The 60,379-nt window shown below is 42.1% G+C and overlaps 3 protein-coding genes and 2 pseudogenes across 6 annotated transcripts; all 5 read left to right on the top strand.

The window, feature by feature from the left end:
- Positions 1 to 29,847: 29,847 nt before the first annotated feature.
- LOC149382784 (feruloyl CoA ortho-hydroxylase F6H1-3 pseudogene) lies at positions 29,848 to 31,572 on the top strand (annotated as a pseudogene).
- Positions 31,573 to 32,398: 826 nt separating this feature from the next.
- LOC149382783 (phenylacetaldehyde reductase-like) lies at positions 32,399 to 34,270 on the top strand (annotated as a pseudogene). Its single transcript, XR_016301927.1, has 6 exons — positions 32,399 to 32,635; positions 32,857 to 33,026; positions 33,127 to 33,318; positions 33,435 to 33,597; positions 33,689 to 33,874; positions 33,973 to 34,270. The product of XR_016301927.1 is annotated as a phenylacetaldehyde reductase-like (transcript).
- An 11,283-nt stretch (positions 34,271 to 45,553) lies between these two features.
- On the top strand, positions 45,554 to 47,760 carry LOC149382782 (cinnamoyl-CoA reductase CAD2-like). 2 transcript variants are annotated; one of them, XM_089629636.1, is made up of 6 exons: positions 45,555 to 45,854; positions 46,080 to 46,249; positions 46,409 to 46,600; positions 46,684 to 46,846; positions 46,925 to 47,114; positions 47,346 to 47,753. In XM_089629636.1, the coding sequence occupies exons 1-6, from the start codon at positions 45,731 to 45,733 to the stop codon at positions 47,488 to 47,490; spliced, it is 984 nt and encodes a 327-aa protein (XP_089485762.1). In that variant the 5' UTR covers positions 45,555 to 45,730; the 3' UTR covers positions 47,491 to 47,753. The 2 variants fall into 2 exon arrangements, with proteins under 2 accessions (XP_089485761.1, XP_089485762.1); XM_089629635.1 differs by having other exon boundaries at positions 45,554 to 45,854; positions 46,684 to 47,114; positions 47,346 to 47,760.
- A 2,502-nt stretch (positions 47,761 to 50,262) lies between these two features.
- LOC149382781 (phenylacetaldehyde reductase-like) lies at positions 50,263 to 52,542 on the top strand. Of its 2 annotated transcripts, none has more exons than XM_089629641.1 (6): positions 50,263 to 50,377; positions 50,841 to 51,010; positions 51,143 to 51,334; positions 51,546 to 51,708; positions 51,822 to 52,002; positions 52,349 to 52,542. In XM_089629641.1, exons 1-6 carry the CDS (start codon positions 50,266 to 50,268, stop codon positions 52,491 to 52,493), a joined length of 963 nt encoding a protein of 320 aa, XP_089485767.1. In that variant the 5' UTR covers positions 50,263 to 50,265; the 3' UTR covers positions 52,494 to 52,542. The 2 variants fall into 2 exon arrangements, with proteins under 2 accessions (XP_089485767.1, XP_089485766.1); XM_089629640.1 differs by having other exon boundaries at positions 50,266 to 50,377; positions 51,813 to 52,002.
- A 1,536-nt stretch (positions 52,543 to 54,078) lies between these two features.
- Positions 54,079 to 57,993, top strand: LOC149382780 (carotenoid 9,10(9',10')-cleavage dioxygenase 1-like). The gene is made up of 14 exons (XM_089628448.1): positions 54,079 to 54,450; positions 54,897 to 54,967; positions 55,075 to 55,089; positions 55,226 to 55,337; positions 55,428 to 55,527; positions 55,600 to 55,662; positions 56,057 to 56,167; positions 56,267 to 56,451; positions 56,522 to 56,660; positions 56,767 to 56,884; positions 56,966 to 57,067; positions 57,159 to 57,410; positions 57,522 to 57,633; positions 57,753 to 57,993. Exons 1-14 carry the CDS (start codon positions 54,211 to 54,213, stop codon positions 57,780 to 57,782), a joined length of 1,650 nt encoding a protein of 549 aa, XP_089484574.1. The 5' UTR covers positions 54,079 to 54,210; the 3' UTR covers positions 57,783 to 57,993.
- The last annotated feature ends 2,386 nt before the right edge of the window (positions 57,994 to 60,379 follow it).

The raw sequence follows: 60,379 nt of genomic DNA, 5'->3' as shown, positions 1-60,379 counted from the left end.
TGTTTATATGAGTTATCTTAATTTTGGGCATTATAAATAAAGAAGAGAATTTTATTTAAGGTTAAAGTTTCAAGTTGTAAATAGGCCTGCTGAAATAGACGGCCCAAATACGGTTTAAACTTTTTTTAACGTAATTATTTTACGTTTTATTTTTATTTTTCGTTTAAAAAAAATCAAGCGTGTCTACATTGGGAAAAAAGAGAAGAACACATACCACGTTGATGAGGCTGATCTTCAACAAAACCTAATCGGACGATTCTGCGCTTCACATTGTTCTTCGTCGTCTCTCCATAGATGAATTTCCTCACGATTGTGTGGTTTTTTTTTTCGGTTCAGACAAGCTAGGGCTTGGGAGACAATCTAGGTTTTCCCTTCGTCGAAGATCAGTACAGAATTCTCTCACAAACTCTCTCTCTCTAGAAACAACTCTTCTTCTTTTTTTCTCTCTCTCTATTTCTCTCGCGAAACCTATTTATAATCTCCGATCAAAATGTTTCCCAACAGTACGCAATATAGTATAAACGATGACGTGTGAAGGAAGGTACAACCATGCAGCACAAGGAGTATGAGTGGCTATGCTGTTACCGGTCCGTTCCGGCCCGGTACGGCAACGACAACATATGGCGGCTTCCCCGAGTCTTTCCCGGCGCACGGCCACCTCAGAGCCGGCCGTGGGCTCCATGGCCGAGTCAGAGCCATCCATGGCTGGGTCAGAGCCGGCCATGGCCTCCATGGCCGAGTCAGAGCCGTCCATGGCCTCCACGGCCGAGTCAGAGCCGTCCATGGCCGAGTCAGAGCCGGCCATGGCCTCCACGGCCGAGTCAGAGCCGTCCACGGCCGAGTCAGAGCCGTCCACGGCCGAGTCAGAGCCGTCCATGGCCGAGTCAGAGCCGGCCATGGCCTCCACGGCCGAGTCAGAGCCGGCCATGGCCTCCATGGCCGAGTCAGAGCCGTCCATGGCCGAGTCAGAGCCGTCCATGGCCGAGTCAGAGCCGTCCGTGGCCTCCATGGACGGGTCAGAGCCGTCCATGGCCGAGTCAGAGGCAGCCCTCGGCCAAGGGGTTGTTCATGACGCTCCTTGGTCGCCTATAAATATAGGGGTCTCTCCCCTAGTCCAGGTAATCCGAAATTTGAGTACTGAAACGCTGCCGAACTCGTACCTCGCTCGTTTCTCTCAAGTCTCGACCCCTAAACACTAAACCCTCTACAAACCACCTCAATCCTACTAATGTTGAGCGTTGGAGAGGTAAACAGGGGCAACCCCTCTGTTTTCCCTTTGTAGTTCACACCTTTCTTGCTTGCTTTTTAGGTGCCTGGACGAGACAGATACCACCGACAGCTAAGGGACGACTTGGGATACCAAGTCCGACACGCTCGAGTCGAGACGAGACCACTTGGTCCGGCCTTGGGTCTGACCGTCTGCGACTCCTAAATCGTTGTCCGAAAAACTGCGACAACATTTTGGCGCTAGAAGGAGGGGATCTCTCAACCTTGACGGCGCATTCCCTCTACCAGTTTTCTCCCTTTGTTCTCACGACTCTCGAGAGATGAGTCACATTCCCACCACCTCCGCGGGTACCCGAGTGACGAGCTCGAGGTACGGCCTTCGACGCCTCGCACATCGTCTTGAAGGGCAACCTCGCGATAGCGAGGGCCAGCCCCAAGACCCGATGAATGACCCCGAGGCCGAGCTCCGAGAGGACACGGCCCGGTGGCTTGCGGAACTCCTTGACCGCCCCGGCGTCGACGGTACGCTCATAGCCAATCTCCTCGGCTATGACATTGAAGATAGGTCCGCCCGAGACGACTCCGACCCCGACTATGTGGGGGAGTCGAGGACCGATGAGGCAACGCCTAGCCTTGTCCCTTCACGGCCCGAGAGGTCTAACGACGCTCTGGCCGGGCCGTCGCACCTGGAGCGACAGCAGGCGTGGTCACATTCCCGGGGACTCGCCCCCTCGGTTTCGAGAGGCGGCCGGACACGGCTCCTCGCCGAGGAGAGAGCGACTCTGGTAGATGATGGGGCCGATAGCCGAAGCGCTCGCCGGACGGTCCGACCAAGGGCGACCTCGCCCCGCCACGCGCCGAGTGTGGACCGTAGAGAGCGTCTGACGGCGTAGAGAAACTCCCAAGGGGAGGATCTCCGCCAAAGGCTAAACTCTCGAAGGGACGCGCTCCCCGCCGCAACTCTCGGCCGGCCTCAGGCCAATGTCGTGGACCAAGCGTCCAACGAACGCCAACCGGTGACTCCCGTGGCCCCGACGGTCGGCCCCGCTAACGGGCTTGACATGGTCACGATGATTCAGAGCCTCCAAAATCAAATCATCGAGATGAGGGAGTCAGGGAGGCAAAGGCCGTACGGAGGGATCGAGGAATCATACTCTCCCTTCGCCGCACAAGTCCTCGCGCAGCCTTGCGTGGGAAACTTCAAGTTACCATCCATTCCCCCCTACGATGGACGGACGGACCCCCACTTCCACGTCCAACACTACGAGACGTGGATGACGATGCAAGGGCAGACGGACGCTACCCTCTGCCAAGCCTTCAGCCTGACCCTCACAGGGTCGGGGTTTGAGTGGTTTCAAAGTTTGAGGCCGGGGAGCATCTCGTCTTTCCGGGCCTTGCGAGAGGCGTTCCTCGCTCGATTCGCCACCCTCGTGGCGCAAAAGAAACCAAAGACCCACCTCATCTCTATCCGGCAAGGAAGAGACGAGACGCTGAGACAATACCTCGGTCGCTTCACTGAGGAGTCTCACAAGGTCAAAGGGTTCGACGACAGAGACGCCATCACGGCGATCACTGAGGGAGTCCGCACGAGCGACTTCCTCAAATCTATTGTTGGCAAAGTCCCACGGGACATGGCGGAGCTAATGGCGAGAGCCCGCACATACATGGGAATCGAGGACTATCTCGATGGCCGAGATGGCCGAAAGTTAGGAGGACAGGGGAGTCGCCGCCGCGACGATCAAGACGGAGATCGCCCCGACCCTCGAAAGAGGAGGAATAAGGGAAGCCAGGCCCCTAACGGCCGTTCCCTCCCTGGGCTGAGGCCGCCACATGTCGATAGCTTCCGAAAGTTCTCGACATTCACTCATCTGAACACTTCGTCGGAGCGGATCCTGGCTCTGCACCGTGACAAGCTGGGGAGTCCAACCCCTCTCACGAAGGATCCCGCCAAGAGGGATCAAAGTAAGTACTGTGACTACCATCAGGATCATGGGCATCTGACATCCGAATGCTACCAACTCAAGCGTCAGATTGAGGCCCTGATTCAAGATGGGAAACTGAAAGAATACGTCCTTAGAACTATCGGGACGGCCGCGGCACACGGAGGCCGCCCGCGGCAAGAAAAGAAAGGTCCGGCGACGGTGACCGTCACGGACCGCGCGGCAAACGAAGAACCGGAGAGCTCACAACTTCACGTCGTGGGTGCGATCTTGGGCGGCCCGGAGTTCTTAGACTCGGCCACGCAGAGGAAGAAGTACGTGCGCGAAGTTTCCCAAGGGAAAATAGCACACTACATCAACCACACGTACGAGGCCCCTCCTCCGGCCCCGTTCGAATCCATGTTCTTCACCGGCCAAGAAGCGGCACGAGTGCTCCATCCACACAACGACGCGATAGTCGTCTCTGCCCCCGTCGCCAACAACCTCGTCCGGAGAATCCTAATCGACAATGGGAGCTCCGCCGACATAATCTTCAAGTCGGCGTTGGACAGGATGAAGCTATCCGGGATGAGACCGACCCCGATCTCGACCCCGCTCTTCGGCTTGTCCGGGGAGAGGGTCATGACGGAGGGAACTATCGACCTCCCGGTTACCTTCGGTACCCCGGGGGGGCTCGAGGTTACCCACATCGTGTCGTTCCTAGTCGTGGATCAGCCATCGGCATACAATATCATCGTCGGCTGCCCGACTCTCAATCGCTTGAAGGCCATAACGTCCACGTACCATCTAATGATGAAATTCCCGACCGAGAAGGGGATCGCCGTGATGCTGGGAGACCAGTCAATGGCGAGGATGTGCTACATCCAGGGCGTGGACGGAAAAGGGAAGGGAATGATGGTAAGCACCGTCTTCCAGCTCGGGGACAAATTCCCCTGCAAGATAGAGGAGGGAGGCACCTTCGGAGAGCTAGACCAAAGGGACGATGTCGAGCGTCGAAAGGTGGAGACACCGGACAACCTCGTTCCCGTCGTGTTGGACGACGCCAAGCCTGACCAAGTAGTCAAGGTAGGCGCCCAACTCCCATCTGAAGTCCAAACCGAGCTCGCCGCTTTCCTCCGAGAGCACAAAGATGTCTTCGCATGGACGCACGCCGACATGCCGGGAATCGACCCCGAAATAATGGTTCATCGTCTTAACGACGACAAGAGAGTAACTGAGCGCGTTCAACCGCGGCGGGCGTTCAGCGGTGAGAGGTACCAGGCCATTGGTGAAGAAGTTGACAAACTTCTCGCCGCCGACTTCATCAGGGAGGCGGAGCACCCCAAGTGGGTGTCCAATGTGGTGATGGTCAAGAAGCCAAACGGGAAGTGGCGGATCTGCATTGATTATAAAGATCTTAACAAAGCCTGCCCGAAAGACAGCTTCCCTCTCCCGAGGATCGAGCAGTTCATGGACGCCACGGCGGGCCACGAGTTGCTAAGCTTCATGGACGCCTACTCAGGCTACAACCAGATCCGCATGCACGAGCCGGATCAGATCAAGACCACCTTTGTTACGAACCGTGGACTTTACTGTTACAAGGTCATGCCCTTTGGCCTCAAAAACGCGGGAGCGACGTATCAGAGGTTGGTGAACCGGATGTTCGCCAATCAAATTGGAAAAACCATGGAGGTCTACATGGACGATATGCTTGTCAAAAGCCTCAAGGCCCGCGACCACGTTCGAGACCTCAGGGAGATGTTCGCGATCCTACGACGCTACAAGATGAAGTTCAACCCCAACAAGTGCGCTTTTGGGGTCGAGTCCGGAAAATTCTTGGGCTATATGGTTAGCCATCGCGGGATCGAAGCTAACCCCGAGAAGATCAGGGCTATCTTAGAGATGAGGTCGCCACAGAAAGTAAAAGAAGTTCAGAGCTTGACGGGAAGGATCGCCGCCCTGACGCGATTCGTTTCCAAGGCCACTGATAAGTGTCAGCCGTTCTTCAGGGCACTGAAAAAGACCGACGGGTTCGTGTGGACGGAGGAGTGCGAGGAAGCGTTCCGCGAAATGAAAGCCTATTTCACCTCCCCCCCGTTTCTCGCAAAGCCAAAGAATGGCGAAACTTTGTACCTCTACCTCGCGGTCTCCGACAAGGCCGTGAGCGCGGTCCTCATACGCGAGGAAGACAAGGTGCAATGGCCGGTCTATTACGTGAGCAAGGCGCTCCTCGACGCCGAGACCCGATACCCGGAAATCGAGAGATTGTCCCTCGCCCTCGTCATGAGCGCAAGGAAACTCCGACCCTACTTCCAAGCACACCCCATCGTGGTGCGCACGGGACATCCCATCGAGAAGGCCCTTCAAAAAGGGACCTCCTCTCGAATGGCCGTATGGTCCCAGGAATTGGGCGAGTACGGAGTCGAGTTTCAGCCGAGAACCGCCATCAAAGGCCAAGCCCTCGCCGACTTCGTAGCCGAGTTCGCAAGCACGCCCTCAACTGGCAAGGGAGACAAAGGTGATGAGGACAGAGAAGACAAGGAGGACGACCACAGCGATTCGTCGAAGAAGAGAACCAACGACCCGATAGGGCCGGTCTGGGACTTGCACGTGGATGGCGCGTCAAACGCCCGGGGGGCTGGCGCCGGCGTTGTGCTCATAAATCCCGATAGGGAAAAACTGAGATAAGGTGATGGATCGCTTCTCGATGCAAGACTCCAAGAAGGGCCAAACACCCTTTAGGCATGGAGTTTCACTCTCTAAGGACCAGTCTCCCAAGACTGCACAAGAGATTGAAGACATGAGGAAAATTCCTTACGCCTCTGCCGTAGGAAGCCTCATGTATGCTATGCTTTGCACTAGACTTGACATCTGTTTCGCCGTTGGCGTAGTTAGCCGTTTCCAATCCAACCCTGGACCCGAGCACTGGATTGCTATTAAGCATGTTCTTAAGTATCTTCGAAGAACTAGGAACTTGATGCTTACATACTCAGGTACTGACCTGACTATGACGGGATATACTGACTCCGATTTTCAAGCGGATAAGGATTCCAGGAAATCCACTTCAGGATCTGTGTTCATCCTTAATGGTGGAGCTGTTGTGTGGAGAAGTATTAAGCAATCTTGCATTGCTGACTCCACAATGGAAGCAGAATATGTGGCTGCTTGTGAAGCATCCAAAGAGGCTGTATGGCTTAGAAAATTCCTTAAGTATTTGGAAGTTGTTCCAAACGTCGACGAGCCCATGACCCTTTATTGTGATAATAGTGGGGCTGTCGCTAACTCAAAGGAACCTAGAAGCCATAAGCGCTCTAAGCATATTGAGAGGAAATACCATTTGATTCGAGAGATCGTGCAGCGCGGAGACGTGGAAGTGAAGAAGATCTCAACGGTGGACAACCTAGCAGATCCATTCACCAAGGCCCTAGCGAACAAGGTCTTCGACCAACATCGTGAGGGATTAGGCATGAAAGACTACACACATCTTCTTTGAGTCAAGTGGGAGTTTTTTGTCAATGGTGCCCACAAGAAGAGTTGTAATCTTTATTTTGTACATTTGATGTAATAAAGTCTCATGAAGACTCTTGCTTGTAATTGCCTATTCATTCATTAATAAAGTTGAAACGTTCATTCATTCTTTCTTTGTTTGAAGCTTTATGATAAAACCTTAGTCTTTTAGTCCATAAACAAACTTAACAACTTACGAAGAGACAAATGTAGATTTGCATGAACGAACTCTTCGTAGTTTGCTTAAAACGATATATTCGCAATCTTAGGGTCAAAGGACTATTGACCTCAGTACGATTGTTAGAAGAATCTATGATGTCTGGTTATGAGGCATTGAGAGTTGGAGACTCTATAGTTCTTCTAGGTATCTTCCGAAGGTACTGAATTGACCAGTGCACTTCTAGAGACAAGATAAGAACAAACCATTTAACCTCTTATGTCTCGGAGTCACTATGTATGAATTGCATCATGCTTACCTTAATCCTGAAATGAGACATGCCATTTCACACCTTAGTATTCTCATTTGAGAAAGTCAGAGTTCGGACTCACTATGTGATTCCGAACAGGGCCTATTGGTGAAGTACTAAGTTGTGAGTATGTCATGAGTAACTTTGTGAAGTTCTCATAGATATGGAATTCATGTACAAGATTGCTGAAATGCAATGTATGTCACCTCATGCTTTGTTCCTTGGAATGTGAATAAATGAACTGGCCAGTGTCCAAATTGAGTCCTGACTCTTTTGGATGAAACAATGTGACTTGTTAGCTCCTCGTCAATACATTGTTTCTAACTTATTCACAAGCGACAAAGGAGTTGAGGAAATAACAGCTAGAAGGGTAAACTGGTAATTTAGTAAATCCCGACTAGCTGATGACATTCATGAAGGGTAGCATAGATAATATTCAGTGGATCCGCTCATTATAATTAGGTCGAATTCTTGAGTAGAAAATAAATTCATTTGAACCGAGAGATTTTCAGTGTCAGCTCTTTAGTGGAGTCAGTTGGCATTAAGCTAAACTTGGAAAAGGTTTGTGAACTTTTGAGTCCAAGTGTTTAGCTCAAGCTTTGTTCATTTGGGTCCATGAGGTCACTGTCACGAATCACATCGATAGGAATAGTTAAACTGGAAGCTAAGTCAAAACAAGAACGAAAATAGTTAAAAGGGTATTTTTGTCTTTTGAGGCAAAGGATGAAATGAATGTCAATAAATTTTGACAAGTTCATTTGATGACTTAATGTCACTCGGCCATGACTTGATCATTGGGCCTCGTGAATTAATTTCATTTCATAAGAGTTTTATTGAAAATTCTTAATGGGCCTTTTTCATGTTCTCATGAATAAATGAAGAAGCTTCTAGAAGCTCATTCTAGAGACATGTTGGGCGCCCAACATACCTAAGGAAAGAGAGTTTATTTTGTGCATAAATGTATTTAGATACTTGCCAAAAGAAAAAGAGGAAACAAATTTGCATATGCATGCATAAGGGAATCGGCCATGTTGAGAGAAAAGGCAAGCCATGAACAAAATTGGAAACAAATCAAGGCTTCTAGAAGCCTTGTGTTGGCCGAGTGTCTCAAAGGGAAAAAGAGGAAATTGGCTCATGAATATGTGATATTCTATAGAAGAGGAAACTACCTTATTGAAGGTGAGACCTCTCCTATAAATAGGAGCCTCATTTCCTCACAATTCATTCATCCAAGTTTAAGAGATTTGAGAGACTCTCTCTAGAACTTGTGGCCGAAATTCCTCTCTCTCTCTCTAGTTTATTTTCGATTATTCTTGTTTTGGCACCTAGGTCCTCACTCGACCTAGTGTTTAGCTCTGCGACTTCAAGACTTGTTCTTAAGTCGTAGTGTTTAAAAGTGCCCACTCACTAATTCCTTTATTTCGAGTGATTTAGTGATAGAAACTTTCGTGGTTGCTCGAGGTGCCGAGGAAAGAAAGAGAGACGTGCTGCGAGGGGAGACGAGCGTTGCGAACTTTCCAAAAGCTTCTTCAAAGTTCAAGCTTCAAGAGAGGTTAGTAAACTTCTAGCTCATATTAGTTTTTAATTACATGTACTTGCTCTTTGTCTAGGTTAGTAAAAACTGTTTTTACTTGTAAAGAAATTTTTTAAAATTCCGCCGCTTCCCGAAGCGTTTAATCTTTTTCTTAAACCCTAGATCAACTCCAACAAATGGTATCAGAGCTATGGTCAAAGATATGCATGTACATGTTTTTAAAATTATGAGCTTGAAAATCGTTTTCGAAAGTTTACTAGTTTTGTGACAAGTTAGAATTGTAATCTTAGATTTTTTTTAATTTATTGCTCTTGCCTTTAAATTAAAAAGCATGTTGATTTTATATGAGTTTGGGATGTTTTTAAAACATATTAGAATCAGTTCTAAAAGTTTTTAATTTTTTATATTGAAAAACGTGTTTTAAAGGTTTGAGAAATTTCGGTAAATTTTGTGACTAGTTACCTTGTCTTTCTAGTTTCTTTTATTTACCGTATTCGTTTTATGCTTGTTGTTATTTCTTTTATATCATGTTATTACCTTGCTAATAAAACACAAATAAAAGCTTTAACAACCTTCATAAAACGTTCCGTTACACTCGATTCTTTTTCGCACCTAAAAGGGACCAAGCTTTAATTATTTCTTTTTCTTCGAGCTGGATTAAACCCGTATTAAAAGTGGCATAACTCTCTGCTCAGAAATTGAAATTTAATGAATCTTGAATCAGATTAAAGCTCTGTCTGTCCTCTGTCCAATGCCACCGGTTTCGGCTCAAAAGGACATCGGAGCCGCCAGATATGGCAATTTTACTCCGAGGTGCGCGGCTGTCTGAAACTCCAGTTTTTTTTTTAGAAATCCGGATTTTCAAACCCCACTACCATGAGTTATAGAACTCTAATGAGAAAATTTTCTTGAGCAAAAATGTTTTTCATATGATTATAAACATGATGTGTAAGATTAAAAGTTTTGATTTTTGAAAGATTAATTGAAATTGAGATTTTACAAAACTAGTTTGAATTTTGAAAAACCGTTTTCACTTTCAAACTTGAAAATATTTTGTCACCCAAATCAAATAAGTTTTCAAAATATTTTCAAAACTATATCTATATCACATATGTTCAAAATCTATATGCTCTTGAAAATTTGAGTGGGAGGTCTCCTTGTAGACAAGCCGAAAAATAAAAAGATGTGTAATCTCAAACTTTCAAGTGTTCGAGTGAGTTGAAGTTCACACTTCCCTCATGCACTTTCCCGAAATAGAAAATAGGAAAAGATCGAGTATGTACCTTGTGCCTTTATGCACTAATATTACTCTGAACATGTCGATCTAGGATTCTCTTCTAGTTGTCCGCTCTGTCGCTCTCTAACTAGGAAATTTGTTTCCGAACTTATAAGAGTCGATGAACCAACTCCAAAAACTAAGTGGGAGGGTTATACTTGTTGTTTGTAACCCACGATCCCCAACACTAATGAAAGAAGCAATTAACGTGGGACTAAGAGCCGCTCTTGCGACCCTCACTTAAATGGGAGTACTCCAAGGCGTTATTGCTTCGATCATTGCTCAATGAGCTACGTCCGAGAGTGAGATGATGATGGCAAGGCCTCCCTTTGGGGGATTGTTTTTCAAAGTTGACCTTTTGGACTAAGTGGTTGGTTGCACACTTAGGCTCAATCCCTAGTAATCCTCCCTTGAGGCTCTGCGAAAGGATGTGAGTGATCAAACCAATTTAAAAGGTGGCTAGTCAAAATAGACGTATTGACATCTTGGCTTAGCATTAATGATGTGTCATTTACTTATAAAAGGAGATTTTTTGCGGCCTTCTCTTGAGGGAGTAAATTATCGTTTGGTTTATAACACCTTTGGATTTTATAAAAGTCTTAATAAAACTTAAATCCTAAACCAAAGACTAATCATAAACTTGTTTCAACTTTTATAGGCAATATGTCTCTCAACCCTCTCTCAACCATTCTTTCCTCGAATAAACTCGAAGGCGACAATTACGTCGACTGGAAACGTAACCTCGACATAGTCCTTACTGTCGACAAGCACAAATGGGTTCTCACCACCCCCTGTCCTCAAACGAATGATGATTCGACGCAAGAGGAGAAAGACGCCCTGGCGGCCTGGCTTCGATCCGATGAGATTGCGAGATGCTATATTTTGGCATCGATGAACAATGTGTTGCAACAACAACATCGTGATTACGAAACTGCCACCAATATGCTCTACAATCTCCATGAGATGTTTGGAGGGCAAGGACGTCAAGCTAGGCAACAAGCGGTCCGACAATTCATGAATTGTCGTATGAAGGCTGGAACTCCCGTTAGAGATCATATGATGCTGATCATTAGCTATCTCAACGAGATGGAGATCCTTGGATCTGAGATTGATGGGGAGACTAAAATAGATATGATCTTGGAAACTCTCCCTGAAACCTTTGATACCTTCAAGTTGAATTATTCCATGAACAAGCTGGAGTACACTGTTACCGAGCTCATAAAGGAACTTCAAACCGCTGAGGCACTCACTAAGAAAAAGAGGGCTCAAGGAGAAGTACATGCTACTGTCTCCACCTCTGGATCTAAGAAGAGACCTCGCAATGCCAAGAAGAAGAACCAACCTAAGGTTCAAACGAAGAAGAAGGCGCCAAAGGTTCTGAAGGTGTGGACAAGTCTAAAGACAAGTGCCACCACTGCAATGAGCCTGGTCACTGGCGTAGGAACTGTCCTGCCTACCTCAAAACCAAAGTAAAAGGTATTGTACTTGTTACTGAAGCTTGTTTAGTAGTTGATAATGTATCATCGTGGATTATTGACTCCGCTGCTACTAACCATATTTGCTGCTCCTTGACTGGTTTTAGGAAAAGCAAAAGCTTAGAGGATGGCGACTTCTGCTTCAAATGGGGTGATGGGAGCGTGGTGTCTGCGAAGGCTGTGGAATCTGTGACGCTATCTTTTGAAGATCGAACTTTAAATTTGAATAATGTTTATTATGTTCCTTCCTTTGGGAAAAACCTAATATCTGTTGCTCAACTTTTCGAGCAAAATTATTGTTTAAAGTTTATAAAGAATGGAATTCACATTTCTTTTTCTAATTCTTTTGTCACTGATGCATGTATGAAGAATGGTCTTTTTTACATCTATCCCACTCAACCTTCTCTTTTAGACACCGAAATAGATAACGATCTAATTAGGGAGCCAAAGAGGATCAAACTTTCTGAATCCTCCGATCTAACAAAATCAACATACCTCTGGCACTTAAGACTTGGTCATATCAGTCTAGATAGGATTAAGAGACTTGTGAGGGATGGTCCACTCCAAGACTCTGCAATAGGTTCACTACCTACTTGTGAATCCTGCATAGAAGGAAAAATGACTAAGCGACCTTTCTCTGATAAGGGTCGAAGAGCCACTGAGTTGCTGGAACTAGTACATTCTGATGTATGTGGTCCGCTCAACCAACAGGCACGTGGAGGATACGAATACTTCGTTACCTTCACCGATGATTACTCACGATATGGGTTTGTCTATTTGCTCAAACACAAATCCGAGACCTTTAACGTATTTAAGGTCTTTAGGGCTTTAGTGGAAAAGCAAACTGGCAAAGTGATCAAAACCCTTCGATCTGATCGAGGTGGTGAGTATATGTCTAGAGAGTTCGATGACTTTCTTAAAGAAGAAGGTATCGCTTCTCAGCTTACCGCACATGGCACACCTCAACAAAACGGAGTGTCAGAGAGAAGAAACCGAACTCTTATGGAGATGGTTAGATCAATGATGAGTTACTCATCACTCCCGCTTTCTTTTTGGGGATATGCCCTTGAAACAGCCGCCTATATTCTGAACCAAGTTCCGTCCAAAACGGTTCCTGGTACTCCTTATGAACGATGGACTGGCCGTAAAGTGAATCTTGGCCGCATCCGAATTTGGGGTTGCCCTGCACACGTGCTGAGGCAAAAGACTAGCAAGTTGGCTAGTAGGTCAGAATTGTGCCTGTTTGTGGGATATCCAAAGGAAACCAAAGGTTTTACTTTCTATAGTCCCGAGGACGATAAGACTTTCATTAGCACGAATGCTCGTTTCCTCGAGGAGGACTTTATGAAAGATGCAAAACCTAGAAGCAAAATTGTGCTTGAAGAAAAGTTGGGTGAGGAAGCTTCTACCTCATCTGTAAGAACTGTTCTTACCCCAACTGAAACACAACCTAACTCATCAGAATCTCGTCAAGTAGTACTTAGACGTAGTGGGAGGGCTACTCAAAAGCCTGACAGGTACATGTCTTATGGAGACTCTCTTGTAGCCGTCTCCGACATGGATGACCCTGTTTCCTATAGCCAAGCGATGGCTTGTTCTGAATCAAACCTTTGGCTTGACGCCATGAAAGTTGAAATGCACTCGATGTATGTCAACAATGTCTGGAAACTTGTAGACCTTCCTGAAGGGATTAAACCTGTAGGGTGTAAGTGGATATACAAGAAGAAAAGGGGTCCTGATGGGAACGTTGAGACGTTCAAAGCACGACTTGTGGCGAAGGGTTATACCCAACAAGAAAGGATTGACTATGAAGAAACCTTCTCGCCAGTCGCGATGCTTAAATCCATCCGCATACTCCTATCCATAGCTGCAGCTCTCGACTATGAGATCTGGCAAATGGATGTCAAGACAGCCTTTCTGAATGGCAATCTTGACGAGCGCATTTACATGGCTCAACCAGACGGTTTCGTGGATAAAGGTCAAGAGACCAAGGTTTGTGAGTTGCTTAAATCCATTTATGGACTAAAGCAAGCATCTAGGTCATGGAATATTAGATTCGATGAAACTGTAAAGAGCTTTGGCTTTGAACAGTCAATAGATGAGCCTTGTGTTTACAAGTTAATACACGAAGGCAAAGTTGTGTTTCTGGTACTATATGTCGATGATATACTACTCATTGGTAATGACGTGGGTAAGTTATCTGAGGTTAAGGTCTGGCTGGCAAAGCAATTCGATATGAAGGATCTAGGAGAAGCCGCGTATATTCTGGGGATCCAAATCTTTCGAGATAGGAAAAACCGGACCCTGTCGCTCTCTCAAGTATCTTATATTGATAAGGTGATGGATCGCTTCTCGATGCAAGACTCCAAGAAGGGCCAAACACCCTTTAGGCATGGAGTTTCACTCTCTAAGGACCAGTCTCCCAAGACTGCACAAGAGATTGAAGACATGAGGAAAATTCCTTACGCCTCTGCCGTAGGAAGCCTCATGTATGCTATGCTTTGCACTAGACCTGACATCTGTTTCACCGTTGGCGTAGTTAGCCGTTTCCAATCCAACCCTGGACCCGAGCACTGGATTGCTGTTAAGCATGTTCTTAAGTATCTTCGAAGAACTAGGAACTTGATGCTTACATACTCAGGTACTGACCTGACTATGACGGGATATACTGACTCCGATTTTCAAGCGGATAAGGATTCCAGGAAATCCACTTCGGGATCTGTGTTCATCCTTAATGGTAGAGCTGTTGTGTGGAGAAGTATTAAGCAATCTTGCATTGCTGACTCCACAATGGAAGCAGAATATGTGGCTGCTTGTGAAGCATCCAAAGAGGCTGTATGGCTTAGAAAATTCCTTAAGTATTTGGAAGTTGTTCCAAACGTCGACGAGCCCATGACCCTTTATTGTGATAATAGTGGGGCTGTCGCTAACTCAAAGGAACCTAGAAGCCATAAGCGCTCTAAGCATATTGAGAGGAAATACCATTTGATTCGAGAGATCGTGCAGCGCGGAGACGTGGAAGTGAAGAAGATCTCAACGGTGGACAACCTAGCAGATCCATTCACCAAGGCCCTAGCGAACAAGGTCTTCGACCAACATCGTGAGGGATTAGGCATGAAAGACTACACACATCTTCTTTGAGTCAAGTGGGAGTTTTTTGTCAATGGTGCCCACAAGAAGAGTTGTAATCTTTATTTTGTACATTTGATGTAATAAAGTCTCATGAAGACTCTTGCTTGTAATTGCCTATTCATTCATTAATAAAGTTGAAACGTTCATTCATTCTTTCTTTGTTTGAAGCTTTATGATAAAACCTTAGTCTTTTAGTCCATAAACAAACTTAACAACTTACGAAGAGACAAATGTAGATTTGCATGAACGAACTCTTCGTAGTTTGCTTAAAACGATATATTCGCAATCTTAGGGTCAAAGGACTATTGACCTCAGTACGATTGTTAGAAGAATCTATGATGTCTGGTTATGAGGCATTGAGAGTTGGAGACTCTATAGTTCTTCTAGGTATCTTCCGAAGGTACTGAATTGACCAGTGCACTTCTAGAGACAAGATAAGAACAAACCATTTAACCTCTTATGTCTCGGAGTCACTATGTATGAATTGCATCATGCTTACCTTAATCCTGAAATGAGACATGCCATTTCACACCTTAGTATTCTCATTTGAGAAAGTCAGAGTTCGGACTCACTATGTGATTCCGAACAGGGCCTATTGGTGAAGTACTAAGTTGTGAGTATGTCATGAGTAACTTTGTGAAGTTCTCATAGATATGGAATTCATGTACAAGATTGCTGAAATGCAATGTATGTCACCTCATGCTTTGTTCCTTGGAATGTGAATAAATGAACTGGCCAGTGTCCAAATTGAGTCCTGACTCTTTTGGATGAAACAATGTGACTTGTTAGCTCCTCGTCAATACATTGTTTCTAACTTATTCACAAGCGACAAAGGAGTTGAGGAAATAACAGCTAGAAGGGTAAACTGGTAATTTAGTAAATCCCGACTAGCTGATGACATTCATGAAGGGTAGCATAGATAATATTCAGTGGATCCGCTCATTATAATTAGGTCGAATTCTTGAGTAGAAAATAAATTCATTTGAACCGAGAGATTTTCAGTGTCAGCTCTTTAGTGGAGTCAGTTGGCATTAAGCTAAACTTGGAAAAGGTTTGTGAACTTTTGAGTCCAAGTGTTTAGCTCAAGCTTTGTTCATTTGGGTCCATGAGGTCACTGTCACGAATCACATCGATAGGAATAGTTAAACTGGAAGCTAAGTCAAAACAAGAACGAAAATAGTTAAAAGGGTATTTTTGTCTTTTGAGGCAAAGGATGAAATGAATGTCAATAAATTTTGACAAGTTCATTTGATGACTTAATGTCACTCGGCCATGACTTGATCATTGGGCCTCGTGAATTAATTTCATTTCATAAGAGTTTTATTGAAAATTCTTAATGGGCCTTTTTCATGTTCTCATGAATAAATGAAGAAGCTTCTAGAAGCTCATTCTAGAGACATGTTGGGCGCCCAACATACCTAAGGAAAGAGAGTTTATTTTGTGCATAAATGTATTTAGATACTTGCCAAAAGAAAAAGAGGAAACAAATTTGCATATGCATGCATAAGGGAATCGGCCATGTTGAGAGAAAAGGCAAGCCATGAACAAAATTGGAAACAAATCAAGGCTTCTAGAAGCCTTGTGTTGGCTGAGTGTCTCAAAGGGAAAAAGAGGAAATTGGCTCATGAATATGTGATATTCTATAGAAGAGGAAACTACCTTATTGAAGGTGAGACCTCTCCTATAAATAAGAGCCTCATTTCCTCACAATTCATTCATCCAAGTTTAAGAGATTTGAGAGACTCTCTCTCTAGAACTTGTGGCCGAAATTCCTCTCTCTCTCTCTAGTTTATTTTCGATTATTCTTGTTTTGGCACCTAGGTCCTCACTCGACCTAGTGTTTAGCTCTGCGACTTCAAGACTTGTTCTTAAGTCGTAGTGTTTAAAAGTGCCCACTCACTAATTCCTTTATTTCGAGTGATTTAGTGATAGAAACTTTCGTGGTTGCTCGAGGTGCCGAGGAAAGAAAGAGAGACGTGCTGCGAGGGGAGACGAGCGTTACGAACTTTCCAAAAGCTTCTTCAAAGTTCAAGCTTCAAGAAAGGTTAGTAAACTTCTAGCTCATATTAGTTTTTAATTACATGTACTTGCTCTTTGTCTAGGTTAGTAAAAACTGTTTTTACTTGTAAATAAATTTTTTAAAATTCCGCCGCTTCCCGAAGCGTTTAATCTTTTTCTTAAACCCTAGATCAATTCCAACAACTACGCCGCAAAAGAGCCAAACATGGTCGCATACTTGTCCAAGACCCAAAAGAATCTAGAGGCCCTGTCGTGGTTCGAGATCGTCCAAGTTCCTCGAGAGGCGAACATTGATGCTGACGCCCTGGCTCGCCTCGCGTCTAGGATAGACGAGGAGGGCGAAGGCAGCGTCCCGATCGAAGTATTGACCCAACCCTACGTCTCGAGAGGCAACGTAGGGGTAGTTGACGAGACTCCGCCTCCCTCATGGATGACTCCGCTCGTGGAATTCCTTAAGCGAGGAGTCGTCCCCGAAGACAAAGAAGAGGCCAGAAAGCTGAGAAGCTTGGCGCCGAAGTACACAATGAGGGAGGACAACTTGTTCAAGAGAGGCTACTCTATGCCCCTTCTCCACTGCCTGACCGAAGTCGAGGCGAGGAAGGCGATCCACAAGGTGCACGAGGGGGTGTGCGGAAACCACGCCGCCGGACAATCTTTGGCATTAAAGCTGCTAAGACTTGGATATTTTTGGCCGACCTTGAAAAAGGACTCCTACGAGTGGGCCAAAAAATGTGATAAGTGCCAAAGGTTCGCCCACATCCCGCGTCAAGCACCGGCCCCATTGTGTCCAATCATTGTGCCGCGACCCTTCGCGAAGTGGGGAATCGACCTCATCGGTGAGCTACCTACGGCCCCGAGGCAATACAAGCACGCGATCGTGGCCATCGATTACTTCACAAAGTGGGTAGAGGCTGAGCCGCTAGCGAAGATCACCGAGGCGAACACGACAAGCTTCATTTGGAAAAGCATCGTCTGCCGCTTCGGGATCCCCACGTCAATTGTAACTGACAACGAGAAACAATTCGACAATGCGCGCCTCCGAGAAATGTGCGAACAACTAGGCATTAGCAAAACTTTCTCCTCCCCCCGCCATCCTCAAGCCAATGGTCAGGTCGAAGCGGTTAACAAGACAATCAAAGAGAACTTGAAGAAGAAGCTGGAGGAAAGAAATGGGGCTTGGGCCGACGAGCTCCCTATGGTCTTATGGGCATACCGCACCACCGCTCGAAACGCGACCGGCGAAACCCCTTTCGCTCTCGCGTTCGGCGTCGAGGCCGTGGTACCCGTCGAGACCAAGCTACCGACCTTGCACATCGAGGAGTACGAAGAAGCCACCAACGACGATGCAATCAGGCTCGAGTTAGACCTCATAGACGAGAAGAGAGGGGACGCACTCACCCGGCTTGCTGCACAAAAGAGGAAGGTCGAGAAGTACTACAATTCCAAGATCAAGCTGCGGAAGTTCGCCGACGGGAGCTTCGTCCTTCGAAGGGTGTTCCAAAACACCAAGGTGCAAGGTGCGGGATTTCTAGGCCCCACCTGGGAAGGCCCGTACCGTGTGCGCCGAGCCATCCACAACGGCACATACGAGCTCGAGAACCTGGAGGGACTCGTGTTCACGCACCCGTGGAACGCAGAGCATCTTCGGCAATACTACCAATAGATGTTCATTCGTCCACTTTACGTTTTGTTGTTTTCATGATGTTTTCAATTTTAGCAAAGACAATTTTAAATTTCGAGTTCGGCCAACGGCCTGGGATGTAATTTTTTAACCATTTCAACATTATAATGAATTACATTTCGCTTCAAAACATTGTGTTATAATTTCTAGTCTCCTCTACGAGCACCCAAGAAACTCGGGGGGCTAAGGAGGATAGAATGAGGGTAACAAGCTCATTTACTCCATTTTTCACGCTCCACCTTTCACGCACCGAGAGGTAGCGAAACGTCCACAAATCGGATCCGCGCACCGGACCTCCGACCCCGCGCTGAGAGATAGCGAAACGTCGACAAGTTGGATCCACGCACCGGACCTCCAACCTCGCACGTCTTTCGCTGCGACACTCTCGCGCAACGTTGCGCCTTGCACACCGATAGGCAGTAAGGCGTCGACGGATCACGTCCGCGCACCGGATCGTCGATCTCGGCAGTCAAAACCCAAAACGTGACACGCGTACCAACAAGTACCACGCTCACTGGGAACTGCAAGCTCGTCCCGATACGCACGCCGATAGGTAGCGTACTCGCCGGAGGATGAGCGCGACGACCACCCGGCTCACACACGCCGATAGGCAGCGAGTCACGAAGGGATGGCCGAGAATCGCACCCGCCGGATGAAACTGGTCTAGCCAGCGCCCGCGGGAAACTTCGCCGCCAAATGCGGCAGTAAGCCGTGCAAACCGGTTACGCTAGACATAGTAAACCGGGTTCGTGAGACACGCATTGTTCAAATCACGCAAATCGATTACACTAAGCACAGCAAATCGAGAAAATAAGACGCGTAGCGAATCAAAAAGCCTCAATCAAAACAGGACAATGTTGCACAATCAACCCAACAAGAAAAACGCGAGAATGCGATACATGTCAAACAAACGAAAATCCGAAAGTAAACACTACGTAAGCGCTAAACAAGTGCGCGAAAAACCAAGGAGAGGTTGACTACTCCGAGCCGAAGTCAATTTGCTCTTCATCTTCCTCGGGGCCAGGAGCACCAAACCCGCCAACGGCTTCTCCGTCAGGCTGGCGGGTCGTCGACTGTGCAGCCTCGGCGGGGATTTGTGGATGCAGGTCGTCCTCCGGCGGCTCGTCATCAAAAGGAGGGAACATGGCGTTAAAGAAGGAAAACGTGGTCCCACGAGACGCGTTCTCCTTCGCGGTCGCATCTCGGACTCGCCTTGCCGCTTCGTAACGAGCCGCCTCCAACGCCAAGTCCCAGTCGTCCTCCAAGTCCGTCTTGGATTGCACGGCATCTTCCTTCTCCTCGACGAGGGTCTGCATCTCTGTCCGTAAGGTGTCCCTCTCCCTCTCGACCTTGACCCGAGCGATCTCGCTCGCCGATAGTCGAGCATGGACGATGCTCAGCTCCGCATCCCGGCTCGAGAGTGCCGCCTGGAGTTTCTTCGTTTCCCCCAGAAAGGTGTCAGCCGCTTGCTCCGCCTTCTCATGAAGTGCTTTCTCGGCGGCCGATTCCCCGCGAGCTCGCTCCAGCTCCCCCTCGAGCGCCTCAAACTCTTGGGCGGTGCGAGCCCCCGCTAGGAGCATAGAGTCCAAGCTGTCTGACACCGTCGATGTATGAGCGCGTTTGTGGCCGGACGGTGACTCGAGGGAAGCCGACGACGATGGTCGCTTGTTGGAGGAGACCGCCTCATTCCTCGCCCGCGATGGTGACCCCCCGCGACGGGCCTCGGCTGAAGGACGAACCATGATCGTAGCATCGTCGATGGGCGTTACTCTCGGCATTTGTGTGCGCGGTCGATGACGTCGAGCCATGGTACCTATAGAGAAGAAAAGAGAGTCTGTCAGTTAAAACATAACGATAAGCATAAATAATGGAAAACAACGATAGCGCGATAACGCGAAAGTATATGCGCGGCCAGTACCCCCCACGTCGGGGGAAGGAGCTGACTAACCCCCCGCCTCGGACTCGGGATCCTCCGTAGCCCCCGCGTCGAGGCCAGGGCACGAAGGAACATCGTCGCTAGGCACGAACCACCCGGTCCTCGCCATTAGGTCTGGGGACACGAAGAGCGTTCCTTGCCGCCTCGATTCTGGGACCGCTCTAATCACCGCGTCGAGCTCGGATCCTTCGATGTCACCCACGGGTGGGAAGTCGGCCACAGGACTGAAGACGAGAGGCGCGACCCCGAAAGCCGATTCGGACACCCACACCCAGGGGTATCTGTGCTTCGAGTTCACCTTGGTAAGAATGGCGAGGCGCTTGCGATGCGACGCCAGGTAGAAGTCCGGCTTCCCGGGCACCCATCGCACCATCATGAGGTCCTGAATATCGTCGGCAATGACGGCCCTTTTCTTCGCTCGATAAAACATCATGTGGCACGCCGCAACCACCCGATAGAAGGATGGGGACATCTGCGAGGCATGTACCCCTAATCGAACCAACAACTCTTGGATAACCGGCTGGAAAGGCAGTCTTAGTCCTCCACGGAGACTCGCCTCGTGGACCGCGGCGTACCCCTTTCGCGGGCGAGTTGGAAGATCATCGGGTAGTGGTCTCAGGATCGACACGGACTCTGGGATGCTGTAACGCCTTCTCAGACTCATGAAGCTGATAATCGAGAGTGAACTCGGGATGTCGACGCCCGAGCAATCGAGCTCGCCTCGTATGGCCGACTCTCCAATCGGGAAGGCCGAGGCCCCCGTTTCCCCCCGCACGGTTGAGGAAAGTGGCGCGGCAGGTACGTCGTGATGGTTGGGTGAATCGCTCGAACGGTCGGCGTCAGGAGCCACGCTTGGACAGGGCGGGGCCCCGTCATGGCTGCCCTCACAAGCTGGCTGGTTCCCCTCGGCCCCGGCGTGGTCGCCCGAGAGCGCGCCCGATTACCGTCCGGTTGGTCCGCCTCCGTCGGGCCGGCTCGGCTCCCGGCCGGCCGTGCTCCCTCCGGCGTGCGCGTGCAGCCCAAGGACCCAACATGTCTCTTGGTTGGGCGACTCCTCCATGCGCGGGCCCAGCGCGAGCGACCCGGTGCATCCAGCGCACGCATCTGGCCCGCCGGTCCGGCCCGGCTCTCGGCTAGCCAGACCTTCGGCCCGTGGGCCCTGCCCGGGCGCCTCAACGCTCGCCCCGTGTGCGCCCGGCCCGGCGGTCTGGCCCGACTCCCGGCTGGTTGGGTTTCCCTCGCGCGCGCGCGGCCCATTGGCCCAGTCCAGCCTCTGCCCGGCCGAGCCCTCTTCCCGCGCGCCTAACCCAACACCCCGGCCCAATTCCCGGCCGGCTGGGTTTTCGCCACACAAGCCCGGCCCATTCGGGCCTAGGGTTTCCCCAAGGGCCAGCCAAGCCGCCACCTCCTGCCCGGCGCCGCCAGGCCGGGCCGCCCCCTGCCCGGCGTCGGCTCCTCCATGGGTGACGTCCCCCGGCGCCGGCGACTCCCCGGTGGCGCTCGTCTTCACCGACGCGGCTGGGCTCGAGGGGCTCTCCCCCTGGGCGCGGTCTCCAGGCTACCCGGTGACCTTCCCCGCGTCGGGACCGACCCAGAAGACACCGACGCCGGCCGGCGCTCCCCTCCCGGCGCTGGTTTTGCCGTGCGCGGCTTTCCCGGGGCCGATCGCTCCGCCCGGGCGCCAGGGCGCTGTCCCTCGGCCTGGGTGGGTCTTTCTCGACATCTCATGTGCCGCCTGTGACGCTATGAGCCCAGCCGCCTCCTCCGGCGCGCGCGCTGTCTCCGACGTCCACCTGCCGGCGCTGGCCGTCTCCGGCACGAGCGCCCTCTCCATCGCCGGTCAACCACGCTTCGACCAAGGCAAGATCTTCCCCGGCCATTGTAACGACGCTGCTCGTGCCCGATGAGTGAGGCACGTTAGTAACGCTTGGGAGAGATGAGAATTGAGTCCAAAAAGTTTCCAAGTCCACGTGTTGATCCCCAAGCAAGTGAAACAAGTCGTCTTCAATGGTCCCACACCCTGATGGGCGGTCAATGGGGTCCATGAGCGCGAATAACAAGACGAGGGTGACCGATAAAAAAGAAAATAATAATATTAAAGGGCGTTTGAACATACCTCTTGGCGATGGGCTACTCCGGTGGGCCAATAACGGCAGAGGCTTCGAGTTTATCACACGAGTTACACTCGATAATAAACTCGGGGTGCTAATGTTACCGGTTCATTCCGGCCCAGTACGGCAACGACAACATATGGCGGCTTCCCCGAGTCTTTCCCGGCGCACGGCCACCTCAGAGCCGGCCGTAGGCTCCATGGCCGAGTCAGAGCCATCCATGGCTGGGTCAGAGCCGGCCATGGCCTCCAGGGCCGAGTCAGAGCCGTCCATGGCCGAGTCAGAGCCGGCCATGGCCTCCACAGCCGAGTCAGAGCCGTCCATGGCCGAGTCAGAGCCGGCCATGGCCTCCACGGCCGAGTCAGAGCCGGCCATGCCTCCATGGCCGAGTCAAAGCCGTCCATGGCCGAGTCAGAGCCGTCCGTGGCCTCCATGGACGGGTCAGAGCCGTCCATGGCCGGGTCAGAACCGTCCATGGCCGAGTCAGAGGCAGCCCTCGGCCAAGGGGTTGTTCATGACGCTCCTTGGTCGCCTATAAATATAGGGGTCTCTCCCCTAGTCCAGGTAATCCGAAATTTGAGTACTGAAACGCTGCCAAACTCGTACCTCGCTCGTTTCTCTCAAGTCTCGACCCCTAAACACTAAACCCTCTACAAACCACCTCAATCCTACTAATGTTGAGCGTCGGAGAGGTAAACAGGGGCAACCCCCCTGTTTTCCCTTTGTAGTTCACACCTTTCTTGCTTGCTTTTCAGGTGCCTGGACGAGACAGATACCACCGACAGCTAAGGGACGACTTGGGATACCAAGTCCGACACGCTCGAGTCGAGACGAGACCACTTGGTCCGGCCTTGGGTCTGACCGTCTGCGACTCCTAAATCGTTGTCCGAAAAACTGTGACAACATATGCTATAGTCAGCCTAACTTAACATGCTAGTCAACAAATCATGAATTGTCATGTGACACAGTTAAAAGTTAGTTACAAGAAGAGTGTAGAATATATAGTTTGTAATAGATAACTCAAATGGTTAATGAGAATATTCTTTCATATCTCAATTCATTCTTTGTTCTAGAATTCTATCTCTTGAGATTATAATATGGTATTAGCGATTTCATCACCGGCAATGGAAAACTCCTAGTCGGTAACGATCGGATCTTCATTAACCAGATCAAGACCAACTGCATTCTCGCAATCACTCTCAATCAAGCTCACTCAAGAAAATTTCATGCTATGGAGTCATCAGGTTCTCGCCACCATTAAAGCTCACAAAATCCTTCGATTTATCAAGAGCTCTTCGAAGCCTCTTCAGAATCAGATTGAAGAAATGAAGTGGTAAATCCCGCTCCGGGAACATGAACAGCAAGATCAATTGCTGCTATCATGTTTTCTATCTTCTATGTCTGAAAATCTTCTCACAAGAATAATTGGCTGCAATGAATCGCACAAAGTCTGGTCTAAATTGGAACAGTACTTCACCATCACGATGAAAACGTGTAATCAAGCACCTCCGTGGAGATCTATCTGCAACAAAGAAATGATCGAAGTCAATGAATGACTATCTCCTTAAGATCAAAACCACAATTGATCTTCTTGCCTCAATTGGCGAAGAAATCAAAGATGATGCTCATATCGATGCGATCTTTGAAGGCTTAGGGCCTGATTACAATTCCTTTGTCATGTCTATTGAGACAAAGAAAGACATCTACAATGTAGTTGAAGTTGAGGCTCTATTACTCAGTCAAGAACGGAGAATCGCAAAGCAGAACAAAGATCTCGACTCGGCAACTCAACAAATGGTGAACCTAGCTTTCATTGACAATGCTCAGAGTAAAGCTCGCTCAAACAGCTCTTCACTGGCCTTCTTCAACAGCAACAAAGGTCAAGCTCGTGGTGTACACAATGGTCGTGGTCATGGCCGTGGCTGGAACTCCAACAATCGCCCTCAATGCCAACTATATGGATGTACAGGTCATCTTGCACCAGAGTGTTGGCATCGCTTTGATCAGAGTTTTGGAGGACCTTCGCAGGTTTTCTCACAGACACCTGGTGCTCAAATTGGTGTTGGTCGAGGAAATGCACCACAAGTGTACTTTGGCCAAGTCCAACCTTCAACAACACCAGGTGATGCCATTACTACTGCATCTCAGGCTCAAATGTATAAAAAATATCTAGCTCATGCCACAGCTAAAATGGTCTATGATCCTACGTGATATCGTGATTTCGGTGCCACCGCGCACATCACTCCGGATATGTCTAATCTTGGCAATCACACAACCTACATAAGATCAGACAAAGTGATAGTGGGTAATGGAACCTGCACTCCCTATTTCCTTTACTGTTCATTCGTGTTTACAATCATTAGAGTCTAATAAGATGCTAAGATTAGACAACATTCTACATGTTCCAATGATCAGAAAGAACTTACTCAGTGTCTCTCGTTTCAAGAATGACAACTCTGTATTATTTGATTTCATCTAAATGTGTGCTAGGTTAAGGATCGAGCCACTAGGCATCTATCAGATCATAGAAAGCGTATAACTCATTAAAGAATTCTATGCTCGGTCGATGATAAATAAGACAGATCCCTACTCTACAGGCTTGTTACTAGAGCGTATAACTTTGATTACTTCAACAGCTAACAAGCTTACACTCGGCTCACCTGCGAGTCCCTTTTCGGGGAATTGGCCCAAAAATTGGATAGGGGTCAAGACGCAGTGTGCGAGAAACTGATTCCTCTTCAGTAGAGCATGTCAGACGTAGAATCCGGCAATGGACAAGAAGAACGGCACATGCGACATCAAATGGTTCCATCGAATTATCAATTAATTCCATGATTGAAGGAAAGCTCAAGAATGGACTCTATAAACTACCTACTGATGGAGTCAAACCTCTTCAAGGTTAGTCGCCGTCTATATCAGCCTATTGTGCTCAACCTGAGTTAACTACCTCAAAAGCCTCTACAGATTTGTAGCGAGACACTACTGAGTCTAACACACTTTCTATGTGGCATGATAGACTTGGTCATCCTGCTGTCTCAGTTGTAAAATCTGTACTGTCTAGCTATAACAAACTTACTCAGAAGATCAATAAAGATGAGTCTTTGTTTTGTGAAGCATGTTGTCAAGGAAAAATACACAATCTTCAATATCCAAGTTCTATTACAACCTAAAACATACCCCTTGAGCTGATCCACTCAGATTTGTGAGGTCCTGCACCAACAGAATTTCTAAATGGATATCGCTACTACATTCACTTTATTGATCATTACTCCAGGTTCACTTGGATTACTTGCTCCGTGTAAAGCCAGAAGCTTTCCCAACCTTCCTGAACTTCAAAGCCAAAGTAAAGCTGCAAACTGGGAACAAAATCAAGGCATTGTAAACTGATTGGGGTGGAGAATTCATAGCATTCACCTCTTACCTAACTAAGCAGGGTATTGATCATCGCCTCTTATGCCCTAACGCACACCAACATAATGGGCTTGCTGAGCGTAAGCATCGCCACATTGTAGAAACTGGACTCAGACTACTTGCAAGAGCAGCTATGCCGATTGATCTCTGGGATGAGGCGTTCAGAACAAGTGTGTGTCTCATAAACAGGCTGCCAACACGTGTTCTTCATGAGAAATGTCCAATACAAGTATGTACAAAGCCTCACCAGATTACTCCCCTCTACACAGTTTTGGTTGTGCATACTTCTCCAACATAAGACCTTTCAACATGTACAAGCTTGACTTCTGCTCAAAAATGTGTATCCTTCTTAGCTATAGCATAAACCACAAGGGTTACAAGTGTCTTGACTCAGATGGCAAAATCATCATATGAAGGAATGTCATGTCTGATGAACAAACATTCCCTTACAAATCCATTTTCCCCTAAAAGGTTAGTTAAATTAAAGTCCACAACACACCTTCTATCATTCCAAAATCTATACCAGTAAACCATAAATCACAACCTACCCTAAGTCTCACACCAGTGTTACTCTCAACGTACACTCAACAAATCCAACAACCATCACCTCAACCTCAGTCAAATCAAATCATACAAGCTGAAAATCCCAACCAAAACACTCAAGTAGCATCTTCCACCTCACAATCACAACCATCTAGTGCTCAACCCATACCTTCACAACCCACAAACACTCTAACAAATGCACACCCCATGTGTACTCGGTCTAAAGTTGGTGTTCGCAAACTGAAAGCCTATCTTGTAACCATGCAAGAACCGGATTCACTTCCAGATGCTCTATCAGACCATGGTTGGTCAAAAGCTATGCAAGCAGAATATGGAGCTCTAATCAACAACAAAGCCTGATCTCTAATGGAGCTTCCGGCAGACAGAATGTCAGAGTGAAGGAAAATGCTGATGACAGTCTCAACAAGCTCAAAGCCAGACTTATAGCAAAGGGCTTTCACCAAACTCCAGGCTTTGACTTCTCTGAGACATTCAGCCCAGTCATTAAGCCAACCACTATCAGAGTTATCAATACCTTAGCCTTATCACAGGGGTGGAAGATTGCTCAGCTTGATGTCAATAACGCATTCCTCAATAGAGAGCTCACTAAAGAGGTATATATGTTGCAGCCTCAAGGTTTTGAAGTCACTGGTACTGAGACCAAAGTGTGTCATCTACATAAAGCTATATACGGCATCAAGCAGGCACCTAGATCGTGGTTTGACACTCTACATGCAGCTCTTTGTTCACTTGGCTTTGAAAGTGCCAAATCAGACTAGTCGCTGCTTTGTGCGTGAGAAAGTCATTCGCAATGAGATTGAAGTGCGTCACATACCAGTTTCCACTTAAGTCGCAGATGTCTTCACCAAACCCATCTCCAGCAATCAGTTCCTCTCTTAGCGGGACAAACTAAGAGTAAAAGACCTAATCGCGCTCAAATTGAAGGGGACTAATAGAGTATAAGCGATGACATGTGAATGAAGGTACAACCGTGCAGCACAAGGAAGAGGAGCAACTAAGCTATAGTCAGCCTAACTTATCATGCTAGTCAACAAATCATGTATTTCCATGTGGCGCAATTAGTTAGAAGTTAGTTACAAGAAGAGAATGGAATATATAGCTTGTAATCGATAACTGAAATGGTTAATGAGAATACTCTTTCATCTCTCAATTCCTTCTTTGTTCTAGAATTCTCTCTGTTGAGATTCTAGTAGTACAAAAATCCCCATCCTAATTTGGTTTCTGTTTCCCAAATCAGTCATGCGAATATTCTCTCTCTCCGTTCTTTGACCTTATACTTTCCTTGTCTCGATTTCTTTGGCGCTTAGCAATTAACTTTGGCGCTCAAACTCCCCTCACAGGATCTTCTTTGGGCCTCGGCCCGTTCATATGAAGTGGACTGAACTAATGGGCCCATTTATAAAAGCATGGCTAAACACCAATAATCTATTTTTTAATATTAGCTTTGAAAACATTAACTATTATTCTAAATTGTTACATATTTTAAAAATCTAGATAAATTACCAACTTATTTGTTTTCCTAATAATCATCAGATTTGTCCTTAAGTGATCTTTACCTTAATAAATATATATTTTTGTTACTAATTGTTATTATAGTTATATTGGTTAACACATATTCAACCTCAAACATTGACTTTGATGTATAACATATAGGGATGACAATTTGACCTACAACATGCGTTTTGGCCCATTACCCAATGTTAACGGGTCTGGTAATACTCGTTCTTTTCAGGTAAATGGGTGATGCCAATTTGAAATTAGAATGAGTAGATGAATCTATATTTATTGGCAAAAGTGTCCTCGCTGGACTACTGCATCAATATCACGAATGTCATTAAACAATGTCAAGACAGCAGATGAAAAATCTGCACTTGCTCTACATGCATTTGACCCAGAAGTTTCAAGAAGAGATCTCGCAACTATTGTCATCATGCACAAGTATCCTTTCTCGATTGTTGAGTATGTTGCATTTCGAAAGTTTTGCGGTGGGCTTCAACTATTGTTTAAGATGGTGTTGAGAAACACAGTAAGAAGTGACATTTTGAAGATTTACAAGTTTGAGAAGAGCAAAATGATAAATTTATTGAAAAAATAAGGGAATAATTGCTAAAACATCTGGTATATTGACTTATAACAATCACAAAAGAATTATATGGTTGTCACAACACATTTTGTAGACAAGGATTGGATTTTACGAAATTGCATGTTAAGGTATCAATGTTAACTGCTCAGTATTATTTAAAATTTTAATATTATTTGTTACTCATTCTAATGGTTTCGTATATGATAATATAGGTTCATCTACGTGCCTGCTCCAAATACTGCTGAAGTTCTTTGTGATAAAATTTTGGAGACATTGATGGATTGGAATATTGATCGCAACTTATCCATGTTCACTCTGCATAATTTTAGCACAAACGACAATATGTTAGCAAGGTAAAAAGCTTACTTGATAGATGTACACTTCTTTTGAGCGAAAAATTGTTACATATGAGATAGATGCATCTCATGTTTTGAATCTTATCGTAAGAGATGGACTCGAGAAATTCATTGAAGGAATTCAAAAGGTGCATAATAGTGTTATATTTTGGACTTCGTCCCCTAGAAGGTGTGAAAAGTTTGAGGAAAATGCAAATTAATTGAAAGTGACGCATAATGGGTACGGATCCACTTACCCCGCGGGAATCCCCGTTACTCGGCCCGCTTCAAAATCCGAACAAATGAGTCCGGATAACGGGTAAAAAATTATAGCGGCTACGTGTATAGTTGTATCCGGCCTTGTCCGTACCTGTTGCCATTCTCAAACATGAAGAACTATTAATAAAATTATATTCATGCATTAAATATATTCTATAGAATTTTGTTATGTTAGCTTATAGCACTGCATATATAAGTTAAATAGTAGGTAGTAGGTAGTTTGGGAAGGAGAGAGTGAAAATGGGTGACTTATTATATAGGAAGTTAATTTGGAAATCCACTTACTTGGGAGGTTGATTATATTGCATAGTTTTGACAGGGTCTGCTTGAACCCTAGAGAGGTCAAGTAAATGCTTTAGGCCCTCTAAATAAAAGCCTAAATTGTATATAAAATAAAGTCCAAATTTTATATTTTAAGCCTAAAATGTTGAAATATATTAAATAGTCATGATATATAATTGTAAGAAAAAAAAAGCCTTCAAAATTAAATTTGCTTTCGGCCTCAAATATTATAGAACTGGGCCTGAGTGTTGATCAGTCAATCAAGTTATAGAAAATTTTATGAGAGAGAGAGAGAGCATGAAAAAAGCTTAGAGAGTAGGTAAGAGAATTTAGTCAACTAGATTCATGTACAATATAAATAAATATAAATATAAAAATAAAGGAAAAGCTTTTAGCATGTGAAATTCCATGTAAGTTGGTGTGAGAGAGAGAAGAGTATTGAGTTAAAAAAAATAAAACATTAGAATAATATATAAACATAAACAACAACAACTACCCCTTCTCTCCCACGTAATATTTATAAATACCTTATAGCTCTGCATGGCTCATATACAAACTAAAACCCAACGTAAATATCACCAAAAAAAAAAAAAAAAACCCTCAGAAATAATGGCTCCAACACTGGCCGAGCCATCGAAACTGAACGAGTTCGTGATAAACAAAGGGTTCGGAGTGAAAGGTCTGTCGGAGAGTGGCCTGAGAAGCCTCCCGGAGCAATACATCCAGCCCCTCCACGAGCGCATCATCGACGACAACAACAGTACCAACATTATTCCGGCGATCCACGTGGCGGACTGGGAAGACCCGAACACCGTACACTCGATATGCGAGGCTGCACAGAAGTGGGGCTTCTTTCAGATCACGGGCCACGGCGTCCCTGTGGAGGTCCTCGAAGGGGTTCAAGAGGCCACGCGGCGCTTCTTCGGGTCCTCTGCGGAAGAGAAGAACCGATTCTCGAGAGAGAACTCGGCGTCGAAGAGCGTGAGGTACGGAACGAGTTTCGTGCCCGAGGCTGAGAAAGCGCTTGAGTGGAAAGACTATCTCAGCCTTTTCTATGAATCTGATCACCAAGCCTCTACTCTCTGGCCTCACTCTTGCAGGTAACAATAGGAGCGTATATATATGAGTTATAAATATTATTTTTTTCTAGGGATTATTAATAAAATTATTATTAGATCGCCAAGTTTGAATGTTTCATTTTTGGATTAATTGTGCGTGGTTTATTTGATTAATTATGTTTCAAATATAGTTGTTCACTTCTCCGCAATACTCAGTTCACAAATATTTGTCAATCTAATAAATTTCATTTCGGAAATATTGTGAGATATTACCGGTCCGCGTGTTAATGACAATGTATATATCAATCATTTATCAGTATATTGTTATTAAAAAAACAAATCCTTAGCAATAAAATCAGAAATAAACTATATGTATAACATAGTCAAATGACTATCTTACATTAAAATTATCACTTGATTATTAAAATATTAATAAAAATAAATAATTTAACTCATGTCTATACGGATATATAGTATAGTGTATATATATATATATATATATATATATATTATGGTGTTGCTTAATTGAGCTATTTTTAATTTTAGTAGACAATTTTATATGCTTAACCCTCGCCCTAAATAAAATCAGTTTCCACGTACGTTTCAAATAATGGTATGAAATACATATTTTGATAAAAACACATATGGCATATTATAGTTATTGGTATAATTAATAATATTACAAATATAATGTACTTTTGGTAGGGATGAAGTTCTTGAGTACATGAAGAAATCAGAAGTGGTGATAAAAAAGCTGTTAAGCATCTTAATGAAAGGCCTAAACGTGACCGAAATGGACCAAGACATTCTGATGGGGTCAACGAGGGTCAACCTCAACTACTACCCAATCTGCCCCAACCCAGAGCTCACCGTCGGAGTCGGACGTCACTCTGACGTGTCAACCCTCACCGTCCTCCTCCAAGACCACATCGGCGGACTCCAAGTCCGAGACGAGACCACCGACACGTGGATCCACGTGGCACCCATCGAGGGCTCGCTGGTGATCAACGTCGGCGACGCCATGCAGATCATGAGCAACGGACGGTACAGAAGCGCCGAGCACAGAGTCGCCGCGAACGCGGTCAGCGATCGGATCTCGGTCCCGATTTTCGTGAATCCGAGACCGTCGGATGTGATATTTCCTCTGCCGGAGGTTCTCGCTCGTTCCGGCGAAGAAGCTGTGTACAAACCGGTTTTGTACTCGGATTATGTCAAGCATTTCTTCAGGAAGGCTCATGATGGGAAACGCACCGTTGACTTTGCCAAATTTACATGAAGATTTTTTTTTTTTTTTTACCGCATCGATTTTCTGCTTTTGATAAATAACAAGTTTGGAATAATAAATTATAAGCTCCGTACGTGTTGTTTCGGAGATGTGATACCCCCACTTTTTTCTTTTTGTATGAATTGCAAACTTATCGTTTTCTTTGACTCGATCTATTGTCTATCTTTAACAGTGGTTTATATATTTTCGTTACTCGCATCAGCGCTGATGTGGGACCCACCTTAAATTTCTTGGCCTAGCCTATCGCTGATGCTTTGCCGAGCTGTCAAGCCTGTCATCGCTTGTTATTTTTCAAACCAAGTTTTCAAACATTTAATAAAGAAAAAATAGTACAAAATAGCCAACTTATTGTACAAATCGCTCATTTTTTAAATTTTAAATGATTTTCCGTTATTTTAATTTCAAAAATAAAAAAAAAATTATATGAAAATATTGTTTAGATACATAGCCACATAAAACAATAAATTTTGTCATTTAACTAACTTTTTGTAAGTTTTTAGTAAATGACCATAAAAATTTATTTAGAACATTAAATTGACATAAATACCTTGTAAATTGTCTAAAACTGATCAAATTTACAAGATGTCAAATGACTATTTATTTAAAATATACAAAAAACTGTGTCATTAAAAAATCTTCTAATTTTGTTGGCTTAATTAATTAATTATTTGTGACCATGTCTTCAGAAAAAAGAAATTAAAATTTGAGACTCAAATAGAACTGGACAAAGAAGAAAAAAGAGGAATGGCTAGAGAAGAGAAAACGAATTAAACTAGTCTAACATAGCGTACGTGAGAGATTGATAGTCAAGTCTCACTTTCTACGAAAAGTTGGGTACCAAGTACTCCTCTGTCTTGTAATAAATAAATAATTATACGAGAGTATCACCGTTAAACACTCTGAAGAAGAAATTACTAAGAACTAGAAAATATGAGCTGTGAAGAAGGAGAGAAAGTGGTGTGTGTGACTGGTGGTTCAGGCTATATTGCTTCATGGATTGTCAAGCTCTTGCTTCAACGTGGCTACACAGTCAAAGCCTCTGTTCGTGACCCAAGTAATCTTTTTTCTTTGTGATTATTCGAGAAAATTTATTTGTGGCTCTGAATATTGATTTTTAGGTTCTGGGTTTTATTTTGTTTGGTTGTTTCGTGTGAAGCAAAACCCATTAGATTAGGCCAAAAAAAAACTCATACCATGAATCTAAATCAAGACCCAACCTTTTGCTTGGAATCGTAGTCTTATCTAATAGAAATCGTGGACAATAATTGAAAACAGATGATCCGAAGAAAACCCAACACTTGATGTCACTTGAAGGAGCTAAAGAGAGGCTTCAATTGTTCAAAGCTGACTTATTGGAAGAAGGCTCTTTTGACTCTCTCATTCATGGCTGCCAAGGCGTTTTTCACACCGCCTCTCCGGTTCTGGTCTCAGTCACCGACCCGCAGGTTTGGCTCGGTAGAGGATCATTATCATTAATTTGCACAATGTCCATTTCTGTTTTGTCTTCTATTTGTGTGCTTGAAATCATTACTGATAATATTTCAGGGAGAGCTGATAGGCCCGGCTCTGAAAGGAACGCTTAACGTTCTCAAGTCGGTCGCGAAAAATCCATCGATAAAGAGAGTGGTCTTAACGTCTTCTCTGGCTACGATTGCAATCAATGGAAGACCATTGTCCCCCGAAACGATGGTCGACGAGACTTGGTTTTCCGATCTTGATTACTGCGAGAAGATTAAGGTCTTTCTTGGAACCCAAGTTATAACTTGATTTGGTATTTGCTTACTTCATATATATATATAAAAAAAGAAGCATTTCATCAATCGCTTTTTTTTCTTCTTATTATGATCATACAGAATTGGTATTTTGTTTCGAAGATCTTAGCCGAAGAGGCGGCCATGAAATTTGCGAAAGAAAATGGAATTGACTTGATCACTATGAACCCTGGCTTCGTAATCGGCCCTTTGTTACAACCAACTCTGAATTTCACCGTTGAGATGATCTTGAATCTTGTAAATGGTAAACATAAAAACTTCATCAACTCGTAATTAGCCGATCAATACAGCTTCAATGTACATGTTTTCTAATTTACCGTTTTTTTTTGGAGCAGGAACGAAAATTGCGTATCCAAATTTATCTTACGTGTGGACGTAAGAGACGTTGCGTTGGCACATATTCTTGGATTTGAAATTCCTTCGGCCCATGGAAGACACTGTTTGGTCGGCCACGTCAATCATTATGCAGATATCGTGACAATTTTACGACAACTTTATCCCGATTTGAGTGTTCCCCAAAAGTAAGTAAAGTGTTTTTTTTTTTAAGTCGATGAAAATGGATACTCGATTTTTGGAATTTCGACACTTTTTTCTTTTTTTTTTTATTTTATTTTTGCAGATGTGAAGACGAGAAACCTCTTGCTTTGGTGTATAGAGTGTCGCCGGAGAAGGCAAAGAGCTTGGGAATCACTTACACTCCAATTGAAATGACTTTGAGGGACACCGTTGAAAGCCTGAAAGAGAAAGGATTTCTTGGCGTCTAAGTTACGTTGTTGAGCCAGTTATGTTTGTAGCAGACAAAGTGATAAAGGATTTCCCGAATAAATCTAGCCATACCTAAGACACTTCGGTACTTTTTTCTTTGTATGAATTGCAAACTTATCGTTTTCTTCGACTCTTTTGTCTATCTTTAACAGTGGTTTATACATTTTCGTTACTCGCATCAGCGCTGATGTGGGACCCACCTTAAATTTCTTAGCCTACCCCTATCGCTGATGCTTTGCCGAGCTGTCAAGCCTGTCATCGCTTGTTATTTTTCAAACCAAGTTTTCAAATATTTAATAAAGTAAAAATTGTATAAAATAGTCATTTAAAACTTATCGATAGCAAAATAGTCAACTACTACCAAAATTTACGTTTTCAAAATTTATTTGACAGTCAAGATTAAATATTTTAGCGATTATTATAAGTAATATATCACTTTCAAAAAAATTAAACTTAACTTCAAAATTTTTTTTGAAACCAACTTATTGCACATTTTGGCTATTTCACTAAATTAAGACAAAACCTTATTTATTTTACAAATTTATAACTTTAAATCGGCTATTTAGCAACATCACCCTTTAATAAATCGCTCATTTTTAAAATTTTAAATGATTTTTCGTCATTTTAATCTTAAAAAATTAAAAAAATATATGAAAATATTGTTTAGATACATAGCCACGTAAAAACAATAGATTTTTTCATCTAGCTAACTTTTTGTAAGTTTTTTAGTAAATGACTATTAAAATTTATTTACAACATCAAATTGACATAAATACCTTGTAAATCGTCTAAAGATGACCAAATTTACAAGATCTCAAATGACTATCTACTTAAAATATACAAAAAAACATTCTCATTAATTTTTTTATTTTATTTTGGTGGCTTAATTAAATAATTATTTGTAAAATATAACTATGTAGTGTCATACAGGCACAAACCACCCAATTTTTTTGGAAAATTGCCACATCTTCTACAAAATCACTATTTTTTTCCAATTTCTCACTAAAATCATAATTTGGCCACAAATACCACTAACTCAAATGTACAACTACCTTTTTACCATCCACTTAAATTTTTCTTACAACCCACACCAACTCTTAAATTTAAGTGGAGGATAAAATGGTAGTTGTACATTTGAGTTAGTGGCATTTGTGGCCAAATTATAATTTTAGTGGGAAATTGGAAAAAGATAGGGATTTGATAGTATATGTTGACAATTTCCCAATTTTTTTCCTACTTTTTACTAATTTTTATTTTTTTTAGAGAAATTGCTCAAACTACCACCATATCAATAATTTTTTCCAAAAATCCACCAAAGTATAACTTTGGCCAAAAATACAAGTTCCTCAAAAGTGAAAAACCAAATATACCCTCAACCTTATTTTTTCTTTCAATTTCACACCAACCTCATTTAATATCATTCCAAAATAAAATTTCTATTTTTTATTCAAAATTATTTATATATATATCTCTCTCTCCATAACCGTGTAAACCCTTATACTATTTACTCTCTCTCTCTCTATCTCTCTCTCTCTCTTAGTCGAACTCACCCAGACCTCACCCAAACTCACCCTCAAGATACCCTCTTTCTTCTTCCTTGAATCGCGACCGAGACCCACCCCGAACCCGAATCCTTCACGACTTCACTCACCCAAAATCGCGACCGAGACCCACATCTCTCTCTCTCCCTGATTCGCGACCAGTCTCACTCACCCAAAATCGCGACCGAAACCCTTGCCCGAACTCGACTTCACTCGACCAATCCCTCAAGTCGCCATGTCTGACCCACCCCACCCTATTTTCGAACCCACAACGCGAAAGAGTCCTAGGATGATAGGGCTCAAACAACCGGAGGCGTCCAGAGCGACCACGCCAAACACTTCTCCGGCCCGGAAAAGGAAAACGAGTGCTTCGCCCAAGTTGAACTCGAAGAAGGCTACGAAGAAGCCCCGCCGTGGCGTGAAACCCACCTCTGATACGGACCAGGTAAACCCACCGGTTTAGATTTATTGTTTTTGGGTAGTGAACTAATTCTGTTGTGGTAGTGAATGAAATTGTGTTTGAAAATGGTTTTGGGTAGTGTATGAATTCTGGTGTGGTAGTGAATTGATGTGTTACAAAATCTTTGATTATGGTCGTAAATTGTGTTTGAAATTGTGTGAAATTGTGCTCGGAAATTGTGTTTGAAATTGTGTGAAATTCTGTTTGAAATTGTGTGAAATTGTGTTTGAAATTGTGTGAAATTGTGCTCGGTATTCAGGGGTGCAGGAGGTACATTTGTGAATCAAATGTGGTTGATCATAATATCAGTTTTTATGGAACGTTGGAGACATTCGATAAATCATCGGCTATGGGTCCAGAAGTGAAGGCTATGTTCAGCAACTCTTGTTTTGGTCAATTTCTGGACATCCTGAAGGTCACCCGATCCTCTAAGATAATTAACCATTTATTGATGAGGGTCGGTTACTTTATCGGTGAAGAAGAGAGGGAAGATACTCTCTTTATTGAGCTTGGGGGAGAACCGTGGGCGTTCACAAGAGAGGATTTTTGTTCTATCTTAGGGCTGCGCCATGGGGACGTCCCAGCCTTGGATTATACCGAGCCGGCCGAAGGTGGACTGTTCAGTGAATTGTTCTCCAACGGGACGACCAACAGTCGCGTCGTGCTTACAACAAAATTGGTGGAATCGCAAGGGTGGCCGCATGAGAAACGAGTCAAGCTCTTGCTGCTTCATTTTCTCTTCAACGTACTTCTCGGTGCCCCTTTGGGTACGACCATTCGAGATTGGTCGTACGTTAAATTGGTAGAGGACTTGGACCAGTTTAACTCGTACCCGTGGGGCAATGTGGTTTGGAAGTTCTTCATTGAAAACTGCCGTAAGTACGTGAAGAATGTGGAGAAGAAGGATTCCATGGCGAAGATAAACCTTCCTTCTTTCATGTACCCACTTCAAATTTGGGCGTACGAAACCATGCCCGTGTTCTCGACACTCTTGTATTGCGAGAGATTGTCTGATACCGATGTACCTCTCATGCGTCGGTGGAAATCAACGACTCATGTCGTTGACAACACGTTCTCAACCATTTTGTGGCAATCTGAGAACTTTGTGTTCAAGCCAATGGGAGGAGAAGAGGTTAGCTTGAAGACAATGAAGAAGTCGAGCCAACCGAAGCTGAAACAGAAGGTGATTAATCTTGATTATGTGTTTTTTAATGGTTTTAACGTCAACTGTTGACATCAATGTCAACCATTGACGTCAACTGTTGACATCAATGTCAACCATTGACGTCAACTGTTGACATCAATGTCAACCATTGACGTCAACTGTTGACATCAATGTCAACCATTGACGTCAACTGTTGACATCAATGTCAACCATTGACGTCAACTGTTGACATCTGTGATTTATGACATTTCTGTTTGTTGACATCAATGTCAACAGTTGACGTCAATTGTTGACATCAATGTCAACAATTGATGTCAACTGCTGATATCTGTGATTTATGACATTTCTGTTTGTTGACAGTGATGTCAACAGTTGACGTCAACTGTTGACATCAATGTCAACAATTGATTTCAACTGTTGATATCTGTGATTTATGACATTTCTGTTTGTTAACAGTGACGTCAACAGTTGACGTCAACTGTTGATATCTGTGATTTATGAGAGTTGCCTAACCTTTGTTGACATTAATTTTGACAGGCACCGGTGGAATCAAGTGGAGGCACATCCACTCCGTATACAACACATCTGTCCGGCATCGGAGAAAACTCTGAGGTTTGTAAATCTTTCATACATGATTTACTCTTTATTAATAGAAAACATTGGCTTACGTCTACTTTTAACATAGGCTCGGTTGATGGCCGTTGAAGCCTCTGTCACCCATATAAGGACAGAGTTCGCGGCGTTCAAGACGGAGATGGAACAGAGCTTCAAAGAATTCACTAGATGTGTGAATGAAAAGTTGATGGAGCTGGCCAAGATGATACCGGGAGCAACCTGAAGAGCTATAGGATCCAGAAGATTCGACCGAGAAAGACTAAGACAAAGAAGAGGCTGAAAAGAGAAACGAAGATGAGAAAGATGAGGAAGAGGCTGAAAAGAGAAAAAAAGATGAAGGAGATGTTGAGCCGGTTGTCAGCATAGGAGATGACATAAGAGATACACAAGAGACTCAAGAAGGTATTATTGGTTGAAGAGTCGAGTTTGGTTTGTGTTTTATCAAAAGTTTTTGGTTTGTCTTTTATGAAGTTTTTGGTTTGTGTTTGATGAAAAGTTTCAGGTTTTTGTTTTATGAAAAGTTTGTTATTTGTGTTTTTTGAAAAGTTTTTGGTTTGTGGTTTTTGAAAAGTTTTTGGATGTCTATCTATGTTCATCAATGTCAACAATTCACTTGAACAGTTGACATCAATGTCAACAATTGACGTCAACAGTTGACATTGATGTCAACAGTTGACGTCAATTGTTGACATCAATTTCCACAGTTGACATCAATTGTTGACATTGATATCAACAGTTGACGTCAATTGTTGACATTGATGTCCACAGTTAACATCAATTGTTGACATTCATCTTTTTAAATTCAGGGTTGATCAAAGAGAGCCAGTTAGAATCAAGTCAAGAACTAACTGAGTCCCAATCGAGAGCCCGCATTCTAGAATTAGATTGTGAGCAGTTTGAAGATGAGATGTATGATGATAGTCAACTCATCTTTGTAGGCTCGGTTCCGGATGGACGAACCCGCGAGGAAATGGAGGACGAGTTAAATGCCGCAAAGGATAAGGAAAATCGGGATTCATGGAAGATGATTCCGATTAACATAGACGATTCACCGCAAAGACCTGTGAGAATCACTCGACCGCCGGATAGGTACACTCCCACACCCATTCCGAGGCCGTTCGCGAAGTTTACGAAAGGAATTTCGCGTCCATTCAAAAATCCATTGACTCCTCCTTTTACTCCATCAAATCTTGAGGACATCACTGTAATGGAGACATGGCTGAAGTTTGGATTGTTGAAGAAGAAAGATGATGAACAATGTTGGTACGAGCCACTGGAAGATAAATTGCCATGGGGATGGAATTTCACAGAAGTTGAAATTCGATCAAAGACATTTTTCCGTAACCTCTGGATCGAAGAAGAATGGCTTAGCGATCAGGTACGACATTCAACTCTACTGTTGTTTTTTAATGGTTTTGAAGTCTAGACATTGGTGTCAACAATTGACGTCAACTGTTGACATTGGTGTCAATAATTGACGTCAACTGTTGACATCTGCGATTTATTACCTTTCTGTTTGTTGACACAGATGTCAACAGTTGACGTCAATTGTTGACATTGATGTCAACAGTTGACGTCAATTGTTGACATTGATGTCAACAGTTGACGTCAATTGTTGACATCTGTGTCAACAATTGAAGTCAACTGTTGACATCTGTGTCAACAATTGAAGTCAATTGTTGACATCTGTGACTTAAAATCTCTTTGTTCTCTAATATTAATCCCTCAATATTTTGTGGCAGCATGTTGATATCATCTCTTACTACCTCCGGAAGAAGAGAATGACTAGGAAATTGCAAAAGTCGTTCACAATTATGCCGGCTTTCTTTGTCACCTATTGCCTCCTTGGGTATGACGCTTGGAAGAAATGCAAAGACAAGGACAAGTTTAATTGGTCAAGGAAGTCTCGGATCTATGATTACATAACCGCGACCAACAAGTCCTTGACACACTCTTGGCCCTGGGTAGACGTCGATCGCGCCTATTTGCCCTGTTGTTTCAAGGATAGGACGCACTGGTTGCTTCTGGTTGTATCGATTCGAGAACGGTCCATTACAATCTATGATTCTATGTCAAGCAACAAGCCTCATAAAAAATGGTGACATGCCACGTCCAACAAATTGCAGAATTCCTCCCACTAGTCCTCTGCTCTATTGACACGTTTGATCGTATGAGTATTAAAGACACGAGCTCAGCCCCGTTCACAGTATCCACGTCGCTCATCATGCCACGGCAGAGCAATGGGTACATATATAACTATTATTTAATAATACCGTATTTATATGATGAACAAGTTGTCTAATCGCAATTTTTTTCAAAACAGTGGTGATTGTGGCATGTTTGTCGTCAAGGCTATGGAGTTTATGAGTGACGGCATAGATCTACTTGGGGTCAAACAAGAAGATATGAACATGCACCGACAACAGTTCACGATCGACTTATACAGGCATGGGGCAGTGAAGTTGGCGACCCATGTTGGATCGGACATGGAGATAGATGAAAATTAGGAAAAAATGTTGTTCACGTAGTACTATTATCTTAATCTTTTGGTAAATTAGAAAGCAATGTTAACAATAGATGATAATTAGGAAACTTCTCAAACTTTTCATTTCTCTTTATTTTATGATATCATGTTTAATGAATATCAACAATATTTCAATTATCAATCTGTATTTGTCTTTTTAATGATTTTTACGTCAATTGTTGACATTGTTGTCAACAATTTACGTCAACTGTTGACATCTGCGATTTATTACCTTTCTGTTTGTTGACATTGATGTTAATTGTTGACGTCAACTGTTGACATTGATGTCAACAATGTACGTCAATAGTTGACATCAATGTCAACAATTGACGTCAATGTCAACAATTAACGTCAACAGTTGACATCAATGTCAACAATTTACGTCAACAGTTGACGTCAATGTCAACAGTTGACGTCAATGTCAACAATTGACGTCAACAGTTGACGTCAATGTCAACAGTTGACGTCAACAGTTGACGTCAATGTCAACAGTTGACGTCAACAGTTGACGTCAATGTCAACAGTTGACGTCAACAGTTGACGTCAACAGTTGACGTCAATGTCAACAGTTGACGTCAACAGTTGACGTCAATGTCAACAATTGATGTCAACAAACAGAGAGATACAAAAGTAGTCTAAACAAAGTATAATTAAACAAAGACATTCTTAAACAAAGACATTCTCTCTAACAAAAGTAGTCTGAAGAAAGTATAATTAATACAATACAAAAAGCTATAACTAATCCGTGGACAATGGAGTAGCACTACTGCATGTTTGACGGTTGTGGCCGAGTACCCCACATCGCGCACACTTGCGCCTCCTAACTTCCTCCCCTTGAGAGGGTATTCTTCTTTTTTTCGGCCTACCGGCGGCACGCGCTGCGTGTTCAGGCGGAAGAACTACGATATTCTCCACCTCGGGGGGGATAACCCAACTCGAAATGTCGCCATGAGGATGGTGTACATCTGCGGAGGTTGCCCTCAAATACTCGGTTGAATAGAACTTGGAAATGAAGTTCTCAACCGGAAGATTACGTTCACGACAAGCCGCAATTCCATGTGGACAAATAAATTCATGAGCTTGCCATCGCCGGCATGAGCATGTATGTTCTTCTAAGTTAACAGCATATACAATGCCCTCTCTGTCAACTACCTCAAACTCCTCGACTGAAGATGGCCTCACCTGGCACAAAAAATCATATTTAATATTTAATTACTGAGAATTCTTACATTGTTGACATTGATGTCAACAATTGACGTCAACTGTTGTCATCAACATCAACAATTGACGTCAATTGTTGACATCAATGTCAACAAACAGAGAGCTCATACATCACAGATGTCAACAGTTGACGTCAACTGTTGACATCAGTGTCAACAATTGACGTCAACTGTTGACATCAGTGTCAACAATTGACGTCAACTGTTGACATCAATGTCAACAGTTGACGTCAATTGTTGACATCAATGTCAACAAACAGAGAGCTCATAAATCACAGATGTCAACAATTGACGTCAATGTCAACAATTGACGTCAACTGTTGACGTCAATGTCAACAATTAACATCAATTGTTGACGTCAATGTCAACAATTAACATCAATTGTTGACATCAATGTCAACAATTTACGTCAATTGTTGACATCTTTAGTTAATTCTCATTTAAATAAACACTTACCAACATTCGAACAACATATGAAGTGTATTTTTCTGCTCTGGCTTGGTATTCTTTTGTCAAAATGGTTTGTGTATTTGCCGCAGCTTCCCGACGCTCATAAAACCATCTCATACTTCGCTCTCTCAGCCAATCCATCAATTTTGAAACTAGAAATTGTCTCACATTTACATTTAATGCATTTAATGACTCCGCATTGTTGTTCGTCATGATACCATACCTCTTTGCCCTGAACATACACCTTGCCCATCTTTGGTACCCGACATCATTGGCTAAGTAGCGACGTATTTCAGGATTTTCAGCGTCCAACATGACCATAAAACTTTCAAATTCCCGCTGAGTGTATGCTTTTGCGGCACCGTAAAATTTCCACTTCACCTCCTTCGTGATCCCCTTGAAAGTAGTCTTCAAATTACCGTGTAGATGGAACATGCAAAAACCATGATCACAATTTGGAAATACCGTCTTGAGGCTATTGATTATACCAGCATGTCTATCGGATACAAATACTTGTTGCTCCCGTTCCCCAATTGCGTCCTTTAATTTTTCAAAGAAGTAAATCCAAGCCTCGTTAGATTATGAAGGACCAAGACTGTAGGCTAGTGGAAAAATCTGCTTGTTTCCGTCCATCCCACATGCCGTATATAACGTCCCTTTGTAATAATTCTTCAAATGCGTACCATCGATAATAATAACAGGCCTTACATACTTCCACCCCGTTCTCCATGGCTCGAGTGACATGAAAAAACTTACAAATACACCGCCATCACCAGTGACAAGGTCAAAAAAAGAACCCGGATTCTTAGTCTCGATCATGTACCTTAGCTTAGGCAAGAACTTGTACGAGTTTTTCGAATTGCCGTAGAGGGACTTTAGAGCCTCTTATCTGGACCGCCAAGCCTTTTTGTAAGACATAGACACTCCGTAATCCATTTGCATGTAATTCCTTATCTCTTTTGGTTTGCTCATTCCAACGGTTGGATCAATACACTTATGCTTAACCATCTCTCCTATTAACGAAGTTGTTGCTTGAGGGTGACGTCCTTGCCTTAAGTTTAGGGGACAAGCGTGCTCATTGTCAAATCTAAAATATGAAAATTACACAATTAGTTTCAAAACCCAAATGTCAACTGTTGATTTTAGAGTTATCACCTGTTGACATTAATTGTTGACATCAATTGTTGACGTCAATTGTTGACGTCTGTGAGATATTCGCTCTCAGTCAAAAGAAGGAAAATAATTCACCGACGTCAACAATTGATGTCAACAGTTGACGTCAATTGTTGACATCTGTGATTTATTTGCCTTCTGTTGACTGAGAGGAAATATCTCACAGATGTCAACAATTGACGTCAACAATTGATGTCAATAGTTGATAACTCTAATTCAAATTCATAATTCAACAAAGAGTTTACCTTCTAATTTGAAATATGGGTGTGTTTTCCTTTCTTACAGCTCGAACAGCCCATTTACAATGCTCTCCCGGACAAACAACGTGCAAGGTGTTTTTGTTCGAGCTCTTTGTCATATACGAGAAGTTGTTGCTTATGGCGAACAACATCAAGTGTTTCTTTAAAGTCTTTTTATTCGAGTACAATGCATAACGCTCAATAAATACAGGGGAATCACCATCCAAAATAAGGGTGTCCTCTCTCGTAGTAGACGAACTTGGCACACTATGTGGAGGGGAGGGTGGAGGACTTGTTCTTCGCGGTGGAGGAGGGGAGTTTTGTGGTGGTGGAGGGGGGGAGTTTCGTGGTGGTGGAGGGGGGGAGTTTTGTGGTGGTTGAGGAGGGGAGTTTCGTCGTGGTGGAGACATAGAGTTTCGTGGTGGTTGAGGAGGGGAGTTTCGTCGTGGTGAAGACATAGAGTTTCGTGGTGGTTGAGGAGGGGAGTTTCGTCGTGGTGGAGACATAGAGTTTCGTGGTGGTTGAGGAGGGGAGTTTCGTCGTGGTGGAGGAGGAGTTAGGTTTCGTGGTGGGAAGCCTCATCGTTGTTGTTGTGTCTCATTGTCTGACAACCTAATGTCATCAGATCCTAATGTAGAACGAATTGCCGATTCATGAGTTGGGACCGAATCACACCCCTCCTCGGGTATTGATGGCATAAGGGGATTTCCGTCACAACCACTATCACGGCTGTTGCGAGTGGATCCAACTCTTGGAGAATCGAGCCCCGATGGTTTTTCTTTTATTTCCAATATCAATTGTAATTTCTCCGTGTCATCTTCCCTCTTTCTTCTCAAGTATAAATAACCTTTCAGCGTGTCGTCGTTGGTTATCTAAACAGGTATCATTGCACCAGCCATCGCATATGAAACGCCAATTGTATGGGTAGATGGTGATTTGCGCAAATACGCGTAAATTATTTGCATCAAACTAGCGAAGCTCACTTCAGACGGCACCATAATTCTGAAAGATCCTTCCTCATGATACTGACCAATTTCAACCCAAGTACCACTATGCTTGAATAATAAATAAATTTCCGTCATCACTGCATACAAATAAACAAAGGTAAGTTAGTAACTGTTGACTTCATATGTCAACAGTTGATCTCTAAATCTCGCTAATGTCAACAATTTACGTCAACAGTTGATGTCAACTGTTGACATCTAATGTCAACAACTGATGAACTTCGATGACATTACTATCAGCGAAGTTCATGAGTTGTTGACATCAGATGTCAACAGTTGCGTCAACTGTTGACATCTGATGTCAACAACTCATGAACTTCGCCTAAAAACAAGAGAAAACAATAAAAATTGCCCAGAACAAAAAGAGTTTTTTTTTTTCAATCTCAAACATACCCAGAATAAACATACCCAAAAACCAAAGAAAAGTTTGATAAAACAAAAAACAAAACAAAACTAACCTTGAGTCCGGATCTATGAGCTTTGGTCGTGTTTCCTTGAGCGTGTCGGAGGGTGAGCTCAAAGTTGAATGAGAGAGAGAGAGAGAGTGAGACTGGTCGTGAAGGATTCGGGTTCGGGGTGGGTCTCGGTCGCGATTCAGGGAAGAAGAAAGAGAGTATCTTGAGGGTGAGTTTGGGTGAGGTCTGGGTGAGTTCGACTGAGAGAGAGAGAGAGAGAGAGAGAGAGAGAGAGAGTAAATGATATAAGGGTTTACACGGTTAGGGAGAGAGAGAGAGAGAGGGAGAGATATATATAAATAATTTTGAATAAAAAATAGAAATTTTATTTTGGAATGATATTAAATGAGGTTGGTGTGAAATTGAAAGAAAAAATAAGGTTGAAGGTGTATTTGGTTTTTCACTTTTGAGGAACTTGTATTTTTGGTCAAAGTTATACTTTGGTGGATTTTTGAAAAAAATTATTGATATGGTAGTAGTTTGAGCAATTTCTCTTTTTTTATCTTAAAATTTTACAAATAGCTCCCCTTTAAACTTTTTAAAGCATATTAGACATCTAGCTTCGTCCCTTGGTGCCATACATAAACAACCTTGAAATGAGTTAAACTAAAGTCTAACATAGCACAAGTGAGAGATTGATAGTCAAGTCTCACTTTCTGCGAAAAGTTGGGAACCAAATACTCCTCTGTCTTGTAATAAATAAATAATTATACGACAGTGTCACCGTTAAACACGCTAAAGAAGAAATTACTAAGAAGTAGATAATATGAGCTGTGAAGAAGGAGAGAGAGTGGTGTGTGTCACCGGAGCTTCAGGCTATATTGCTTCATGGATCGTCAAGCTCTTGCTTCAACGTGGCTACACAGTCAAAGCCTCTGTTCGTGACCCAAGTAATCTTTTTTCTTTGTGATTGTTCGAGAAAATTAATTTGTGGCTCTGAATATTGATTTTCAGGTTCTGGGTTTTATTTTATTTGGTTGTTTTCTGTGAAGCAAAACCCATTAAGATTAGGCAAAAAAAAAAACCCTCATGTCATGAATCTAAATCAAGACCCAACCTTTTGCTTGGAATCGTAGTCTAATCTAATAGAAATCGTGGACAATAATTGAAAACAGATGATCCGAAGAAAACCCAACACTTGGTGTCACTTGAAGGAGCTAAAGAGAGGCTTCAATTGTTCAAAGCTGACTTATTGGAAGAAGGCTCTTTTGACTCTCTCATTCATGGCTGCCAAGGCGTTTTTCACACCGCCTCGCCGGTTTTGTTCTCTGTCGAAGACCCGCAGGTTTGATATAATTAGAATTTGGGGGTTTTTTTTATTTTTTTTTTATTTTTATGATTTTGGAGTATAACAACGTGACTAGTTTATGGAACTTACTTTCCTTTTGGATGAAGATTTTTAGTTTAATTCACATGATTTCTATTGATATATTATATATTTCAGGGAGAGTTAATAGACCCGGCGCTGAAAGGAACGCTTAACGTTCTCAAGTCGGTCGCGAAGAATCCATCGATAAAGAGAGTGGTCTTAACGTCTTCCATGGCTACGGTCGCATTCAACAATAGACCATTGTCCCCCGAAACGATGGTCGACGAGACTTGGTTTTCCGATCTTCATTTCAACGAGGACACCAAGGTGTTGATACATATATTGCTTCGATTTCACTTTCCGATTTAGCCTTTACTTCAATTTTATTTTGTTTTGTTATAACCGTGCAGAATTGGTACGTGGTTTCGAAGATCTTGGCCGAAGATGCGGCTCTGAAGTTTGCGAAAGAAAACGGAATCGACTTGATCATGATGAACCCTGGCTATGTTATTGGCCCTTTTTTACAGCCCAATATGAATCTGACTGTTGAGATGATCCTGAATCTTGTAAATGGTAAACAAATAAAAAAATTCCCTTATAAATTTTTAATTCGATGTACATGTTTTCTAATTTATCGTTTTTCCGAAGCAGGAACAAAAAGTGCGTACCCGAATTTATCTTACAGAAGTGTGGACGTAAGAGACGTTGCATTGGCACATATTCTTGGATTTGAAATTCCTTCGGCCCATGGAAGACACTGTTTGGTCAGCGACGTCAGTCATTATGCTGACATCGTGACAATTTTACGAAAACTCTATCCTGATTTGAGTGTTCCCCAAAAGTGAGTAAAGTGTTTTTATTTTTTATTTTTCAATCATAATATATGTAAAGTATCATGAGATTACATCTTAATACGACTAGAGGGAGATAAGTAACTCGGGAGGACATCATAGAGTTGGTTATGTCCATTTATATTCTTATGTGATATCCTTAACGAAATATATCGATTAAGTTGATGAAAATTAATACTGGTTTTTTTGAATTTCAACACTTTTTTTTTTTCTTTTTGCAGATGTGAAGACGAGAAACCTCTTGCTTCGGTGTATAGAGTATCGCAGGAGAAAGCAAAGAGCTTGGGGATCACTTACACTCCATTGGAAATTACTTTGAGGGACACTGTGGAAAGCTTTAGAGAGAAGGGTTTTCTTAGGCTCTAAGTTACACACTGGAGTGAGCTATGTACTAGCAAATAAGCAAGTAGTTGTGGCTTGAAGACAATTCTTCTGCATTTATATGTTGTTTGTGTGTGCGACAACAAAATATGTTGTTTGTGTGTGTTACTAAATGTTGCCGAGTCTTGATGATGTCAACGACATGGCGTATCAACGACATGTCAGAAAAACAAATGGTCTAAAAGACCCGCTATAAATAACAATTTAAAAAATATGACACATTCAGCAAAATATTTCATTTGAAATAATTAATGTTAGTTTATTATTATTATTAATGGGTAAACGGGTCTACTCGACTCAGTACTCGGATTGCTGGTGGATAAACGAGTAACGGATATATTATTTTATACCCGTTTGTCTAGTGGGTATATTTCTTACCCGGTGGAACATGTAAAAATTTGAGACAGATGTGCATCTAACTTTACATGTAATCGTTGCAATTCCTAATCTTAATTAGGTATCACAAATCTAACTTGGCTTATTCTCCATCCTATATATCAAATGGAATTAAGTATTCGATAAACAGGAAAGTCTCAAACTTTGCAATTTTCTTAATCCTATAATCCATTATTAAGTGACATAAATCCGTCGTTTACCTTATAACACAAATTCAAATCTCTATTCTAAACATTTTTTTGTTTTTGCATCGACTCTAATTCATTTCTTCATTTTAGGAATAGGAGTATATATTACTGAGCTACCTCAAACAAAGGTTTAAAATCTCGGGAGAACAGGGAAATTGGTGGTCCTCGGCACGATTCAGTACAAAACCGTCATTTTCCCTGAGAACCGGTGGGAACCGGACGAGACTCGGTCCACTTCCCGGTTAAAAGAAACTGACGTGGTTCAATTAGTTTTTATTTAAAAACATGGTATATTAACAAGAATCGGTTCAAGTTTAGCCATATTTGCGCCGAGATTTAGGGGTTTCTGTTTCCGTCACGAGCTCCCAACATTTTCACTCAATTTTGCCTTATCCCGAGGAGTTCGTCCGTTTTCCGGCAGCGTGGCGTTGAAACCTTCGTTCATTCCGACGAGAAGCTTGGATAAGCTCTCAAATTTCGGCAGTTTTGGAATGTTTACGAAATCTGATGGTTTTGATTTTTTTTTTTCAAATTTCTTATGGATTATTTAGGTGAAGAAGTTTTCTTAGTTATTATGAACTATTTTCATTAGGTTTGTTTTGAACTATTTCATATTGATTATGTAATGAAGATATTGTAAATTATTTTCATTTTTAGCCTATGGTACGTATGACATTTTATAATTATTTGTTCACTGGATACCTCCATCGGTAAGTCCGGTATTTTCCGGTAAACCACATCGGTAACGGTAAGTTCTCCGATACTGTTTACCCTCAGTTTCACAAGATACCCGGATAAATTAAGGGTATCTCCTGGTAAACTTGCAAAATCTGAGTTTTGACATGGCATCGATAACAGTAAACAACTCTTAAAAAACATTAAAAGCAGATCGAGTTCCCTTACAAGAGATCTTATGGTATAAAGGAGAAACATAGTAAAATATTTACTCAAGTAATGGCATATTATCTACTCATCTTTCTTTTCATTTTTAAGACAAAATCAAATCCTAATTGTGTAAAAAATGATCGTATTTATTTATAGTTTCCCTTACTAGAAATATCAGAGATGGAATTAAATCTTTTGATAATAAAACCTACATATATACCATATATGATAGGTTAAGAGATTTATAAATTACCTAGAAACATAATCCATTATTGACAATCTCTTTATTTTTCTAATGCCGTAGTAATAATGCTATGTTATAGTAGTTGATTTAAAATACCGACGATATACCTCGATATAATGTCAGTATATCAGAAAATGAGCAGACTCGGTACAAAAGCCTTTATAACAAACTAAATATCGATTTATTTTCAGTATTTGTTTTTTTTCCCTACTAAAATAAATTGTACTTTTACCATAGTCGTGAGATATGTTTAAAATTATTACTACATGCACAATTGCATTCAAGCCTTCACTTGTATATACGATCTTTTGTTTTCGCGAGCGTACATAAGTGATCAAAATTATTTGTGCATATGTACGTACGATTTTCATTGTGAATACGATTCTTTGTTTTGCTTTTACTTTATATTTTTAAATATATATATATCTATGTATATTTATTAGACATGTTGGTACATATTATATACATTTAAAAAAATATATACAACATATTTATAATTATATATATTTATAAGATATTAGTCGGCATATCCGTCGGCAAGCAATATATTATCGATATGTCATCGGTATTATCGGTAGTCGATATGTATATTTTTATAAGATACTCATCGAAATATCAATTGGTAGTCGATATATCAGTAAAATTGGACATTCGGTATCAGTATTTTAATCCTTGGTCGATACTATTGGTCTATAAAAAATTAAACATGGAATTAAATCCTTGGATAATAAAGGTTATAACACATGAGAAAAGAAAAAGAGATCTGGAACATAATCCATTCTCCTTGTTTTTTTTTTCTTTCTTTTAAACACAAATTATAATCCTTAGTACTAAGTTTTCCTAAGTAGAGATCAAATGAATGCAAGTATTAGTATGAAATCTGTGGCAATCAATATTACATTATTGGAAATTAATGTTATGTAATTGCATCAATGGATCGTGTTAAGCGCTTTTCCTTCAACTATATATAGGTGATACTATTACTTAGTACTAAGGATTATAGACAACCAAAACAAAGATATTTCAATATTTGAAAAATTAGAAAAGATGGTAGAGAATGTGGTGTGTGTGACCGGTGGTTCAGGCTTCATTGCTTCATGGATTGTCAAGCTTTTGCTTCAACGTGGTTACACTGTCAAAGCCTCAGTTCTTGACCTCAGTTAGTTCTTCTTTTTATATTTTTTATTTACAAAAAATTGGCTACGTAAACCACCTAAACTATAGGAATTGTAAATTAGCCAACCTTTGGTAAATAATTTGTAAATAGCCAACTTGCATACGTGGCAGCCAATTAACTACCTAAAATATATGTTTGGTGGTGTTAAATAAGGCTTTTATTAATTTGTTAATAAGTTTACTTGGCTATTTACAAGAAATTAACCAAATGTGTGTTATATCTCAATCCACTATATCCGTGTGGCTATATAACTTAATAACCCTTTTATTTATGAATACCAGTTTTTTAATTTATTTTGTCTATTTGTTATTTTACGCCGTGAACACTATTTTTTTTGTAAATATTTTATTTTTATTTTCACAATACATGTGTAAATTTTCTGAAAGAAATTCCTTATATATCTGGGTTTTTTTATGCATGAACATTAATTATTAATTAATTATAGGCGATCCAAAGCAAACAGAACATTTGATGTCACTTGAAGGAGCTAAAGAAAGGCTTCATTTGTTCAAAGCAAATTTATTGGAAGAAGGTTCTTTTGACGCTCTTGTTGATGGCTGTGAAGGAGTTTTTCACACTGCATCGCCGGTTTTGGCAACCTTCACCGATCCAAAGGTTCGATCAATTACACCTTAAGATCAATATCATTAATAATAATAAAAAAAAATTAGTGATTTTTTGAACACTTGGTAAATACTAATTTTTAGTACTTTTATAGGAAACTAAATAATAATAATAATATTTCAGGCGGAGCTGGTAGAGCCGGCGGTGAATGGAACGCTCAATGTTCTAAAGTCGTGTGTGAAGAATCCTTTCCTAAAGAGAGTTGTCATGACGTCTTCCATGGCTTCGATCTCTTTCAATAGGAGGCCTAAGTCCCCGGAAGTAATGATTGACGAAACTTGGGTTTCCGATCATGATTTCATCATGGAGTCAAATGTGTGTGGTTTTTTTTTTTTTTTTTTTTTTGTTATTATCAATTTGTGACTTATTTGATCTACAAAATATGCTATGTCATGCCATCAGGAAGATTTTCATTAGTCAATTATGAATATAAACCCGATTTTCAATCTGGCTTGAATTTTTTTTTTTTTTTTTTTTTCACTATCACTTTTGAGACAATAATGAATTTGTAAAGATATGGTTTCAGGGTTGGTATCGTATTTCGAAGACCTTAGCCGAAGAGGCCGCATTTAAGTTTTCAAAAGAAAACGGGATCGACTTAATCACGATGAATCCCGGTTTCGTGATAGGTCCTATGTTGCAACCAATTCTTAACATCACGGTTGAGTATATATTGAATTTAGTGAATGGTAAATAAAGAAATGAAGAACAAATCCTCTCGTGTAATTAATAATTATCATTGTCCATTTCTTTCATGTATGAATTTTTTTTTTTCTTTATGTTGGCTATGCAGGGTCTCAAGATACTTATCCGAACATGGCTTACATGTCGGTGGATGTTAGAGACGTTGCGTTGGCACATATTCGAGGATTCGAAGTACCTTCGGCCAATGGAAGACATTGCTTAGTTGCTAATGTTCACCATTTTTGTGACATCATGAGATTTGTACGCGAACTCTATCCCGGTTTAAGTATACCCGAAAAGTAAGTAGTCGTATTTATTTATTTATGCAAAAAAAAAAAAAAAAAAAACGCTATAATATCGGCTTGATTAATTTTTGGGTTATTAAGTTATATAGCCACACGGATATAGTTGATTGAGATATAGCGCACCTTTAGTTAATTTCTTGTAAATAACCAAGTAAACTTATTAACAGATTAATAAAAACCTTATTTAACACAACCAAACATATATTTTAGGTAGTTAATAGGCTGCCACGTATGCAAGTTGGCTATTTACAAATTATTTACCAAAGGTTGGCTAATTTACAATTCCTATAGTTTAGGTGGCTTACGTAGCCAATTATATCTTAATTTTTTGGAATTGCAGATGCAAATATATGCCTTTTTCTCCGGTGTACCAAGTGTCGAAATACAAAGCAATAACAAGCTTGGGAATCGATTACATGCCGTTGAAGGTGACTTTGAAGGACACTATTGAGAGCTTGAAGGAAAAAGGGCTTCTCAAGGCCTAAGTTGAGCCGTTGAGCGAATTTATATGCTGTGCAAATCAATAAATTGAATAAATTGGCCGCTACTATTTAAGATATTATACATTATGTATTTTAATTATAAGAAGCGGTTTTGCTTGAATAATACTTTTTAATAGTGTTTAGATTTTTTTTTTTTAAATAAATAGTGTGATTCAATGCGCCAGATTGGTGTCTCTCATATCCTCGATGTTATCTTTGATACCTTAATACGATATGGTAGATTGTAGATTAAGGCATAGAGGTGTTAGGAATTCTTGCCTTCGAGAATATTTATTTATAATTTTCGCTGAAATTATCAATAAAATTAAGTTATAACATTTCATCTATATGAATCGAAAGCGTTATTTTTGTTTAAAGATTTATGAAACATTCATCGAATCTTAATCTCCGTATTAAACTGAATTACATGCTGACCACCTAAGTTCGGGCGGTGAAGTAATCTATACCTTCAAAAGTTGAAAGAGGCTGCGTGAATGAATCTAATAAAGCTCACCAACTTGAATATTAAACAAAAAAAATATTTTAAAATTTTGAAAAAAAAGAACACAAATTTTGTTTTTCTTCCATAAGAAAGGTTTGAAGAATGAAACCGAGGCTGAGACTCAATGCATCTCTTACTATATATGTAAGGAGTTGGGACGGGACACCCTCCCGAGCTTCTTCACGACCACCACTAGTAGGAACTTCCTGACCAAAACAACCCAGATATCATGGCGTTAATTTTACAGGGACATGGTATTCATGGATTATTTATATTTTAACTATTCATTTATTTATTTCGTTGTTTTTTTAATTTAATAGTATTTTCGTGATTTAATTCAAATTATGTTAAACATTTGACGAAATGATCAAGACTATAACGACTTCAGATTATATGGGCATACTCCTTACCGCATGGGTTTACCTAGATTTTGCGGTAAACCTCGATTTTCTCGCGGTAAATTTCGGTTTTTATGAAGTTTTTAACTGGATCATGCCAATTTTTGTATCGGCGCGGTAAACCCAGATTTTACGGGTATTTTACGGTTTTGTGCGTTTCGCTACCGGGATCTGACTACAATCCACTGGTTACCCCGGTATCTCAAACCTTGCTTAAAAGTTAAGGATGTACGTTTCGGTCTCGTCCTTTGTAGGGTTGGCCCGAGGTTTAAGTCATTTAGGCAATGGTTTATGGTTCTAAACTTTTTGTGGGAAAAAAGCCCAAAAAATGCCTCAAATTTTTTTTTTTTTAAAGTCTCAAATTTTTAAAAAAAAAAAAAGTTATTATACTTAATTTTTTAAATTTAAAAAATCATAATTTTTTTTACTTTTCCCTAAAATCACATAATAGTTCATTTATCCCATGAATGACGTAGTCTTTGAGATACTCGATTGTGTAATCAATTCCCAAAATTAAATAAGACTCAGCTTCTGAGCCAAAAAATAAAAATAAGCTGAGATTGAGACTGATGATATTCTCTACCCTCTTATTAAATCTTGTGAATTCCAATAATGACACGTGGCAGGATACTCAACCCATGACTAATATTCTTCAGAACAACACAATTTTCTATAATCTAATCTGTTTGGGAAGTACGATTTTCTGTCTCTCCTCTTTCAAATTCAATTAAATTTACTACCACTGAACGAGTGACACGTGCCACGAGAGGAAATAAAAGACGAGACGCGAGAGCGAGAGAGAGAGAGAAGTGAAATCGCAATGGCGGAAGTGGAGAAAGAGATTGGATACTCCGGCGGAGAAGGAAGGAATGCAATAGTTGAAGTGATTCCGAAGCCGAACAAAGGATTGGCTTCGAAAGCGATCGATTTGTTTGAGAAGCTGATCGTGAAGTTCATGTACGACTCTTCTCGGCCTCACCATTATCTCTCCGGCAACTTCGCTCCTGCTCCGGCAGAGACTCCTCCGACTGAACACCTTCCGGTCACTGGATACCTCCCTGTAAGTACACCTATATATATTGCGTACGATACATATGTTTAAGCATGTATGTGTTTATGTTTTGAGTTCATTGCTTCGATTTCGGATTTTGTTCTTCCAAGGGAACTCAGAATCTAAATTGAGAGTACTGTTAGCTTTTTCATATCAAGAGTTAAAGAGTGAAATATGATTATGGACTGCGATATAATCCCTGACCTAGAGAGAAACGAGTTTGAAACGAAAACTGAGGAGAGATTTTCTTCTCATCGCGGAATGAATGTGAACGTTGTTGATTTTACTCATAACAGTTATACTGATCAGGATTGTGGTTTGTATTTCAATCTTTCATTTTTTCCACTATTCGAACTGAATCAGGAGGAAGTTTAGCAGACACGATGTGTAATTATCTCTATATCAGCGTGTGTTCTTTAAATTTGGAATTGTAATTGGGCTTTTGGCAATCACAGGAGTGCTTGGACGGCGAGTTTGTTCGAGTCGGTCCTAATCCAAAATTCAGTCCAGTGGCTGGCTATCATTGGTAATATATATTATTTTTCTTCTTTTCAATCCCGTTTAGATTTTCCTTCCATTTTTGGCTTTTACTTGTGTTTCTGAGTTTCTTTTTTTTCTTTTCTTTCAATGCAGGTTCGATGGAGATGGGTCCGTGACTTTACTTCAATATGATTCTTATTCACATTTCTCCCTAGATTTCAGCCCAAGATTTTGCATTGGGGACTCAGGAGTTTGGTAATTATAGTTACAAGTACTGAAGCCAAGCTTGTGTTTGAGTTTGCAGAATGGTTCATGGTGTGCGCATCAAAGACGGGAAAGCCACGTATGTCTCTCGCTACGTCAAAACATCCCGACTCAAGCAAGAAGAGTTTTTCGGCTCTTCTAAATTCATGAAGGTAACAAATTACTATATGACTATGGTATAGGATTTACCTCAGCTGCTAAATGATTTATGTCAACTGATTTACATAACTTCCAACTTTCAGATTGGTGACCTAAAAGGACTCTTTGGACTACTCATGGTCAACATGCAACTACTGAGAGCGAAATTCAAAGTGTTAGATCTTTCATTTGGAAACTCTACAGGTAATACTCGTAAACAGATTTTTTTCAACTGAATGGATTAGAAGGAAAAGAGTGCTGACTCCTCTGTTGCAGCTAATACCGCTCTGGTGTACCACAATGGGAAACTTCTTGCACTTTCGGAGGGGGACAAACCTTGTAAGCAAATACTGATTAGCCTTTCATTTTTGTTCTGAAACTGGACTTTTTTTTTTAAAGAGAAACGAAAATTTATTAAAAAGAAAAGAAAGAAAGCTTCGTCCAGAACAAAGCAAAGTACAAGCTAGATCGCACTAGGCCAATCTCGGGAGAGATCAGAAGGACTAAAACTGGAAAAATCCGAATTAAGGGTTGAGATCCAAAAGCCGATACTCCTGAAGATATTGTCCCAGAGGTCCTCGAACGAGAAAATATTATCTTAAAAAATGCATTTATTTCTTTGATTCCAAATACCCCAGCAAGTCGCCAAAAAAACTGTTCTAGCCACCTGTTTCCACTTGGGAGATTTCCAGGGTTCTGAAACCTATCAACGGTTCAACTTCTCTATTTTCAGATGTCCTTAAGGTCTTGGAAGATGGTGATTTGCAAACACTCGGTATGTTGGATTATGACAAGAGATTGAAACATTCGTTCACAGCTCACCCGAAGGTTGATCCATTTACCGGTGAGTGAGCTTACAAATCATTATCTCAAATTTTTTCGTTTCTCTATTACTACCTACTTACAAACGAGTTCCTCATTAATTAATTAATTAATTATATAGGTGAGATGTTCACGTTCGGGTATTCACACACTCCTCCGTATATCACTTACCGAGTCATATCAAAGGATGGTTTCATGCATGATCCGGTGCCCATCACTGTACCGGACCCTATCATGATGCACGACTTTGCCATTACCGAGAATTACGCAATTTTCATGGACCTTCCTATGATTTTCAACCCCAAGGTTTGTGGCACTTTGATTTTCAGTCTGTTATTCTCGATGAGGTTTAAATCTGAGTGATTCGCTTTTCCAGGGCATGGTGAAGGAAAAGAAGCTGATATTCTCGTTTGACAAAACCAAAAAAGCCCGCTTCGGGGTTCTACCTCGGTACTCAAAGGATGAGCTGTTGATGAAATGGTTCGAGCTTCCGAATTGCTTCATATTCCATAACGGTAGGAACTCCGGTGAAAAAAAAGAAAGGCAATTCTTTTAGCAAGACCACACGAAAGAGTTACATTTTCTAATGCATTTGTGAAAAACCGTACCGTGCTTTACCAGCTAATGCGTGGGAAGACGAAGACGAAGTGGTTCTAATCACTTGCCGGCTCGAGAATCCAGACTTAGACATGGTCAGCGGGGAAGTCAAAGAGAAACTCGAGAATTTCTCAAACGAGCTGTAATAACACGATCTTCGAGCGATCTTTTGTCCATTAATCCATATCAATGTATCATTATCAATGTCATGCCCTTTGTATAGGTACGAGATGAGATTCAACATGAAAACCGGTGAAGCGACGCAGAAAAAACTTTCTGAGTCGGCGGTCGATTTTCCAAGAGTGAACGAAAGCTACACCGGAAGGTAAGTACATGGCCGGAGCAGAAAGATCTCTCCTTTATTATTCTTTATATTTTTTCCAGAGCTCAATTGTTATGATCTGATATAATATCAGGAAACAGCGGTATGTATTTGGCACAAAACTTGACAGCATTGCTAAAGTGACGGGCATCGTGAAATTCGATCTGCACGCCGAGCCGCAGAGTGGCAAGAAAGAGATTGAGGTCGGAGGGAACGTCGAGGGCCTCTACGACTTGGGGCCGGGCCGGTTCGGCTCCGAGGCTATTTTCGTCCCGAAAGTTCCCGGGGTCGATTCCGTCGAAGACGATGGATACTTGATCTTCTTCGTTCATGACGAGAAAACCGGGTAACTAATATTTCCTCGGCCAAAATTCTATACGATTTTTTGCACACGTGAATGCAATTCGTTGGAGTTGAACTACTTTTTTTCTTATTTTCTTTTCTCGTCGTGTGTCAGAAAATCGGCAGTGCATGTGATCGATGCAATGACGATGTCATCAGATCCTATTGCGGTCATCGATATGCCTCATCGAGTTCCATATGGATTCCATGCTTTCTTTGTCACGGAGGTCAGTTTTATTTTATATTTTTCATTTGTTACCCTCTTCATTAGCATGTGATATAATATTATTAATTATTTTTTAAATGTAGTTGAGTCTAAATTCAATTATTTATGGTTGTTGATCAGGAGCAACTTCAAGAACAAGCGAAACTCTGAACCGTGAATCTGGGTTAAGAAGGGAAAGAAAGTTCAATTGAGTAGAAATGTAGCTTTGATAATAAAATCCTATTATTGTTGAGACTCTTGCCAATAAAAATAAGCTCATTGCTACATTATATAGTAATGACATACTCTCTACTTGGCTTCTTCTTTTCCCACACATTTAATTTCTCTTGTGAATGTTGGATGTAATATAAATATCATCAACTCCGTCTCTTTTTTACCTCTCCAAAAAGACATTGCAAGTACTAAAATAAGCTTTTGAAGTGTTTTAAAAAAAATATGTACCATTTTTATACTCATATAAGTTCTTGACTTTGTTTATAAAAAAAAAAAAAAAGTTAGATAAGTTATTTACTTCGGAATGGGATCACTCAAAGAGGTTATGATGAGAGTATTCAGATGCTCAATTGGAGCAATCATTTTCCTCTTGTGGGGTTGCTTGACATGCAAGGCATGAGGAAAATGCATAGGGTTTTGGCTCTCTCTCTCTCAACACGTACTGCTCAATATAGTCAACCCTTTGAGACATACTCGGTTTCCCATCAAAACAACTTCTTATATGATAAGTCACCCATTTTCACTCTCTCCTCCCCAAACTACAGTTTACCTACTAATTCACTCATAGGGGAGGTATATGCCATTTATATTAAACTGAAGGGATATGTATGATATTTTTATAAATTGAATGGATAAATCTCGCATTTCGATTAAACACGAGGGATACTCTTGATATTTTCTCTTTACTAAGTGGGATTATTCCTGTTCTATGACTTCTACAATGATTTTGGACCAAAATCAAATAAGTCCAATTTAATCCAAAAATATGACTACATGAATTGATCTATTACATTTATATCCTTTCAATTTAGTTTCTCTTTATAAGAAAATTAAAACCTTTTTCTTTAATTTTATTTGAAATTAAAATGTTGAAACCGTCCAAAATGTTTTCTTTTCTTCTTCTTCGTCCAAATAATTTCTTTTCTTCTTCTTCATCCAAAATCTCTCTCTCTCTCTCGCGTCCAAAAACCAGTTGGTCTCTCTCTCTCTCCATTTCGCTCACTATCTCTCTCCATTTCGCTCACTATCTCTCTCCATTTCGCTCTCTCTCACCGAAACCCTAAACAAACCCACCGTCACCTCTCTCTCACTCCAGTTCATCTTCTACATTTCTTCGGCCGAACCCACCACGCCTCTCACCCAGACCTCACCGAAACCCACCTCGCCTCTCTCGCTCTCTCTTTCTCTCTCCAGTTCTTCTCCATTTCTTTGGCAAAAACCACCCGAAATGACGAACACCCAGACCCCTAACGACGAACACCCAGACCAAAACCCTAAAACCACACCCATTTTGGTCGAAACTCAAACCCAAATACCGGACCCAAACTCAAACCCGAAGAAGAAATCCCCCGCCAAGAAACCCAAACCCTCGCCTGAGAAATCGCCTCCGGTGGTGCGTAGAAGGCCTCGCGTTTCCCATCCCAGGGCCGATGGGTCAAAGCCGAGCGTGGCGAAGAAGAATCCGAGCGCTGCGAAGAAGAAGCCGAGTGTTGCAAAGAAGAAGAGGAAGATGACCATCTCAAAGTCGCCGAAGTCTCCGGCCAAGCGACCAAAAATAGATACCAATGTGGTATCTGAAGCCGAAGATGATTCATTTGACGATTTCGTCATAAAAAACCATCCTCTAAGCCCAGAATCACAAAGTCATCCAATAAAAAACAAAAGGTTAGTGATTATTTTTTATGTTGATTATAGTTTTATGTTGTTGAAGAAAAATCATTGGTGCCCAAATGTGAGATGTTAATTATAGTTTTAATCCGTTGACGTTGATGTTAGTTCTAACTCTTGGCGCCCAAATGTGTGTTTATACAATGTTGTTATTTCTCATGTGTTTGGTGTTGCCGGGGTCGTTGACAGTAACTGGTTTATTGACATTGATGTCAATAAACTGTCTAGTTTATTGACATTGATGTCAATAAACCGCCTGTTTTATTGACATTGATGTGAATAAACCATCTGTTTTATTAACATTGATGTCAATAAACCGGCAGGTTTGACATTGGTACTTCAACGTTATCATGTTCTAAGTAATGTTTTTTTTTCATTTAGGGATGGAGCAGAGTCTTGGACGATGACCAAATTGTTGGGGTTATGTTCAACTTTTTGGGCGGTATTCAAAAGTTCAATGAGGTCATGAAGAAATCAATGTCCGAGGACGAGACCAATATATTCAGGCAGTCTTGTTTTGGGCATTTCCTTGACGTCCCCGAGATAGCCAATTCTTCGGCGATAGTCAACCATATTATCTCGCGGGCTGGACAATACAAGGACTCATCTTCTGATGCTTTGTTTTTTGAAATTGGCGGTGAACCTCGGTCATTTAGTAAGGAGAATTTTGCGGAGATCACCGGCTTACGGTTTGTTGACGACTACACTAAATGTTCTTATTCGGAAGTTGTTAAGGATGGTCTCTACGAAACTGCCTTCCACAAGGGTGCCTTAAATAAGAGGGACGTCGTGCAGTCCTTGGTCTCTGAGAGCGAAGAATGGCAGACTGAGAAGAAGGCAAAGTTTAAAATACTGTATTTTTTGCT

Source organism: Urtica dioica, chromosome 10, assembly GCF_054948205.1.
Source record: "Urtica dioica subsp. dioica isolate 48M chromosome 10, U.dioica_male_clone48M_v1_H2, whole genome shotgun sequence".
Taxonomy (NCBI): domain Eukaryota; kingdom Viridiplantae; phylum Streptophyta; class Magnoliopsida; order Rosales; family Urticaceae; genus Urtica; species Urtica dioica.
The sequence above is the reverse complement of the archived record's forward strand: the minus strand, read 5'-3'. Positions and strand labels throughout refer to the sequence as shown.

Excerpts from the sequence above, each read along its gene's own strand:
- LOC149382782 (XM_089629635.1), top strand. The coding sequence starts at position 45,731 with ATGAGCTGTGAAGAAGGAGAGAGAGTGGTGTGTGTCACCGGAGCTTCA. Across the intron at positions 45,855-46,079 it reads AGCCTCTGTTCGTGACCCAA|ATGATCCGAAGAAAACCCAA; the intron begins GTAATCTTTTTT and ends AATTGAAAACAG. Across the intron at positions 46,250-46,408 it reads TCTCTGTCGAAGACCCGCAG|GGAGAGTTAATAGACCCGGC; the intron begins GTTTGATATAAT and ends TATATATTTCAG.
- LOC149382781 (XM_089629640.1), top strand. The coding sequence starts at position 50,266 with ATGGTAGAGAATGTGGTGTGTGTGACCGGTGGTTCAGGCTTCATTGCT. Across the intron at positions 51,709-51,812 it reads TATATTGAATTTAGTGAATG|GGTCTCAAGATACTTATCCG; the intron begins GTAAATAAAGAA and ends TTGGCTATGCAG. Across the intron at positions 52,003-52,348 it reads GGTTTAAGTATACCCGAAAA|ATGCAAATATATGCCTTTTT; the intron begins GTAAGTAGTCGT and ends TTGGAATTGCAG.
- LOC149382780 (XM_089628448.1), top strand. The coding sequence starts at position 54,211 with ATGGCGGAAGTGGAGAAAGAGATTGGATACTCCGGCGGAGAAGGAAGG. Across the intron at positions 54,451-54,896 it reads CGGTCACTGGATACCTCCCT|GAGTGCTTGGACGGCGAGTT; the intron begins GTAAGTACACCT and ends TGGCAATCACAG. Across the intron at positions 57,411-57,521 it reads GTTCATGACGAGAAAACCGG|AAAATCGGCAGTGCATGTGA; the intron begins GTAACTAATATT and ends GTCGTGTGTCAG.